The following is a 72,089-nucleotide window of genomic DNA, read 5'->3' on the forward strand; positions in this document are numbered from 1 at the left end:
ATAATTTAAGAAATACAACAGTGTGAGGTATTAGAGGGGATAAGCAAGTCTGAGGGTTAATAGAGAAGTAGTGTTGGAATAGTAATCTGGTTGTGATAATTCTAAGTACGTACAATAGTTTAAAAAGTACAATAAAGTGGGGTCTATGTTCAGCTAAAGAAAAATAAAAAAGTTGAACGGCTAAATTCCAAACTCAAAACAGCGAAAGGGACAATTATCGAACAACGACATCTGCAAAAAAATTTAATCAAATGGCCACAGTTGGCCAACAACCAGAAAGTAATGCAATGCATAAGGTAAGTGAAGGGAAACCTTTTAAATTTGCTCTATTCCCCACTGTAGTGCAATCTCCGTGTTGGTATCTATAGTTGGGATGGGATGGGAGGCGAAACCCCCCTTGGCTGGTTGTGTTTACAATGTTGGCTGACCTTCGCCATTCGATTAATTAATTATATTTTTGCAGATGTCGTTGTTCGATAATTGCTCCTTTTGCTGTTTTGATTTCAAAATATTGCCATTCTACTTTTTTTATTTTCCAGTCACCGAACATAGATCCAATAAAGTGAGTTATTAGAAGGGGATAAGCAGGTTAAGTGATTTAGTGCTTTAAAGGAAGATATAAGAAAGGCGATGAAGGGTGGTAGACAGCTATGTCCCAGATGAGGGACAAAGGAAGGAGACAGACAGGAAATCTTTTAGTTAATGGTTTGTAAAGCTGAAAGTGTGTGACAGACCTGCTTGATATAGAAATGTTACTCCAAGTTCTAGCTAGACTATTGAAATAGACATTGAACCCAACAGCCCTTTGTGGTCTGTAGATGGTAAACAGTTTATTATTTGAGAGAAGGGGGTAATTTGGAAGATAGCATAAAAGTAGTGGTCTAATTGCTGGGCAGGCGGGATGGGGTACGGAGGATTTTATGGGCTAAGGTGAACTGATTATAAGATAGGTGGTGAGGGAGCTCGAGCTAATTACGTGTTTTTAGTGCTAAACAGTGGTGGGTACAGTAAGGTTTGTTGCAAGTGAATTGGGCAAATTTCTTATAACACTGTTCAAGTTTAGAACTAAGTGGAGCTTGCAGGCTGGTCATGATGGGAGTGCCATACAGGAGAGAGGGTAAGAGCTGTAAACGGTAGCTAGAGTTATCTTGGTAGAGTCTGTAAGGAATTTCTTTACTCTACGTGGGGAGGGGCTAGTTTCTGATGAGTTTCCTTGATGATGTTGTGGATATGTAAAATGAACTTAAGTCATGCCTAGTAGTTTTGCATGTGGGGTAACTACAATCATGGTATTATTTAAGGAAGAAATTTTAAAGTTGTTTTTTTTCATGGAAATATGATCCTGGAAAAAGAGAAGCAATTTAGTTTTTTGGGGGATTTAGTATCCATCAAATAAAGTAATTTGAAAGTTGTGTTAAACAGGCAAGCATATATATAACAAGTGTTGGGGGTTTCACTTTACATGTTCAAGTACAAAAAAAAGTACTGCTTTAATGGCTTTGGATATCCCACACTGGCATGCATATAGTGCAGAAGTAGATGAAGCTGAAATAAAACAGTCAGATCCAACCCTGCACCATGATTAACTTCTTCTTTTGGCTTTTCCCAGTTAGGGGTCGCCACAGCGGATCACCAGTCCGCTCATGATTGGCAGTGGAGTTTTACGGTGCCAAGGTGCCAGCCTGGTGCCCAACCTTCTACAGAAGGCACATGCACTCACACCTAGGGCCAATTTGGAGTGTCCAATCCACCTACAGCATGTCTTTGGGATGTGGGAGGAAACCGGAGTACCCAGAGAAAACCTACGCGACCACAGGGAGGACATGCAGACTCCACACAGAAGGCACCCCAGCCGAGAATCAAACCAGAGAACCTCTTGCTGTGAGGTGGCAATGCTAACCGCTGCACCACAGCGGCTGCCCCCTGCACCATGATTAACTAAGGAAACAAAATAACTAATGTTAGAACATGACAAAGCATGGAAAGAAAGCTGTAAACATAAGACTCAAAACATAATACAGGTATTAAGACACATAAGAATTAAAACAACTAAAGTCAGAATGTGACAAAGCATTGAAAAATGTAAACACAAGACTTAACTACTTCATACAGATGTTAAGACACCTAAGGTTTCCATACCAAACTAGATAAACAAACCTACTATAATAACCTTAAACACAAACAAAAAAAAATAAACTTTTCTAGTCAGCCTTAAATAGGTCACTATACCTCGCCAAAATACCACCCCCTTCCCCACCAACCAGTAACTGCACTAAATTAATCTCCTCTCAGTTCCAACAACTACTTAATATAGACCATACTGCCCTTAGGTAACACTGACTCTGCCACTTCTGTCTCTCTAATATCTCCCATCACTTCAACCTCACCCCCATACCTACCGCTACTATAAAAAAGCTTTGCTTAAATTGAAACCTACCACCTTGGCTGCTGACAAAGTCCCATCAGAATACCTAAAAATAGCTGCTGATGCCATTGCTTTTCTCATCTCTATGCTGGTAAATAGGTCCATATCTGAACAATATGTTCCTGCCATTTGGAAACATTCCTGCAACATTCCATTTCACAAAGCAGGTACATCAACTGACTTTAACAATCATAGACCCATAGCTATCCTCTCCCCCACTTTTAAAAATCTTTGAAGACTGTATCCACACACAACAGTTCAGCTCCAACAACAAAGCATGGTTTCGGACTCCATCACAGTACAATCACTGCCTTACTGCATTTTACTATCACTATAAGTCAGCTTATTAATACTGGCAAATTTGTGCCAGCAATATTTTTAGACTTATATAAAGCATTCAACATAGTATCACAACAGCATTTACTCTCTGAACTTGCTTCCATCCGACTTTCGCAATGCTCTCATAGATGGTTCCTTGGTTATCTGTCTGAAAGAAAACAATCAGTTAAATGGCACCAGGATTATTCTCCATGTTATCCTATAGTATCAGCATAGGAGTCCTACAAGGCTCAATGCATAGGTCACTCATCTTTAACATCTTTATAAATAAACTCCATACTGCCACACAACATGTAAGCATTGTCCAACAATAACTGCTGTGTGTTATAACTTTCATCAAACTCCAGGAATTTACCCAAAAAAGAAGTTATGTACTTACCCTAACGTTCCATCTGTGTTATCCATTTTCATTCTTCCTCAACTGATTGGTTTGGATCTGACAGTCGGATCCGACTCAGCCGTTACACTAGCTCATGACCTCCAACAAACTCTTGAGCTCCTTTCCCACCCATAACGCACTATGTCTAAAGCCTCTCAGATCTTATTTACAGCTTGAGAGAAAGAAACTATAAAAGAAGTGCCCATAACTGGAGTTCAAAAAAGGGACATATGGTGTCCCTAAGAATCTCATTCCTCCATAAGTCATTTGTGAGAAATGGAGGGGATGGACGGTGGGCAGGTAAAGAAGAATGAAAATGGACAACACAGATGTAATGTTATGGTAAGTACATAACTTCTTTATCTGATGTCAACTTTTTTCATTCCTCAGTGGATGGGACAGAGTCCCCAGCTACCTGAATTCCTGGGTGGACTCTAAGGAAGATATTTCTGAGTATGGTTGAGCAAAACGCTGGTCTTCCCCTTCAGACCAGATCTAGTTTGCAAAGAGTGTTTAAAGGTATGAGGATTTGACCAAGTTGCAGCCACACATATATCATCCATGGATGCTCTAGACTGCAATACAGTGGAAGTAGTCATAGATCTGGTTGAATGAGCTTTTAGTGGTTTTGAGATTCAATTTGCGGTAGACAAATGAAATTTGTTATTCAACATTTGTTTACTGAGAAAGTCCAACTTGGAACGAGACAATTTTCATTGGAGGCCTGGGGAGAAATACTCCTGACGCATGTCTTTGTAACGTGGGAGGAAACCGGAGCACCTAGAGGAAACCCACATGAACCCAGGGAGAACATGCAGACTCCACACAGAAGGCACTCCAGCTGAGAATAGAATCGGAGAGCCTCTTGTTGTGAGGTGACAATGCAAAAAGCTGTACCACCGCACCATCCGCTCTTTCAACCACCTTGACAGAGTTACCTTTGCAACTGATTCACCCAACTTGTTACACATAAAGGAAACAAACAGCTGATCTGTTTTATTAACTTTTGTTAGGTGAAGGTACAAATGCAATTGTCTGTGAACATCCAGTAAATGCAGCTTATATTCTCCTTTATTTGTAAAGTTTAGGAAGTAGACTGTCAGGTTAATGGCTTGGTTAATGTTGGATTCTGAAGGAAGCACTGATATGTAAGATGACCCTATCTTTATGAAAAAACAAATATGGGGGATTAGAAGATACTGCTTGAAGTTCTGAAATTCTTCTAGAAGATGTAATTGCAACTAAAAAGACGGTTTTCCAGGTCAAAAATTTTAAATCACTTTTCGTTTCAGGTTCAAAGGGAGAATATGTTAAGGCTTGCAGTGCCAAATTTAAATCCCATGGTGGTATGAGATCTTTATAAGGAGGTCTAAGTAGAAGAGTACCTTTCAAAAAAGCTTTACCCAGTTTAGAGGAAGCCAAGGAAGAATTCTGAAGTCCCACATGAAAGTTAGAGATGGCTGTGAGTTGAACTTTAATAGTCTATGAACTAGCACCCTCATTAAACAAACTCACTAAAAATTCAAGAACAGAATGAATTACAGCTGAGAAGGGGTCTACCTTATTCTGCTCTGCCCAATAAACAAATCTTCTCAATTTAATCCTGCAGAGTTTCCTCATAGAAGGTTTATGGAAAGATAACAGGATAGAACGCACAGGCAAAGAGAGCATAGGTTGCCTGGCTATTAATGAAATTAGAGAAACCATGCAGTCAGTTTCAGATTTGAGATGTCTAGGTGAACCATGCCTGTCGGGTGAGAGAGAAGGTCTAGAGTTGGAACCAGAATCCAAGGTGGGTACAGAAGATGAGGCTAAAGAAGGGGAACCAAATCTGTCAAGGCCAGTAAGGTGCAATGAGGATGACTTTGCTCTTCAACTGAGCTGCTTTCTGAAGAAATTTAGGGATTAGGAAAGTTGGAGGATAAGATAAAGATGACTGGAGGGCCAATCGTGGAGTAGAGCTTTCCTCGATGACTCTCCCAGTGGTCAGATAAGGGCAAAGAAGCTGCAGCTCCTATTGTTTACGTGAGATGCAAAAGAATTGCAGCAAGGCTGGCCACTGACTGAAAATCATGTCCGCCACTTTGTTGTTGAGAGACCACTCATGAGGCAGTAAGATGGACCTGCTCAGTTTGTTTGCTGTCACACTGGACTTACCTGGAATATGAGTTGCAATTAGAAAGAGGTTGGAAGATATCGCGCATTGCCACACCCTTAGGCCTTCTCGTCACAGAGGATAAGATCTAGTTTCCCCTTGAATGTTTATGTACCAAACTACTGACATGTTGTCTGTTTGGATTGCAATTGTCTTGAGAGGGAGAGAGTTTTGGAATGCTTGCCAAAAGCACTGCTCTCATTTTTAGAACATTTATATGCAAGTTGCCCTCCTCAGGGGACCAAGTGCATTTGGACTTTCTTTCCCAGAAAATGCTCCACCATGGCCGGCCTTAGGCATAGGCGAACTAGGCGACCGCCTAGGGTGCCGTAAAGGCCAGCCTGTTAAAGGGCGCAGTTTTTATTTATTTGTGCATTTATTTTTTAAGAAAGCGTGCGCTCTTCTCTGCACCCTGTTCAAGTGTAAAGCGCCATAAAGGACAGCCTCTTACAGGGCGCGGTTTTGTGCATTTATTTTAATTAAGAAAGTGTTGCTGCTGACATCATCACATGTGGTGGGGTGGTGGGGGCATGCGTGCGTCGTGACGTCTCCTTCGTGAGGCTGACTGTCTTACCAGAATGCTACTGCATGGGTAATAGTATAAAGATAATGATATCTTGTATTAGAAAGATCCTGGAAAATTGGGCATTAGTTTTTATAATAAACATTGATCTACTCTGACGAGTGGGACTGAAGGACTGTAAGAATTTATGGAACAGCTTACTGCAGATAGATATTAATGACTTAGAGGTGTTACGTTTTAGAATTGTTTACCTGTTAACACTTTAGTACCCCTAAAGTAGGCAGCCCTAGGCATTCCTCATAAACGTATGTCTATTTCCTAGGATGTTATACCAGGTAGGCGTCACACTTTGTGGTAGTCAGGAATGCAAATTTTGAGAACAGTGTCAGACGCTACATATCTGGCAACTTATCAAACAGTTTATTCTGCTTAAGCAGTAAAACTTTGACAGGAGCAAAGCATGTACATATTTGACTCCCTTGAACTTGTAACACTATGGTACAGCATGACACTACAAAAAACTTTTCTTTCAGAAATATGCTGGGAAGCTGTGCCCGGACTTTTCCAGTAAAAAGTACACCTCATACGGCCAATGCAGGATATGTTACTGACTTGATTGTGTTACTGAAGGAATAGAGCATTATGATTGAATTGCTGATTGTAATATATATCATGTGTTCGAAACAAGAATGCCAAGAAATTTTCGAGAGCTTAGCTCCCAACAGTTGAATCTTGGCATCCATATCAAGAACACATAACATTTTTCTGCAGTTAAGAGATCTTAACATAATTCTTTGTTATGCATGGAGATTTATCTGCTCCATGTACTACTAGTTTGTGAAAAGTAAGATAAAAAAGCAAAACAAAAAAAAAAACACTATGTTCTGATGGTTTTGAAAGCTGGTAAAGCAGTGGGGGAGTGGCCGACACCCTTATGTTTTCCCTGTCTAAGGGAAGCAGTTTAATTCAAACTGTTGTGTGCACTTTAGCAGACACCAGGCAGAATAAGAGTTGAAACTAAACCAGTCATGCCCTACTGATGTTTTCTGGTCAGCTCTATCTGCTTTAGTACAGATTCATTGTTAACAATGAGTAGCAGGGGGCTTAACAATTAGTGTTGTTAAGGTCAAGTCTTACACTAGAGTAGTGCTGAATCAGGATGTAATTTAGCAGGTTTTGAGTATAATAATGGTTTTCCATGCACTACATATGTGTTAAGGACACAGGTGCATGCTTCATAGGATTATTTTCTGGATGGCATTTTGTGGTGCAGTTCATGAACAGCTTTTTGCAAACTAGTTCCAGTGGATTTAACTGAAAATTATGCCAAGTTAGGAAGAGAACCTATGTGGTAACAGCTCAAGGCAGTCAAATACCTACCCATTTTTCATGACTGAACACCTATAGTTTTAACCAAAGAAGATACTAGCTGCCTTGCCGGCACTAGCCAGCTGTGCTCCCATGATTTACATCCTCTCACCACCAAAGAGAATTCCTGCCTTATAACATCTTGATTCACTGTAAGTGCACTTTTGCCTCTATAGTGACAGCATTCAGCCTATCTGCTTGTCCAGTCCAGCAGAGATGTCCAGTCCTGGGTCCACAGCTTCTAACTGCCTGAAAATGCCACATTGTATACCACTTCCAAAGGAATGGCACTTCAACTGCAAATCATCATCCATTTTCTGGTTTAATCTACCTATGTTACCTTTGGCTGCCACATCCAGCCTCTCCCACATATTCTAAAGGTATGATGTTCTTTTTACTCATATATCCCACCCACAGCAGTTCTCCAGTAGTCTCCTTCTTCCAGCTTTACCTATTTCCTATTCCCTCACTGGGAAACTTTATCCTGTTTACCATCCCTCTCAACTGTCCAGATTTTCACAGAATGCCTGGATTTTTGCCTCATATTTTTGGTCTGTTCAAATCACTGAGGATTGAAGTCACTAAATAATGACATACATTTGAGTTTCAGACTTTATAACCTTTAGAAAATGGACATAACACAAATCCTGTTATTTTAGCAACCTTTCTAAGTTAATAAGAACAATATTTAAAGTATGTCCCAATTTTTGGGCCTCTGTACCCACATTATTTTAGGATTTGTCCAGGTTTCTTCCAGTACAAGGTTGAGAGGTATGCTGTTTACTCCACTAACATGTGTTTAACAATGTCTTAAGCCAGTCAGCTGACATGTTGCTAGTACTGCAATACGTTGATGCTTTCCTGATCTCTCTTAGTAATAATGACACTTTTTTTCTTAGTATCAGTCTGTAACAGGGCAAACTAACTTCATGCCTGGACTACTGAAAAGAAAGTGTCCATTTTACTGCTGAAACTGGCACCAGCACCAATATTGCTATACTGTCCCTACTTCTATACTATAATTATTTTTAGGAAAGCCTGCTCTTGGATGGGAATCATGATAGTGAGTGCTTACTGTACTAAAGTCTTCCACCCCTTCCCAAATAATCTCTGTCATAATCTGGGCTATGTGGATGCTGGTCATCAGCCATAGTTCTGTTGCATATCCTGCATTACATGTGGTAGTCTGATCATTTCTTCCAAGATCCTGGGGGAATTTGTCTGTGCCTCTATGAAGCTCTGTATATATGTGCAGATGCTGGCATGCTGACATCAGAGGGAGGGCAGTAAGCATACCTTTTCTGAGAATCTCTACTGACAACCTTGTGTGGTAGTTCACCCCTGTGAAGGCTAGAGGAGCCAAGTCTTCAGCTGGAGTAACCACACTACCTTGGTCAACCATGTCCCCATCAACCTGTCCAGTCTCAGATTGGTCAGTGGCATTGATATACCTAGGCATAATGACCATGTCCATATTGTGAAGAGGGGATGTGGGAGCCACAATCTCCATGTCAGACATAGCCTCTATAGCCTCTGCAACCCCAGACTAATACTGTTAATCATTGCCTTCCTCATCAGGGCCTACTGATCCTCTAACATCAGTTGGAAGGGGAAAGTTCAACTGTGCTGCTACCAACTACACCTGTGAATACACCAAGAAAATAGGCCCAACTGTGAATAATCTTAGAGAGTAATACATATAATAGCAAAAACATTTGCCAGTACCATGTTTAGGTAGTTATTGTACCTTAATGACAGATGTCCCTAAACACAAATGGCAGCTGATAGACATATTGTAAGCATACAAAACAAGACAACTTAACAGAAATCGTAAAGTAACTCATTTATATACTTGAATGGTATTCCTGAATCATCACTAAAGGGAAATCCCTGATTGTTCCCCACCACTTCCCCAACACCCAGCATTGCACTGTGGTACTCTTGTGAGCTGCCTAGATTCCTTACTGTTGTCAGTAGCTCTTCCATCTTAGTGAGTGGTGATTTGGTAGAAGGCCCATCCCCCATGGCCCTTTGCTCCCATGTCACAGCCTTCACTTTGTTAGTAGCCTTTTTAATCATATCTCTGGCCCTACGTCTAACACTCATGTAGTCATTGTCCTGGCCACCCACAGTATTAACATCACTGACAACCTAATGTCAGACACAGATAGCAAATGACTTTTCTACTAAATGAGGATCTAGGAGCTATGCCACATGGAAATGGAGGGCCTGTACTATGACCTCACTGTCAGCATCTGAGAATGGAGTTTGTATAGCGATGACCCCTTTTTTTCAATTTTGGAGCCATATCCATATTGTGATAGGAAAAAATAAAATTATATCAGAACAAACTACACACCTGGGGGAGCTGTTTACAGGCTGACGTACTTATAGTGAGGGAATATTCGTTATGCAGAAATCGGGTATCATTGTACAAATCATTTCTGAAAATATCAGTGCAAGCTCTGTAATATCCCCATATGCATCCCTGCAAAAGGATAAAGCTTATGACTACAGAAATGGAAAAATGTATTTCATGTACATGGAAGAATAAATAGTACTACTAGGAATTTAGAACAGCATAAACATAGAACATTTGCTTAATTAACAATTTAACGCACACAGGCTTTTACAATTCAGGCATGTCTGAACATCCTAAGGATTTTGACTGACCCACATGAAATAGAAGTAAGAGGTAACTGCAATAACAACAGTTTTGATAGTTAATTTCAAAAACACACAACTTTGACAGGTTAGACAGCAGTCTTTGCAAATAGGCTATCAATATACAGCTGTGATGCAATAGTTTTAGTAATTTCCTATTGCAATATTACCAGTTTACCAATTTTTTTAATGTAATATAGATTAACGCAAGGGCAACAGACACTGAATTTGTAGATGAAACATTGAGGTGTAAAGTTGTTTGCCATTAGCAACCTCTTCATTCCTCTTCATTAGTTACAGATGTCTTTTAATATGGAATTATTCCAATGATTTTACTTCTGTAGAAATTGTGTATCGAGTGATATTGGTGGATTGTCATGACAGAAGTCTGGGTTGCCTTTTATGGTTGAACTTTTCTGAAATGGGTAATTTTTGTCATTGGTTTATACTTTGTTTCATTGCTTATTAAAATGTTTAAAACTACAAATTTTAAAATGCATTCTAATAAGTGGTGCTGTATTATACAAGGAATATAATTTAATACAATCAGGAAGGTGAATAAAAGAACAAATTCATGTATGCACTGCCCTAAAATGTGTGCAAGGAGTCTATTTTGAAAACGACTCAAAAGTAAACCTAACCCTCCACTGGCCAGATGCATTTTCTATGAGTGTTGGTTTTCATGCCCTTTCAATGACAGAGATGTTTACTGCATATGTTAAGTCTATCTCTGTGCTGTTCTAGTTTAAGCTACTGTACACAGGGAGAGAGGTTGCTATTCTACTTTCACTGAGCTGTAAGGCTTACTCGTCTACCCAAAGTAAATTAAACTGTTTAGATTAACTTAAGCATCCCTTTGAAAGAAGGCACATGGGCTTGTATTTAATGAGGACATGACTTTTACAGTAAAATGTGTGAAGCAGCAACAGATAAAGCAGGCTTATTAAAAAAAATTCCACTTCAATTGCAGTTTAACAATATTACAAGCTATCTTTTCTTCCTGTTCATTTAAATAATTGAAGGAAATGACTGGAGTGGCTTTCTTGGGAAGTGACCTTCATGTGGGTGTGGCTTATAGGGGTGTTTCAGGAGTATGGTGTCGGTGGGGCTTAAGAGGCACTGGTCTGGGTGGGGCTTAAGGGGCGCTGGAGTACTACTTCGCCTAGGGCACCATTTCAGCTAAGGCTGGCCCTGGCTCCACCCACCCAATTTGGGAAGTGTCCATGGTCTCTACGGCCTTGGGCTGAGAGAGAATGAAAGGGCGACCTTGCAACAGTTGTGACTACATCCACCAGGAAAGATACCATTTGCACACCTGAGTTATTCTTATATTTGTTGACATGGGTTGAGAGAGAATTGTTCATTGTATTAGCAGCACCCATTGCAAAAGGCTCATGTGATATCTTGCTAAAGGGACAAAATTATTGCTGCTGACACTGATCTCAAGGCTTGCAGAATCAATCAAGCTGAAATTCTGGTACTGCAAGTTATTTTCCTGACCTGATTTTGTATTATTTGTACTCTGGAAACAGGAAGAGATGCCACCATAGATACTGTGTTCTACATTGCTCCTATTAATTCCAAAGTCTGAGTTGGTTGTAAGTGTGACTTGTAACTGATGGTTATTTCAAGATTTGAAGACGTCTGTAAAACATGTTCTCGTGCTTGTATCAGTTGGGTTTCTATCAGATAGTCGCACTTCTGCAAGTCTGAACCTCATATGGTCGAGACCATAAGTTCGAATTTGCAGAAGTTCGAGCATTTCAACGGAAATCTCCGTAAGGGGAGTTTTCGATTTGTTCAATGGGGTTTCGATCTCAGAGTTCATATATTTAAGTAGCGGGGGTGTGGGGCATGCAGGGAGGGGCATGTCCCCCGTGCTTACAACAATTTATTTTGTTTTATTTTCTTCTTTTTATTTTTTATTCATAGTCAAAATTTTTTAACTTCGAACAGGATGGTTCGAACATTCCGTGTTCGAAGTTATTAAACTTCGACTATGTAATATAGACCTGTATCAGTTGATGCCTGGTCGGAGCAATAATGAGCCAGTCATCCAAGTATGGAAACAAGTAGAATCCCTGCAGTCTCAAGTGAGCTGCTACTACTGCTATACACTTGTTGAACAACCTGGGGGATGTGGTGAGGCCAAAGAGTAGTGCTCTGAGTTGGTAATGACTGGCTCCCAGCCAGAAGAGTAAGTACATTCTGGATCATCTGTTCATTTTTATGTGATAGTATGTGTCCTGAATGTCTATTGAGCTCATCCAGTTGTCCTTGCTCAAAAATGGCAGAATGGACTGAACTGTGACCATTCAGAACTTGGTTTGTCGAACTGATTTATTCAACACACTGAAGTCTAAAACTGGTCTCTGGGCCCCTGTCTTCTTTGGCACTAAAAAGAATCTTGAGTAAGTTCCAGATTATACTTGGTCTGGAGGGACCTGATGGATGACTCTTTTTTTTTTTCTTGCAGCTTTTGGATTTTTACTGTTGCTGCTTCCCTTGGACTGGGTGGAACATCAGGGATTCTTCTGGGTGATGGAGGTGGAAGTGAAAAGGGAATAATACCTCTTGAAATAATTCTCTTCACCCAAGTGTCTTTTGTTATGTTTAAACAGGCTTCCTGGTACAGAGATATGCAACCCCTGACTGCCTCCAGAGGAAGGAAATTTGATCTCTGTTCAGAAGCACTGAAAGGATCTGTCAGAAAAATGGATCTCTAGACCCTCAGTTTTGTGGGCCTCCTCTGCCACCGGGCTGTCTTCTGCCATTATCACCCCCCCTGCCTCAGTGGAAACTACCTCCATGTGTGTCCTGGAAAGGACCCTGAGACTTTCTGAATCACATTTTTTGACCTCCTTGTTGATTCCTGGAAAAGATTTATTGAGGGGTCGAAAAATACATGCCCACTGCAGAAAGGGTCTTTCCGTCTTTCTCACACCTGGTGAGTGTGCTTTTTACTGTGGGGCCAAATAAGGAAGAGCCATCACACTGATGAACAGTGACTTGAAGGGCTCCATAAAATCACATAGGCGCATCCAGGCATGCCTCCTGATGGAAATACCTGAACCTGTTGCCCTTGAGGTGCCTTCTGCAGCATGCGAGATGACCTCATGGTGGAATCTGCAATGAACTGAAGAGTAGCCAACTGCAAGGGCACAGAAGTTTGAGCCCCAGCAGTAGTGGCCCCTAAAATGGAGTTTGAAAGTTCCTTAATAAAGTCACTTTGCAGTCTCATGAGGTGTGCCATGTAGTACAGTGACTGGAGAGTAAAAGCCGCTGAAGCATAAACTCACTTCCCAAATCTGTCCAGTGCCCTAAGTTCTCTGTCAGGGGGAGGGACAGTGGAACTCTGTTCCGTGAGTTCCTTATTTGTAACTGCCATCACAACTACTGTATCAACTGGCAACTCTTTACTCCAATGTTCTCTTCATACCGGTGGAGCCAGAATCCTGTCTGATCTCTTAGGGTTTGGCTCAACTGTATCAGGCTCCATCCATACCTGCTTAGAAACCAAATCAATACGTTCATCAGCGGGCAGAGTAACCCAAGGGGTAGACAGGCCAGTCCTGAAAGCTTCCAAAAATACTGACTCCTCAGGAGTTGAGTTTTGGGCAGATCAACCATCCTCCTGTTTAAGGATCTCAAGGATGTCTCCAAATGAGATGTCATTGGGTGGTGATTTGAGAGATCCTTCTCCCTCATCAAAGTCAGTATCCTCTGTGATGGACTCCTGGGGAGATTACAAGTGCCTTCTTTTGCACGTTCTCTTCCTAGGGATTTCTTCAGTGAGATAATCTGGAGAAGTATCAGAAGAGATGACAATACCTTGCTGTGTGCTCTGAAAGCTTTGGGCTGACTGTTCCCATGGAGTAAAATGGTGAGGATCACAGTGCAAAGTCAGCTGAGATTTCAAGAGTGGATCTGAGGCAGAAGAATCTGTCTGACCTGCCGGAGCAGAGAAAACCCTCTTTATGACCTCAAAAGCAGACCGCGCAGGACAGAAGGAAATCAACAGAGCTGAGAAAGCAAGTTTCTGGCCTGCCACTTCCCACCACTCTGACAGCTGTCCCCCTGAGGCAGAAGCTGGAGCCAAGCTGTCGACTGTCAAAGCTCTGAGAGGAAGACATGGCTCTGAAAACCTCAGAGTCGATCCTATCTCATCTGATCTCACCTGGAAGCTTCAGCTCTGACAGTCATCCAGATCGAAAGATGCCGGTGCACTCAGAGTAACAGTCAGATCCGAAGACAATGCTTGCCTCTGATCTGACCCAAAAGGTCCCAGAATGCTCAAATCTGAGGACTCTAACACCACAGGTTGGGTCAGAGAAAGAGATATTATCAATGGAGTAGTAGATGGACAGTGTTCCTGATCCGAAGGGGTAGGAACCGTGAGAACTCCCTTCTGAATTTGCTCAGTAAAGAATCTTCTCATCATCCTTTCCACATCTGCCTCCATGAGACTTCTGGAGGAATGGGAGGACACCACCAAAATAGACTTAGAGTGCACTCCAAATATGGGGAAGGCACCCTGGAAGGGACAGGATCCACTCTGGGTGAATATGCAGTACAACGGACTTCGGATCTGTAGTACATTCTCTTAGATCGGAGGTAGGACTAGCAACATATCTGTCTGGATCTGAAGATGGTCGGAAACCACGAGACATTGGATACGATTTTGACTTCTTTTTCCTTGGCTCCCATGAAGTAGATGCAGTGGAGTCTGAAGAGTTGGACCTTTTCGAAGGGTCCTTGGTTTTACTCTTAGAAGACTGAACTCTAGAAATGGCTTGAGAAAAAGGAGTTGATAAAAGCCCCTTTAAAATTAATTTACTTCGTATATCCATTTAAACTCTGGGGTTGAACCCACTACAAATGTCGTAATCTTGGTCGAGATGTTCAGATCCTAAACAGTAAACACACAAAGTGTGGGCATCCGAAAAAGGCATCTTGTGCCCACATTTCTCACATTTTTGGAATCCTTTATCAGACATTGTAAATATCCCCAACCAGATATCAAACAATACTCAAAAATTCTACTCTGAAAAATTCAGACAGTGACTAACTACCACTATTGATGGGAAAAAACTGTGAAAATAAGCTAACAGAGATTTCTTTTTTAAATGTGAATGTTTAACTATAAAAGAAAGAATGAAAAGGAAAGAAAGAAGGTAGGAATGTTAGCAAAGACTACACTATCAAGTGTAAAAGGTGTAGAAAAGTGTCAGAAAGTGAGAAAACTAGTCAAGAAACAGAATAAATCTTTTTGAGAAAGCAGTATTTATCAAGAAATAACTGTTTAAAGAGTAAGGTTTGTAAAATGTTACTTATCTCTATCAAGTAGCTCGACAGGAAGGCGACCATGTCTAGACACAAAAGCATCAAACAAGATCTGAGGAACTTTAGACATAGTACATTATGGATTGGAAAAGAGCTCGAGAGTTTGTCAGAGGCCACAAGCCAGTGCAACCCATCCGTTGAGGAATGAATGAAAATTGACAACATCAGATCTTTTTTACCTCCGCAGAAACTTGACTAAAAAACACGTACCTGCTCCTTAACCACAACAAAACAAAATTAATGCTCTTCACCTTGAAACAATATAACAGCCAGAATCAATCATTCCTAATTACATCAGCAAACAACTCTAACAGAAATAGTTACACACAGTAAACTCACAGAAGTTGTCATTGATGAAAATCTCAGATTTGACTACCATACCATTTTTTCCCTCCCTCCCACCCATTTAAGTTGTCTTGTTAAATACCACTGTCTTTCTAGTTGCCCGCCTCTTATGTTAATCTGACCATATATCTCATTTCTCTCTACTTTCACTGGCTTATGTGAGTAATCACAAAACCATCACTTTTGAAATCCCACCCCTTCAATTATTTAAATTTATTGGCCATCCTACAGTATTTCATAGTACCAAAATACAAAAGTAACCACCCCTTTCAGTCCATCTTGCTGTTTTAAAAATAGTAACTCTCCACTAAACCTTAACTTTTAAACAGGTAAAACTCAAGTTACCTACTTTCATATCTAACTTCTCTAGTGCACACTGCAGAGTGCATTCTTTTCAATCTTACCTTTAAGCATCCCTGTTACTAGCACTTTCTCTAATACCTAAAAGATCATCTCTACTTGACTCCAAGTAGACTTTTCTCTATCTGTTAAACCTAGCACTTGCTCCTACAGTACTTATTACCTTGATACGGCACTCTTATAGATAGCACCCCAAAAGGCAAACCCCATTTCTCGGTCACCCACGTCCCCGGAATCTCTTTTAAAGTTTTTGTCTAGTCCTTCTAGCATGTCGAGGGATCAGTTGCTAGTGTCCTCTCCTGCTCAGCTGGTGAACCTGGGAATATTGAGGCAATGTTACAATTGCCTCATGTACACAGACAACCCTCTCCTCCTCCCACAAAACACAAATACATGCGAGAGATGCAACTATATGGCCAAACTGGAGGCTGAGCTCTCTCAACATAGGACTGGCAAGACCAGTCAGGAGGAGAAGGTTACCACACACACTATAGACCCAGTCTCACATAGTACCATCACAACCTCAAATCATACACATAAACACACAAAGACATACTCGGCTCTGATCAAAAATCTACCAAAACAGCAGAGGCCACCAAAGCAGACACCCAAACAACCACCACCTCAGAACACAACACCTGCAACACATAGACCTCACAGTCAGAGTGTCAAACAGTCACAGCCCTTAAGGCCAAACACAATGCCAGACACACTAGTCATTGGTGACTCCATAGTCAGACACACTGACGTCCCGCTCACCAGACTGAGTAAGGAGAAGGTCACAGTAAGCTGCCTGTCGGGCTAGAATCCGCCACATAACGCAAGCACTCAGGTCTCTCAACAGCAGGTACAAATACGACTCAGTCATTGTCCACGCTGGTGTAAACGACCTGAGACGTACCTCCTTGGACTACATGAAAAGAGACATTGAGGAGCTCTGATTATGTAGCCCAGGCAGGTATGACCCTGACCTTGAGCAGTATCCTACCTTCACCAAGAATGATGCCACAATACAGAGATAAGATGATCAGCTTTAACAATTGGCTTAAACTCTGGTGTCATTCAAAGGGGATCCAATGTCTGTCTGCCTGGGATGACATGCTGGACAAGCCACGCTGCTTCAAGGGCGGCTTGCACCTGTCACCCTGGGATTCGGATATTGGCAAAGGCTCTTGCCACCCCATAGTGCCTTTTTTAGGCAAGGCTCAAATTCTAAACCTACCACCCTAGAACACAAAAAGGAAAAAACTAAGGGTAATGCTGCTCAATGCCAGAAGTCTAAATCTCAAAATGCACGCACTCGAGGCCCTTCTCAGTATGGAGAACATCGATGTCTGTGCAGTGACAGAAACCTGGTTCAAGGCTCCTGAGAGCACCCCAGCACTATCAGGTTTTACCTCTTATCATGCATTCCGGCCCCAAAATCCGGACAATACCAAGAAAGGAGGGGGGGTATCCATATTCATCAAGGATACCCACACCTCAAGACTGGTGGCAACGCACGATGCATCGGAGACCATCCAGGTGCAATTAACCATAGGCAAGACTGCTCTGCAAATTGTAGCATGTTACAGGCCACCCTCACAAACTCAGGAACCTCACATGGCCTTCCTGAAAACACTAGAGGGATAAATGTATCACCAAACACCATCATACTAGGTGACTTCAATTACCCTAATATAGACTGGGAACACTACTCAAGCCCAAACACCCTAGCCCAAAAGTTCCTGGAATTCATAAACTCAAATGCCATGGAACAACTAGTCACCATCCCCACAAGAGGAGAAAACATACTTGATCTCATCATCACGAACATGGGAGCACAATGTTCAACACCGAAGTATACCCCTCACTGGTGAGATCAGATCACAAACTAATCTCGCTGGAGGTCCTCATCCCACCCCCACCTGAAATAAAAAGACCACAGTAAAGAACTTCTCAAAGCCGACTTCACACTTCTAAAGACTAGTGTGGTCTCCTTTAAGGCCCCGAGCCGGGAAAACAGTACTCAAGCCGCTGAATCACTTACAAATGCCTTCTACCAGCACCTGCAGGACTGCATGGATAAGGCAATCCCAAGCAAAACAAAGACTCTTTGTACCAAAGGCAAGCGTCCAGTCTGGTGGACCCCAGCCATAAACAAACTCTACAACAAAAGGAGGAAGCTACTACAAGATAGAGCAAAATCCTTAAAAGGTAAGACACCCTTGATCACTATAAGTAAAAAACTAAGAGCTCTCATAAAATCATCCAAAGCAAATTTTGAGAGAAAAATAGCTAAAGACTCAAAAGACAATCATAAGGCCTTCTTTAGCTATGTTAGAAACCTGGGAGGAAACTCCCAGATATGCTCAGAACTAGTTCAAAATGATATGAAGATTACTGATCCTACAGACATTGCCAACATACTGGCTGACAGGTTCAGTGCAAACTCCCCCCCCCTCCCCCCCAAAAGGAGAGATATCTATACCAAGCGATTGCAGCCCCCCAAACATCTCCAACGCCCAAGTGAGAACTGCTCCCTCCAAAGCAAAAAACACAGCATCCATGGGACCTGATGGTGTCCCCGGCTGTGTGAACTCAACGAGGAATTAAACCCACAGCTAGGACAGCTGTTTAATCATAGTCTTACCTCTGGATACGTACCCAGGGAGTGGCGCACTGCAACTGTGGTCCCACTTCACAAAGGCGGTGCCTCCACCGACCCTGGAAATTACCGGCCCATTAGCTTGACAAGCCTTATCTGCAAAGCCATGGAGAGGATCATAATGGACCTCATAAATAAAGACATAGGGAATTTGCAGACTTTGGATCCATCCCAGTTTGGCTTTGTCAAAGGCAGATCATGCCTTCTAAACTTGGTTGACTTTTTGAAACAGTCACCAAAGCCATTGATGAGGGAAAGGCAGTCCATACAGCCTACCTCGATCTGGCGAAGGCCTTCGATACAATACCCCACTCGGGTATCATTGAAAAACTCATCAGCTTAAATGTTAACCCATACATCACAAGATGGGTTGCAAACTGGCTGAGTGACAGAACCCACAGGGTCAGAGTTGCTGGCGCCATGTCAGACTCAAAGCCTGTCACAAGTGGTGTACCACAGGGCTCAGTCCTGGGCCCACTCTTGTTTGGCATCTACTTTTCCAAGTACAAGCAAACACAGGAGGGTTATGGCTGACAAAGTTTGCAGATGACTGCAAACTGCGCCATAGTAGAAAACACATCTGACACAGATATCCTTCAGAAGGGTCTCACAGAAACGGATAACTGGTGCCAGAGCCATGGCCTAAAGTTAAATGCCAAAAATGCATAGTCATACCCTTCGGGAAAAACAAGGTTACCCCTAGCTACCAAATAGGTGGCAATCCACTGAGCACAGAAGAAGTTATCAGGGACCTGGGGACCCAGGTTGATAGTAGTCTGTCATTCGACACCCATGTAGCTAAAGTAGTTAGGAAGACCTTCTACATTGCCCACCTTATCATGAAGGGATTCTCATCTAGATCAAGGGAGGTCATAGTCTCCCTATACTCATCACTCATCAGACCAATGATTGAGTACAATGCCCCATTCGAATGTATCTGACCCGACACTTGCAGCAGCTGGAGAGGCCACAAAAGTTCCTCACCAAAAGGATAAAGGGTCTCAAACATCTGTCCTATGCTGCCCGACTGAAAGAACTCCAGCTCTATTCAGTAAACACTGCTCAGAGGTGACCTTTGCCTAACATACAAGGCCATGTCAAACCCAGATTTGATGAATATGCTTCACCTCAAAAATCTAGATCCGTCAGAGCCACAAGGGGGAGACTTAAACCTCGACACGGCTATTAATAGGACGTGCCGGAGGGATAGATTCATCACCCAAAGACTCCCTATGCTGTGGAATAAAATCCCGGTATATGTGAGGCAGAGCACCTCGCTGGCCTTGTTCAAGAGAAATCTTGACCAATGGATGGGAGATCGCAGATATACCCCAGGGATTACCACAGTGTCACTGCTCGACAGAGGCACAGCAAAATAATGGGTATAGTTCCCCATACTAAAGGGGTGGCGTAAGCCACAAAACTATGGGCTAGGCTTGCAAATGCCCTCGGGCAGATAGCCTAGTATGAACCTATGAACCTATGAACCTATATCTTACAATTCATAAAAAAGACCAATCAGAATCTGGGTTCCTTCTATAGAACCAAACAATACCTTGCAGACAGAGCATGGCAAAAATTAGCCTCAACACACTTAGCCCCAGCCCTCCTTTAAACGTCACCAACACTAACTAAATTAACACTTGTGAATCTAAATTAGCCTCTTGCTACAATAAAATTGCTGAATTTGCCACTAACTGAACACCACCACTGTCAAGCCTTGAGACAACTTAAATGGCTCATACTAAGAAACATCATAAAACAATCACAATTAGTATTTACACATCAGCTTATTTACTACTCAGATAAGTGCCCCACACTAAAAATATTCTACTGCCTTGCTCTAACCTCAAAAGACGTCTGCTCTGCAGATAATTTCTTATTAAAAACAACTAAGTTTAATAACTCATCTGGAGACTCACTTTACTAATGCTATGTCTCAAAAACATTGCACACCATCCCAGAATACATTAAACTTGCTGACAAAACCTTCAACCTTTAAAAGCCTGCTCAAACTACATCTGAATTAATCCTGGTCATGTAAATCTTGCCCAAACTACATCTGAATAAGTCCTGGTCATGTAAAGCTTACTCAAACTACATCTGAATTAATCCTGGTCATGTAAAGCTTGCTCAGACTGCATCTGAATCAATTCCAGTCATGTAAAACATGCTCAAACTAAATCTGAATAAATATTGGTCATGTAAAGCTTGCTGAAACTCCATCTGAATTCATCTTGTCAGGTAAAGCATGCTCAAACTACATCTGAATCAATCCTGGTCAGGTAAAGCTTACTCAAACTCCATCTGAATCAATCCTGGTCATGTAAAGCTTGCTCAAATTACATCTGAATTAATCCTGGTCATGTAAATCTTACTCAAACTACAGCTGAATCAATCCTGGTCATGTAAAGTTTGTTCAAACTACATCTGAATCAATCCTGGTCCTGCTCATGCTCAGCATCAAGCTAACCGTCCATTATCTCACCATTCCATTGTCTGGATCCTAACAACTCACCCAAACCTTATCACAAAAGCCAGAACATCACCTGATCCTCTCAGCGATCACCTACCAGCCTTAGGTTCATAGGTTCATACTAGGCTATCTGCCCTAGGGCATTTATAAGCCTAGCCAGAGTGTGTTTGGCTTTCGCCACCCATTTTAAATGAATTTTGCTATGCCCTTTTTCGAGGTTAGTATACTGTGCCTCTGTCTAACAGTGACACAGAAGTCATACCCGGGGTAAACCTACGATCTCCCATCCACTCATCAAGATTTCTCTTGAAGAGAGTCAATGAGGGACTCTGCCTAACCTGGACTGGGATTTTATTCCAGAGTGAAGGGAGCCTTTGAGTTATGAATCTGCCCCTCCAGCATGTCCTATTTACTTCAGTGCTGAGGTTCAAGTCTCTCAAGCACGTAGCTTGATGGGATTTGGATTTTCTGAGGTGCAGCATGTCCATTAATTCCGAGTTGGACATGGCTTTATATGTCAGGCGCAGATCGCCTCTGAGCAGGCGGTATGCCACTGAGTAGAGCTGGGGTTTCTTTAATCGGGCAGCATATGGCATCTGTTTGAGCCCTTTGATCCTCTTGGTGAGGTACTTTTGGGGTCTTTCCAGTTGCTGCAGGTGTCTGGTAAGGTACATCCCAAAAGGGGCATTGTGCTCAATTATGGGCCTGATAAGAGATGAGTAAAGAGGCACGATGACCTCCCCTGATCTAGATGTGAATCCCTTCATGATTAGGTGGGCTATATAAAATGTTTTTCTAACCACTTTGGCCACGTGGTTTTCAAATGAGAGATTGCTATCAACTTGGGTCCCCAGGTCCCTAATTACTTCTTCCGTACTTAATGGATTACCACCTATGTGCTAATTTGTGGGCACTTTGTTTTTGCCAAAGGGGATGACTATACTCTTTTTGGCGTTTAGCTTGAGGCCATGGCTCTGGCACCAGTTGTCTGTTTCTATGAGGCCCTTTTGTAGGATGCTTGTGTCGGCTGGAGAGTCGATTATGGCGCCTAGTTTGCAGTCATCTGCGAACTTGGTCAGCCACAGTCCTTCCGTGTTGGCCTGTACCTCCAAGAAATATATACCGAACAAGAGAGGTCCCAGGACTGAGCCTTGTGGGACGCCACTTGTAACTGGTTTGGAGTCTAAGATGGCTCCAGCAATTCTAACCATGTGGGTTCTGTCCTTGAGCCAGTTTGCAACCCATCTAGTAACATAGGGGTTTACATTTAAGCTGGTGACTTATCTATAATGCCCGAGTGGGGTATTGTATCGAAGGCTTTTGCGAGGTCCAGGTAGACTGTGTGGACCACCTTCCCCTCATCAATGGCCTTGGTGACTGTTTCAAAGAAATCAACCAGGTTTAAGAGGCAGGATCTGCCCTTAACAAAGCCGAACTGGGTAGGATCCAGTGTCTGTAGGCCCCCAATATCTTTATTTATGAGGTCCATGATGATCCTTTCCATAGCTTTGCAGACCAAGCTAGTCAGGCTTATGGGACGATAGTTTCCAGGATCCGTTGAGGCACCACCTTTGTGGAGAGGGACCACTGTTGCTGTACGCCACTCTTTGGGTACATATCCTGTAGTAAGGCTGAGATTGAACAGTAGTTTTATGTTTGGGTTTAGCTCTTCTTGGAGTTCATGTAGGACACAGCCCGGGACACCGTCTGGTCCCACTGATGCTGTGCTTTTTGCTTTGGAGAGGGCGTCTCTTACCTGAGCATCTGAGATGTCAGGGGGGCAGCACTCTGCTGGGATAGATATTTGCCCTTTTGGTGGGGGGGGGGAGTTTGCGCTGAACCTGTCAACTAGGATGTTGGCAATGTCTGTGGGTTCGGTGTATTTTTTGTCATTTTGGACTAATTCTGAGCATATCTGGGAATTCCCACCCAGGTTCCTAACATAACTAAAGAAAGCCTTGTGATTATCCTTAGTGTCCTGTACAATTTTTCTCTCGAAGCTGGTCTTAGACGATTTTATGAGTGCCCATAGTGTTTTGCTAATACTGATCAGAGATGCCTTCCCTTTTTGGGATTTTGCTCTATCATGTAGTAGCTTCTTCCTTCTATTGTATAGTTTGTTTATGGCTGGGGTCCACCAGACAGGACGCCTGCCTTTGGAGGAATGGGTCTTGGTTTTATTTGGGATTGCATGATCCATGCATTCCTGAAGGTGTTCATAGAATGCGTCTATAAAGGATTCTGCGGTCTGGGTCGTATTTTCCACAGGCCCGGGGGCTTTGAAGGATTCCACCTCGGTTTTGAGGAGTGTAAAATTTGCTTTGGAGAAGTTTTTCACTGTGGTTTTCTGGGCAGGGGGTGGGGTCGGGATGTGAATATCCAGTGAGATTAGTTTATGGTCTGATCTTACCAGTGAGGGATACACTTCTGGTCTGGAGCATAGAGCCCCCATGTTGGTGATGATCAGGTCCAGTATGTTTTCCCCTCTTGTGGGAGTGGTAACAAGTTGTTCCATAGCATTTGAGTTTACAAATTCTAGGAACCTTTGGGCTAGGGTGTTGGAGCTAGAGTAATGCTCCCAGTCTATGTTTGGGTAGTTGAAGTCACCCAATATAATGGTGTTTGGAGAGACCTTCATATTTTCCAGTGTTCTCAGGAAGGCCGAGTGGGGTTCCTGGGTTTGGAAGGGTGGTCTGTAGCAGGCTATAAACTGGAAGGCAGTTTTACCCACTGTTAGTTGCACATGGATAGTCTCTGATGCTTCCTGCTGTGCCACCAACCTGGAGGTGTGGGTATCTTTGACGAATATTGATACTCCCCCTCCTTTTGTGGTTCAGTCCATGTTTTGGTGCGAAAAGCATGGTATGAGGTATAACCTGGTAGTGCTGGGGTGCTTTCGGGAGCCTTGAACCAGGTTTCTGTTACTGCACAGATATCGATGTTCTCCATGCTAAGGAGAGGTTTGAGTGCGTGCATCTTGAGGTTTAGACTTCTGGCATTGAGTAGCATTACTCTTAGTTTCTTATCCCTTGTGATACCTATGGAGATGGGTTTGTCTTTTGAGCCTTGTCTAAAAAAGACACTATGGGGGTGGCAAGAGCCTTTGCCAATATCCGAAAGCCTAGGGGTGACAGGTGCAAGCCGTCCCTAGTGAAGCATCGTGGCTTGTCGAGCATGTCATCCCAGGCAGACAGGCATTGGATCCTGTTTGAATGACACCAATACTTAAGCCAGTTGTTGAAATTGATCATCTTGTCTTCATATTGTGGCATAATTCTTGGTGAGGGTAAGATGCTACTCAAGGTCAGGGTCATACCGGCCTGGGCTACATGCTCAGAGAGCTCCTCTATGTCTCTTTTCATGCAGTCCAGGGAGGTACATCTCAGGTCATTCACACCAGCATGGGCAATGACTGAGTCATAGTTGTACTTGCCTTGAAGTGACTTGAGTGCTTGTGTTATGTGGTGGATCCTAGCGCCCGACAGGCAGCTCACTGTGACTTTCTCCTTGTTCAGCCTGGTGAGCGGGACGTCAGTGTGCCTGACGATAGAGTCACCTATTACAAGTGTATCAGGTGTGTTGTTTAACCTTAAGGGCTGTGACTGTTCGGCACAATGGCTTTGTGAGTTATGTGTTGCACGTGTTTTGTTTTGGGGTAGCGGTTGCTTGGGTGCCTGCTTTGGAGGTCTCTGCTGCTTAGGCAGATTTTTATTTAGAGCCTCTGAGTATGTTTTTGTGGGTTTATGTGTTTGGTTTGCTGTCGTGGTAGGTCTATGTGAGACTGGAATTGTAGTGAGTGTGGTTTCCTTCTCCTCCTGACTGGTTATGCCAGTACTGAGTTGAGAGAGCTTAGCCTCCAGTCTGGCTATATGGTTGCATCTCTCACATGTGTTGGAATTTGTTGGGAGGAGGACAGGGTTGTCTGTGTACATGAGGCAGTTGTAACATTGCCTCAAGATTCCCAGATTCACCAGCTGGACCGGAGAGGAAATTGACAACTGACCTTTGGACATGCTAGAATAATATTGGGAATTCCTTTATAATTGAAAAAAGGGCCAATGGGGAACAAAGTACTCAAGGAGAGTTTGTGAGGGTGTAGTGCTTTTAATTTTTTAGTGCTGACTTATATAATTGCTTTAGTGAGCAAGTGCCAGGCTTTAGTGTAGGAATAGGGTGTTTATTATGAGAACTAGATCAGTTCTAAGGGAAAAAGTGAAAAGCAGACTTTGTGGAGCCGAGAATGGTTTAAACCCATTTAAGCGGAGCTGCCTGATGCTGCGCTATGTGCAAAATCGTGCAAAGCCACGCCAAAGCGGGTTTTATATTGGGGGGACTTGAAACAGCTAGAAATTGGCCCAAAACGGCCAATAGACTACCAGATTCTTGTGCTGGGAGCACTCCTCCAGGGATAGATAGGCTGCTCTAAGCTCCCCACTGCCACTGGTGAACAAAGAAGCCTCCCTTTATCCAAGAAAGGAAATGGGCAACACAGGAACTTTCCAAAAGTCCAGAATACAGCAACACCTGTATTTGGACTACTCTAGGTCAGGAAAGACAGGAAACAAGGATAATTTCACCGACTGTCTCCCATCTCCACTGCATAAACTACACCACTACATCCAAACCCACAATCTCTCCTCTTTCAACCCTTTAACTTTCTCCAAATGCTTAAAGTATACTGACTGGTCCCCTCTAAAAACCCTTCTTCCAGATTATGCTATTTCCAACTTTAACCACTCCTAACACCTAACACTAAACAATCTCCTCTCCCCTACCCAACATGGATTCCGCCCTGGCCACAGCACCATGATTGCCCTTCTTTCCTTTTTTGAAACCATAAACCTCGAAAACGACTCAGGCAAGTTCATATCCGCACCATTCCTAGATCTGTCAAAGGCCTTTGACACCATCTCACAAACCCTACTTATATCCCAGCTCTCCACCCTACACCTCTCTCCCACCAGCAATGCCTGGTTTTCCAGCTATTTGACCAACCACCAACAAGCTGTCCAATAGAAAACATCAACCTCCCCCTTCCTTCCCACACCCACAGGTGTCCCACAAGGTTCTGTTCTTGGTCCTCTTCTCTTCAACCTATTCATTAACAACTTTCACCAATCTATTCCAGACTCATCTATCATCCAATATGCAGATGACTCAACAATCATCTGCTCAGCATTCTCCCCCTCCGAGCTCCTAGCAAAAACCCAACTAGCCTTCTCTAAAACAGAGTCCTGGATGCAGTCTAACCATCTGGCACTAAATGCAAATAAAACCAAACTATTGTTTTTTTCCCCTACCAAAAACAAATTCATTGACAAATCCACATTCACCATACAGAGCCAAAACAACACCCTCCTTGAAACTGTTCCCAACACCAAGCTCTTGGCATCGTTATTGATGAAGAACTAAAAGTAGACACCCATATCCACTCCACAATCAAGAAAATCCACCAAAATTAGGTCTCCTCTACAGGCACAACCACTTCCTAAGCCCCTCTACCTGTCAAACTCTTGCATCACCTTCCTTCTCCCCTCCCCTTTTTATGGTGCCTCTCTTTTCACCAATCTCCATCTTGGCCTTCAGTCCAGACTTGAAACCTGCTACCACAAGATCTCCAAATTTGCAACCAATTCAAAAAACTCATCCACCACTGCCACTCCCTCCTCACCCTTAACTAGCTTGAACTATCCAACTACCTCTGTTACCTACAACTCACTATTGCCCACAAGCTCATCTTTAAACCTGCCAACTGCCCAGCTCTCGCTACTTCCTTAAAACCTTACATTCCCAACCGCTCACTCAGATCCAAAAAACAAAATTTCCTTCAGGTCCATAAACCTGCACAACCTTCTGGCCATCAATTACTGTCCCACTCCTTTGCTAAACAGTGGAACTCTTTCCCCACACACCTATGCAACCTACCTAACCATACAAATTTCAAATCTCAGCTACTCTCTCATCTTTCCGCCAAATGGAAATGCCCTTGCCACGCTCCAACTTAAATCCCTCCCCCCATTCCACCTTCACTGACTCATCCAACTTAACCCCCCATTCCACCTTGCACCGACTCATCCAACTACCTCTGCTATTACTTCATCCCACCCAAAACATATCTCTCCCCTACTAAAAACTAATTTTCTCTCTAATATCTATTGTACTATACTCTCCAATCTCAAATATACTATTACCCTCTCCATGCATACCATTTTCCTAACCTACAAATGGCTAGTAGCTATATATTTTGAAATGTTAAACCTACAATTGAGTTTATAACAAAAATATTCACTTTATGTAAATGTTGAAATTTCTGTATTGAATTATGTCTTTTCATTTTGTAACATTGTGACAAGCCAATTGCAAATATCATGGAGCTTATCTGTAAATGTTTAATTAGCTGTATGAACTATGTCCTTTTTTTAACATGTGAAATGTAACTTGCAATTATTGTGGAGTTTTTCCTCCCCGGGCCTCCATTGAAAATGGGCTCTTCTTGGCCCAGTGCACTTCGCTGGTTATCACACTTAAATAAATAAATAAATAAATAATAAATACATTTGCAACATCTTTCTTCCCCATCTTAACTTATTCCCTTTCCAATCATACCCACCCCATTGCCTCTCCATTTTCATACTTCACCTAAATCTTTTCTCATTTCTTATCTCCTCTACCACATTCTACACTATAGTTATACTCTCAAAATGTCGCTACCTCCTTGCCCTGGTTACCTAGATACACGCCATGCTATAAAAGTTAATACTTTATAATAATTTGGAAGTATGACTAGCAGATACACACATATTGCTGATGACACAGTGCTTAGCCACTAACAGCCCTAGCAATTCTAGCTATGACTATGTATATCTCATATTTACAACTTTCAAAAATAAAATAAAAAATAATTAAAGGCTACAAAGTAATCAGATAGTAAGAATCATGGAGAATGGCCAAAAACAGAGATATACATTTAAAGTTCATAGGTTCACAGATTAGTACTAGGCTAACTGCCCTTTTGGGCCATTTTAAGCCTAGCCAATTACACCATGTGAGAATCAAACCCTGCACCTTGTGTTTGTAAGGCAAACACCTTAACAATTATGCCAACCTCCCTCCCCTTACATTTATATACTTGAGAGTTGCTAACATAATAGGTTATGCATTTTCTGAAGGAAATGAAGTCTGAAATTTAAATGGTTTGTCAATAATTAGCGCTGACTATACTCCAAGATTTGCCAGAAAGACACACCTTTTATGAGAAACAAACCAAAAATGAGGCAAAACCAGGGCAGTCTTCTGAACTCCTTCAGAAAATAACCTCTTTTAAATCACAGATGTTTAAATCACAGCTAGCAACCAGAGATATTTTAAATTTAACGGCAATGGTAACAGTGCAAGCTTTCAGTAGTCATTGCTACTTGGTCTTGGCAGTACAGTTAAGTCTGTACTCCATCTCAGTCAAAGCTGGGAGCAGTGTTGTACTCCTTCAGAATACAGTAGTATCCTTCCTTTAAAGCACAGCAAGGAACCAGAAATAAAGATTTAATATTAGCCACAGATCTTTTTCTGCAGAGGTTTATGACTACAGGGTTTAGAAATGGCATTTATTATCCCATAACCACCACATTCTGAATCTTATACCTCCAAAGGTTCAGCCAATCAATTTTGTGAATTTGAAGACCAAACCTAATGCAGAACACACAGCATACTAATAGACTGCAGCTGTAAGCAAGGCCCGGAAAGGCCTTGAAAAAAAAGGTGAAAACAAACTGCTTCAGCACAGCAGCTGACACTAGGCTGGCAGGACTAACAATACTAGAGCTGGGATGAAAACAAACCTTAATATTGTTAACATTAACTGTAAGTGGGAAGGAGAGGAAATGTTAATGACTCCTGGCAGCGTTGACAGGACATTTCCTTTCCTACTCACAGTTAAAGTGGGTAATGGAATATAAGTTATTAATCTGTAGGACAAGTGACACTTTTATGTCACACTGATACTGAGGGTCATCTATGTCTTTACTAGTAATAATCATATCAATAACTACACTACAAAGATAACAACAGAAAATACTTGATTACAAAGCAGCAAAGCAATGCACATGAAAATCTGCAATAAATTCTATAAAAATCTTATAGTTTGATATGAATTCCAGTTATACCTTTAAGTAAGATTCTCTGTTGTGCAAATAAATGATGGTGACAATAAGGAAAGAATGGAAACCGCTCAATAATGCTGTCCACTCAGCAAACGCTGACTCCACTGACCACACCTTATCAGGACTTCTTTGATGAAAATGACAGTGTAATTCAAGTCTTACTGAAATGGAAATGGAGAGCTTACTGCAAAAGGCAAGAGAATACCCTCACGCCAGCTAAATACATGCAGGCAAAACGTTCAGGAAAGATCAGAGACACTGAAAGCAAAGGAAACCCAAACTCTTGTGATGACAAACATGGCTGGCAGCACACATGCAGCGTGTCTTCAAGGGTAAAAAGGCAAACTGTAGTACAAGGTTTTATGGTCCTACTCTGATCTCAGGATGGTAGGCAGTCACACTTAAAAGTGGTGGAGAAGGAGAGCCTGAAACCTGGGGAAATCACTGAGAATGGTGATTCTGTAACAGGTCCTCAAATTCCCTGTAGAGGCCCACTGGTTATTTATGGCTATACAGCCCATTCCCCCTTTCTGCCACCCCACCCATAACTTGAAATCGCTGCATTACTGTCATCATTGCCAGGAAGGGGGAGGTGTCAACCTAAAGATATGATGGAGCAGACTTAAACCTTGATGAAAGAATGTGAATAAAAAAAAAAAGAATAAAATGAGTGGGCCTGAGGAAATTCCATTACAATAACAGGAGGAAAAACTGTTGATCATTTTACCACTGTTAATAACACTGACAAAATACACAAAAACAAGACTGCATATCATAAGACATAACTAGCATGTAAAATGTGTAAACATGTCCATGTATTGTGTTTCAAATAGCATGCCATTTTGTCAGTGCTGTATTTCACTCCTATATTTCTCATTTTCATTTTATGTCCTATTTATTTCCATAGATCTGCACCTTCAGTGGAACAGTGTGCAGCTTAGCATGTTGCTCTTACATTTAACAGCTGAGTTCATCACAAGGTCACAAGTTAACTCCGCTCATCATGTTTGTGCTCCTAGCAAAACCTGCAAACTCAGCAGTTTGCTGCAAGCCAGGCGGACTTACATGACACTGAAGGCTCACTACAGTCACAGCTCCTGCAGCATTCATTTTTATGTTTTATGTTAACTTGCTTGGGATCCTGTGTCTAATGAAATATATGTTTAATGAAAATATTGTCACAGAAACAATTAATTTAATTGTTTATTAATTTACAAAAGTGTATTCAGTATAGTACATGTTTAAGTATCAATAAAGTTAACAGGTTATAGGGGTGTTCTGAAAATATATTTAGTTTTTTGTTTGAGGGTTTTCATTAAAACAAAAAGCCTTGAAAAACATGACAAAGGTTCAAATGGAGATGGCAAGAAACAACTGTATAAAAGATCAACCTGCCAAACATTGGTCTATGCAAGTAACATAAAAGTTGCAAATACACACTTTAAAAAGTTGTCATGTATAATAGGTTGGAACAATAACTTCTTATCATAATGGCTACTCTATCCATATGATTGTGGAATGTCAATGGCCTTACAGGTATAGACAAAAAGGTAAGAGTATTAAATGATACTAAGAAATTCACAGTGCAAATAGCAATACTGCTGGAGACAAATTTGGAAAGAAATGAGAACCTGAATTTCATAAAGAAAGAATTTCAGGATGCAATGCTCAGATCTGCTCTGAGCTAAAACAGAACGGCATTAAATATACTGATCCCAAGGATATTGCCAATATCTTGGCAGATCGATTTAGTGCCAACTTCACCCCCCTCTCACCCCCTAAATGGCCCATCTCAATACCGGAAGATTGCCAAATTCCGGTAATAACGGCCACACAGGTAAAAAAACGCACTCTCCAAAGCTAAGAATACAGCATCCATGGGACCAGATGACATCCCGGGCTGTGTACTACATGAGCTACAATATGAACTGGCACCTCACCTAAGTGTCATGTTTAATCATAGCCTCACCTCAGGTTTCGTGCCCACTGAGTGGCGCACAGCTACAGTTATCCCACTCCACAAGGGGGGATCTACCTTGGATCCCGGAAACTACAGTTCCATCAGTCTGACAAGCCTTATCTGCAAGGCCATGGAGCATATTATCATGGAACTTATAAACAAAGACATTGGCAACCTTCAAACACTGGACCTCACCCAGTTTGGGTTCGTGAAGGGCCGATCTTGTCTCCTGAACTTGACTGACTTCTTCAAATCAGTCTCCAGAGCCATGGACAAGGGTAAGGTGGTCCACACAGCCTATCTAGACCTTGCTAAGGCCTTTGACACCATCCCCCACTCTGGAATCATAGATAAACTTACTAAGCTGGGCATTAATCCCTACGTCACCCAATGGGTTGCTATCTGGCTTACTGATAGAACCCACACTGTAAAAGTAGTCAACTCCAAATCCTGCTCCAGACAAGTGACAAGTGGTGTACCTCAGGGTTCAGTCCTGGGACCACTCTTGTTTGGCATCTACTTCTCTGAAGTACAGGCTAACACTAAGGGACTCTGGATAACAAAGTTTGCAGATGACTGCAAACTGGGAGCCATTATTGAATCCCCAAATGATGTGGATACTCTACAAAAGGGCCTTACAGAAACAGATGCTTGGTGCCAGAGCCATGGGCTCAAGCTCAATGCCAAGAAATGTATAGTTATCCCCTTTGGGAAAAAACATGTATCCATGAATTACCATATAGGTGGCAGTACACTAAACACCAAAAGTTTGATAAGAGACTTAGGGACACAGGTGGACAGTGGTCTCACCTTCGATAACCACATCGCCACAACAGTCAGGAAATCCTTCTATGTGGCACACCTCATCACTAAGGGCTTTTCATCCAGAAAAAAGGAGGTCATTGTCCCACTGCACTCATCCCTCATTAGACCCATTATAGAATACAATGCCCCATTTGGTATGTACCTCTCAAGACATCTGCAACAACTGGAAAGGCCACAGAAATACCTCACTAAAAGAATCACAGGCCTAAAGCAGATACCCTACGCTGACCGCCTTAAAAACCTCCAGCTATACTCTGTCGCATATCGTCTACTCAGAGGCGATCTTTGCTTAACATACAAGGCCATGTCAAACCCAGAGCTGTTGGACATGCTACACTTAAAGAAATCCCAATCCCTCAGAACCACACGCTCCAGGGATCTAAACCTTGTCATCACAATAAACAAAACATGCTGGAGGGATAGGTTCCTGACCCAGAGACTCCCCAGACTCTGGAATAGATTGCCCATACATGTCAAGCAGAGTGCCTCTTTGGTCCTCTTCAAAAGGAACCTTGACGATTGGATGGGAGAAAGGAAATTCACCCCGGGGATCACGTCAGTCGCCCTGCTAGACAGGGGTCCAGGGAAGTAAATAGTGTGGGAAGAAATAGCCAGGGAATTGTTATGGCTAGGCTTGTATAGGCCCTAGGGCTGATAGCCTAGTACCAATCTATGAACCTATGAACCTATGAATAATGATAGATCTGTGGTAGTAAGGGGCTACTGGCAAGGGAGGAGGATTACACTGGCATGTATTTATAATCCACCATAAAATGCTATTATGGAACTTAAGAAAACATTGGGAAAATAATCAGCTTTCAGCTGGGAATATTACATATAACCAGGTCTGTAGCCTGATTGATTTGCAACAGTGAAGATGTATTGGGGGGGGGTGTCTAGTTTAAAAACTCGAAAAAAGCACAAGCTTGAATATTACAAAATCGAGACCAGAGTCTGGAGCATGCAAAATCTTGAAATCTGCAAAGGCCAATGATCACAAGTTTGAAAACGATCAATAGTGAATGTGAGATACCGCACCCAGAAACAGACATATGCACACCAAATCATGGAATACCATCTATCCTAAAACAAAGCCACAGAGAACACTATTATGGGAAAGATGCATACAAACAGCCATATACAATAAAGTGCTCCAAAAGGAGGAAGATTGTTAAAGAAACAATATAAATGTAAAACAAAGAGCATGTGACACCGTACCCATGCACAGATGTGTACATCCCTAAACCACAGCAATGTACATCGGAGGTATATGGCATAGCAGTAGTACTGCTACACTTTCATTAAGACAGCTATAGTTTTTAGGAAGTCCTGTGTTGAGTACTCAGTACAGTGATCGACTACCTGCATTAAAGGTTCACAACTGTGCACCAAATGCAGTTTCATAAGTGAGGGTGGACATCCTGTAGCCATCCATAAACATTGCTCATCCATGCGATGCTGTTCTCTCACCAAACCATTACAGATATTAAATCACACTGCCATCTTTCTAACAGACTCCTAAGCCCATGATGCCATGCCTGTACAGAGTTTTGTTTGTGAGGCATCATCAGCCTATTCATTGCAGAAATGTTCCAAAATTCATTGGTAAATAATCATGGAAATCTATACCTTCTGATGACAGACCATTTAGTGAACTTTCTTGGTTTACCATAAAAGTACCAGTCCTCATAGGTTCATAGGTTCATACTAGGCTATCTGCCCTAGGGCATTTATAAGCCTAGCCAGAGTGTGTGTGGCTTTCGCCACCCCTTGAAATGAGAATACTATGCCCATTTAGGGTTTAGTTTACTGTGCTTCTGTCTAGTAGTGACACAGAGATGACCCCCGGGGTAAACCTACGATCTCCCATCCACTCGTCAAGATTTCTCTTGAAGAGAGTCAGTGAGGGGCTCTGCCTAACATGGACTGGGATTCTGTTCCAGAGTGTAGGGAGCCTCTGGGTTATGAATCTGTCCCTCCAGCACGTCCTATTTATTTCTGTGTTGAGGTTCAAATCTCTCACTCTCGTGGCTCTGGTGGATTTGGATTTTCTGAGGTGGAGCATGTCCATTAATTCTGGATTGGACATGGCCTTGTACGTCAGGCATAGATCGCCTCTGAGTAGGCAGTATGCGACTGAATAGAGCTGGAGTTTCTTCAGCCGGGCAGCATATGACATATGTTTGAGACCCTTGATCCTCTTGGTGAGGTACTTTTGGGGTCTTTCTAACTGCTGCAGGTGTCGGGTAAGGTACATCCCAAATGGGGCATTGTACTCAATTATGGGCCTGATAAGGAAAGAGTATAGGGGCACAATGACCTCTCTTGATCTAGATGTGAATCCTTTCATGATAAGGTGGGTAATATAGAAGGTCTTCCTAACCACCTTGGCAATGTGAGTGTCAAATGAGAGGTTACTCTCAACTTGGGTCCCTAGGTCCCTGATTACTTCTTCCATACTTAATAGATCACCACCTATGTGGTAGTTTGTGGGTACTTTGTTTTTCCCAAAGGGTATGACTATACATTTTTTGGCATTCAGTTTAAGGCCATGGCTCTGGCACCAGTTATCCATTTCTATGAGGCCTTTCTGAAGGATGCTTGTGTCCGCTGGAGTATCAATTATGGCACCCAGTTTGCAGTCATCTGCGAACTTTGTCAGCCACAATCCTCCTATGTTTGCTTGCACCTCGGAAAAATAAATGCCGAACAAGAGGGTCCCAGGACCGAGCCCTGTGGGACACCGCTTGTGACTGGCTTAGAGTCTGACATGGCTCCAGCAATTCTCACCTTGTGGGTTCTGTCCTTGAGCCAGTTTGCAACCCATCTTATGACATATGGGTTTACATTTAAGCTGGTGAGCTTGTCTATGATGCCCGAGTGGGGTATTGTGTCGAAGGCTTTTGCAAGATCAAGGTAGGCTGTGTGAACTGCCTTACCCTCATCAATGTCCTTAGTGACTGTTTCAAAAAAGTCGAACAGGTTCAAAAGGCAGGATCTGCCCTTGACAAAGCTGAATTGGGTAGGATCCAGTGTCTGTAGGTCCCCAATGTCTTTGTTTATGAGTTCCATAATGATCCTCTCCATAGCTTTGCAGATCAGGCTCGTCAAGCTTATGGGGTGGTAATTTCCAGGGTCCGTAGAAGCACCTCCTTTGTGGAGTGGGACCACTGTTGCTGTACGCCATTCTTTGGATACGTATCCTGAAGTAAGACTAAGATTAAACAGCAGCCTTATGTGCGGGTTTAGTTCCTCTTGGAGTTCATGTAGCACGCAACCCGGGACACCGTCTGGTCCCATTGATGCTGTGTTTTTAGCTTTGGAGAGGGCGGCTCTCACCTGGGCATCTGAGATGTCAGGGAGGCTACACTCTGCTGGGATAGATATTTCTCCTTTTGGGGGGGGGGATTTGCACTGAACCTGTCTGCCAGTATGTTGGCAATGTCTGTGGGTTCAGTGTATTTTTTGTCATTTTGGACTAACTCTGAGCATATCTGGGAGTTTCCGCCCAGGTTTCTAACATAACTAAAGATGGCCTTGTGATTGTCTTTTGTGATTTTTCTCTCAAAGTTGGCCTTGGATGATTTTATGAGTGATCATAGTTTTTTGCTAATACTGATCAGAGATGCCTTCCCTTTTGGGGATTTTGCTCTGTCATGTAGTAGCTTCCTCCTCCTGTTGTAAAGCTTGTTAATGGCTGGGGTCCACTAGACAGGACGCCTGCCTTTGGGGGAATGGGTCTTGGTTTTATTTGGGATTGCATGATCCATGCATTCTTGAAGGTGTCCATAGAAAGCATTTATAAAGGATTCAGCAGTGTGGGCTGTGGTTTCCAATGGCCCAGGGGCCTTGAAGGATACCATTTCAGTCTTAAGAAGTGTGAAGTCAGCTTTTGAGAAATTCTTCACTGTGGTCTTTTGTGCTGGGGGTGGGGGCGGGATATGGATTTCCAGTGAGATTAATTTATGGTCTGATCTCACCAATGAGGGGTATACTTCCGGTGTGGAGCATTGTGTCCCCATGTTTATGATGATCAGGTCTAGTATATTATCTCCTCTTGTGGGAGTGGTGACTAGTTGTTCCATCGCATTTGAGTTTATGAATTCTAGGAACCTTTGGGCTAGGGTGTTGGGGCTTGAGTAATGCTCCCAGTCTATGTTTGGGTAGTTGAAGTCTCCCAGTATGGTGGTATTTGGAGAGACATTCATACTCTCCAGTGTCTTCAGGAAGGCTGAGTGGGGTTCCTGAGTTTGAGTGGGTGGTCTGTAGCATGCTACAAACTGTAGGGCAGTTTTGCCTATGGTTAGTTGCACATGGATGGTCTCCGATGCTTCGCGCGTTGCCACTAACCTGGAGGTGTGGGTATCTTTGATGAATATGGATACTCCCCCTCCTTTTGTGGTTCGGTCCAAGCTTTGAGGCCGAAAAGCATGATATGAGGTATAACCTGGTAGTATTGGGGTGCTCTCAGGAGCCTTGAACCAGATTTCAGTCAATGCACAAACATCGATGTTCTCCATACTGAGGAGGACTTCGAGAGCATGCATCTTGAGGTTTAGACTTCTGGCGTTGAGCAGCATTACCCTTAATTTTTTTCCACTTGTGTTTTCTAGGGAGGTGGGTTTGTCTTTTGAGCCTTGCCTAAAAAAGGCACTATGGGGGTGGCAAGAGCCTTCCCTTGCAAAGCAGCGTGGCTTGTCAAAGCATGTCATCCCAAGCAGGCAGACATTGGATCCCCTTAGAATGACACCAGTAATTGCGCCAATTGTTAAAGCTGATCATTTTGTCTTTGTACTGTGGCATCATTCTTGGTGAGGGTAAGATGCTGCTCCGGGTCAGGGTCATACCGGCCTGGGCTACATAATCAGAGATCTCCTCTATGTCTCTTTTCATGTAGTCCGGGGAGGTACATCTCAGGTCATTCACACCGGCATGGACAATGATTGAGTCATATTTTTACTTGCTTTGGAGTGACCTAAGTGCTTGTGTTATGTGGCGGATTCTAGCGCCCGACAGGCAGCTTACTGTAACCTTTTCCTTGTTTAGTCTGGTGAGCCGGACGTCAGTGTGTCTGACTATGGAGTAACCTATTACAAGTGTATCAGGCATGTTGTTTGGCCTTAAGGGCTGTGACTGTTTGGCACACTGACTTTGTGAACTATGTGTTGCATGTGCTATGTTTTGAGGTAGTGGTTGCTTGGATGTCTGCTTTGGAGGCCTCTGTTGTTTTGGTAGATTTTTAATTAGAGCCTCCGAGTATGTTTTTGTGTGTTTATGTGTTTGGTTTGTAGTTGTGATAGGTCTATGTGAGACTGGGTTTGTGGTGTGTGTGGTTACCTTTGTGTGGTTACCTTCTCCTCCTGACTGGTTTTGCCAGTACTGAGTCGAGGGAGCTCAGCCTCCAGTTTGGCTATATAATTGCATCTCTCACATATATTTGTATTTGTTGGGAGTAGGAGAGGGTTGACTGTGTACATGAGGCAGTTGTAACATTGCCTCAAAATTCCCAGATTCACCAGCTGAACTGGAGAGGATGCCAGTAATTGACCCTTCGACATGCTAGAATAGTGTAAGGGATTGCTGTGTAACTGAGTCAGAAAGGACCTATAGGGAAATGGGTACTCAAGGGGATTGTAGGTGGATGTAGTGCTTTCTTTTTTGTTTAAGAGTGCTTTACCTGTGTAAAAATGCTTTAGGAGCAAGTGCTGGGCTTTTCAGATAGAGAATAGACTGTTTAGATTGAAAGTAGAGCAGTTCTACGGGAAAAACTGAAGAGCAGACTTAGCGGAGCCAGAAATAGTTTAAACTTGATTAACCGGCGCTGCCCGATGCTGCGCTATGCGCAAAATCACGCAAAAGCGTGTTAAACTGGGCTTTATAGCAGGGGGTTAGAAAGAGCTAGGAAATGGCCCAAAACGGCCAATAAACTACAAGTTGCTGGGTTGGAACCACTCCTCTAGGGACAAATAGGCTGCTCAGTGCTCCCCACTCCCACTGGTGAACAAAGAAGCTTCCTCCTACCCAAATAAGGATATGGACAACACAGGAACCACAACACAACCCAGAGATCAGCAAAATCCGAGCACTGGACTATTCTAGTTCAGTAAAGGTGGGAAAACAAGGATATATATATATATATATATATATATATATATATATATATATATATATATATATATATATATATATATATATATATATATATATATATATATATATATATATAGATATATATATATATATATATATATATATTTTTTTTTTTTTTTTAACTCTCTCTCTTCTTCAGGAAATGCACTTTTAACCTCCTTGAAGTCAATTTACATGTCATCAAGATTCAAAAATGATAGGGCTACCAATATTTTGACACACAGTTGGAACGGGATGTATTTGCCATATTAATGGTGCTAGACCAAGACTTTGTATGTTATTTCAGACATTCTGGCTAAAGTGAAATATACATACTTTGTAAACAGCACCATTTATGTTAAGCATAATGCTTTTTACAGATGCCATCTCAAAGCCATAAAAGATGTATTTAACGCTGGTTGTCAAATGTGCACTGTTTAACAACTTGTACACGCATTTCCATATGTAGTGTAGGATTTGAAACCAACAATTCCCAGTTTGTACTGTTTCTTAGTTGTAGGATTTCAGAGATTTTTAACTTACCAAATAGTACACTAAAGGTATAGATTTAGATTATGCACAGGAGTGCACAAAACCATGAATACTGCTGGCATAAAGTTCCTTTCATTAAAAAATTCCAATCCATCAACCACACCATAGCAGTACTTAAATCCTGCAGGTTAACCTCAGTGGATAACACTAATCACATAGGTCCCTGTACTGACATCTGGTAATCTTTTATACACAAATGTGCCATTTTTCAAACTAAAATTCTGTACATCCGTGCTATCTAGCATGACTTCTTCACCTAAACTACTCACACATTTTCCTGCTTATTTTGTTTACTTGCTGTAATAGTGCCTTACGGCTAGGTAAAGCAACTGCACTTTTTGTGGATGTACTTGCAGGAACATCACCCACTTATTAAACAAGGTTTATACCTACACAGCTGTGCCCTTTGGTTTAGGCTAGTGCATGCCACATAACTTTGATATTCATTCACATCAGAGGAATGATGATGCTGAACTGACTTTCTCAGAACTTCATACTCTGTGGTGGTCCCTGTTACTGCTCATCCCTTGAAACTGTCACTCTTTTTAAGTACATGGCAGTACTTTCTTGTTGTGGATTTATTTTCAAAGTGGTGCTTGAAGCCTTTAATGCACAGTACTTCCTTTTCCTTTTGGGACTGAGAAGTGGCATACATATTACCGACACTCCTACGTAAGGCAAACCCCGAAGTACATCTTGTTATAATAATTTATCTGCAATTAAAGTGACATTCTTCGAGCTTGTGAAAATTGGCATTTGCAGATTTCAAGATTTTGCATGTTCAGGCTTCTGGTTTCAGTCTTCTTATATTCAAGCTTGTACTTTTTAGTTTCTAAACAAAAACTGTGAGACAAACAAGGGAAAAATTTAACAAAAAGACTAGATTTTCTGAAAAAAAATTATGAAAATATTTGCTATTGAGGATGTGAATTCTCCATTAGGAACTCAGAGAAAATTTACATATTTTTCCCAAAGGTACAACAACTGGGCTAGACTAGACAGGATTGTATTTCAAAGGAACATGTGCATTTAAATGAAAGCTTCAACACATATCCAATAACTATTTCAGATCATGCACCAGTAAGAATTAAGATAAAAATGCAGGGTAATTTAGTAAAAATGAGACAATAGCTCTTCCCCACCTACCTGTTAAAAACAGAAGAATTTAAGGAATGGGCAGTAGAAAAGATTTGAGAGTTATTAAGGAGGACAGAAATTTCTTCATACGTTACAGCTAGTGAGTGGGATAAAATAAAAATGGAATTTAAAAATAGTGAAGAAATAAAAGAAAAAGAGATGGTTAAGAAGTAACAGAAATTACTTAGAAAATCTGGCAAAGGTTAAAGTTGTTGTTGTTGTTTGTCTTTCAGGTTTTCCTGGTTAGGGGTCGCCACAGCGGAACTCCGGTCTGCTAATGATCGGCAGTTGGTTTTTATGGTGTCGAGTTGCCAGCCTGACGCCCAGCCTTCAACGAAGGCACACCCATTCAATGCATGTCTATCGAACGCCCACTCGACCGTGGAGAGGACATGCAGACTCCACACAGAAGGCACTCCCAATCCAAGCCGAGAATCGAATGGGAGAACCTCTTGCTGTGAGGGAACAATGCTACCTCTACACCACCGCGGTACTGCAGAATAAAGAAAGTCTCACAGAAGAAGACAAGAGATTGGACAATCAATTTATAAGGGAGCATTGCCAGAACATTTGAATGGCTCCCAAATATGCAATAAAATCTAGAAGGCTTAGGAATTTTACTTGAAAGGGTTTTTACATGTATTTTTACAGGTTCATAGGTGGTTACTAGGCTACTGACCCAAAGGAATTTATTTATTTTCTTTCTTTATTTTATTTTACATTTGTTTACCGGGATAGTCTGACTGGATACATGCTCATTTTCAGCAGAGGCTCGAGGAGAAAAGTGCCACATAGTCAAACATACAAAAGGTTACACAAGAAGTTAGAAAACAATTAGAATATATATAAAAAAAGTGGTAATATACCTTACGTACATTGGCTTAGAAGTGCTCCCTAGTAGGGACTCATTTGTTAACCAGGAAAGTATTATTAGCCTAGCTGACTGTACCCGATACAATACTAGATCTTGCCTAAACTCAAGAACTTAGTTAGCAAAGACTGCCCATATCTAGGAGGGTCATAGATGAAATCCCTGGCAGGAATTTATGGTTTCCCATACAGTCATTCAGGTTACACTTAAACAGGGTCATAGAGAGGCCTTGTTTGATGTGAACTGGTAGCCTATTCCAGAGGAGTGGCAACCTCTGAGAGACATATCTGTCTCTCCAGCAGGTCCTAATTATGTTGCTGGCCAGCTTAAGGTTCCTGGAGTGGGTGACCCTTGTCCCATTTGACTTGCGGATGTGCACCATTTCCATTAGGTCTGGATCCAAGATTGCTCTCTAGGCTAGGCACAAGTCTCCACTAAGTAGTCTGTACACTGCTGAGTACAGTGACAATAACTTCAATCTTTAAATGTATGACATGTGCTGGAGACCCTGAATTATCTTGGTTAGAAATCTCTGAGGTGTCTCAAGTTGCAGCAGGTGCTCGTAAAGTACATATCAAAGGGAGCATTGTACTCAATTATTGGCCTGATCAGTGTCGAGTACAGGGGTGTTATGACCTCTTTCGCTCTTGAGTCAATGCGTTTGCTAATATGTTGTGTGACATACAATGCCTTCCTTACCACATTAGACACATAGTGGTCAAAGTTTAGGCTACAGTCAACTTGCATTCCCAAGTCTCTCACTACTGAGTTGTTAGGGTATTATTATTTGTATGATAGTCTGCAGGGATATAGTTTTTTACTGAAGGGGATGATAATGTATTGTTTTGCATTGAGTTTGAGTCCATGGACTTGGCACCAGTCAGTAGTTTGTGTAAGTCCCTCTTGAAGTATATTGACATCACTTGGGGATTCAATGACTGCAACTAATTTGGATTTGCCAGCAAACTTAGTCAGCCACAGTCCCTATTGTTTTGGCCTGAACTTCTGAGAAGTATATACCAAACAAGAAAGGGCCCAGCACTGACCCTTGTGGAAACCCACTGGTGGCAAATCTGTTGGTTGAGATAAAGTACCCAACTTTGACTGAGTGTGATCTGTCGGTGAGCCAGTTAGCAACCCAACTGACAACATAAGGGTTGATATTCAGCTGGGAGAGTTTATCAATGATGCCCAAATGTGGGATTTTGTCAAAGGCCTTGGCTTAGTCAAGGCAGGCTGTATGCACAGATTTGCCTTAGTCTATGGCTCTGGTGACATTTTCAAAGAAGTCCAACAGGTTTTGCAGGCATGACCTGCCTCTGACAAAACTAAACTGTGTCAGATCAAGGGTCTGGAGATCACCTATATCCTTATTTTTAAGTTTCATGATGATTCGTTTCATTGCCTTAAAGATAAGGCTGGTTAAGCGTATGGGTCTGTAGTTTCCAGGGTCTGTTGCTGTACCCCCTTTAAGAAGGGGGATTAAAGTTGCTGTTTTCCATTCAGCAGAGACAAAACCAGTACCCAGGATGTGGTTGAAGTGAGTACCTAATGGAAATGCAAACTCCAAAGAATTTTTTTCTCAGGTAGACAGGAAATGGTGGAGGTGTGATGGGGAACAAAGAGGTAATTGGGAACATATGTTTTGGGACTATAATGATTTGGCAGGTTTTTAAAAATGTTCCTACAGCATACTCTATCAGAAATTCTGGGTGAGAGCAAATGTGTGAGACTAAGAAAATTATTCTTTTAAGCTGGGACAGAGGATCTGAATTGTCTAGACATATTAAGGCCTTGTTACGTTTAATTCTGGTGAATGCCAAAAAAAGCAATTATTAGAAAATAGAAATCAAAGTCTAAACCAACTCTATTTGAAGTACTGAATATTTTAACAGAGACAAAAGAACCTGAAGTGGGATCTTTAGAAAAGGGAAGAAGCAAATTCCACAGAAATAAAAGGAAATTGTGTGAATAATTCATGCAGAACAATGTTCTGGAGCAGGAATAAGGTTTTAGGTGGAAGCATAGCTGGCTGAACCAACTCTGTGTGCTGTTACTGTGACTCAGCTTCCCAACCCCTCAACTTTTACTGTATTATACAGATCCATTCCACCCACCCCAGCTCTTTCACTGAAGTGCAAAAAATAAAACATGGATGTTCCTTCTACTGGCACAACAACCAGGTGGTCGGATGTATAACATGACCTGCCTCGTCCCTGCCCAGCCATTCAGGTCCTGTTTCTGTGCCCTGACCCCAACGCTCCTCTGTTGCATTTGCAGTCTGGCTACCTTGTTTACCTTTACAGACTGGTAACTACTCCTCTCTTTATTCTTCACTTGAACTTTGACTACTATTTGTTGCTGTTCCTTTCATTTTCCTTGCTACTAGGGTATTTGGGACACTTCAAGGCTGAACCAAAAGCACACCCCTTCTTGAAACCGAACAATCTTGAGGTTTGACTCAGTGATCTTGTAGAGTGAAACCACTCTGTAAAGGTGTCTGCTGACTGCATCAAGTACTCACTGTTCCCCTTTCTTGTAGTGCTCTTTGTGTAGTCTAAACCATAGCAACTGCTTGTTACATTGTAGCAAGCCATTTGCTACAATTTATAAGAATATATATATATATATATATATATATATATATATATATATATATTTCTTTTTTTTTTTTTTAATTATTTTAACTAAAACCTGAGCACCATAGTACTCTGTACAGGTAAGGTATAAACCGTAGCAATGGTTTGCTACAAATTAACAGTTGCTATAGTTTATACCCTGCCTGCATGGAGCACTATGGAGCTCAGGTTTTAGTTAAAAAAAAATAAAAAAGTGTTTCTTATAAACTGTAGCAAACAGTTGCTACATTTTATACCCTGTCTGCACAGACTCGCGTTTTAGATAAAAGGAAGAAAAGAGCTGTTTTTTATTTTTTAACTTTTTTTTTTACTTTTAAACTGTAGCAAACTGCTTACTACAATGTAGCAAGAAATTGCTATGGTTTAGACCACACACAAAACATTAAAGAGTTCAGGTTGGACCACAAATGCAATACTGTCTTTTAAAAGATGGTATTGCATCAGAGATCAGGATTGGCTGATTGCACCCCATAACAATTTGTGCCCGTGGCAGTTGCTCCTCTCATCCCACCCTAGCTATGCCACTGGTTTGAGGAGAAGGCAGGAATTGAGTAATTTATGTAATGTTGGACTGATGATAGTTAAAGGGACATATGTGATGTATAATGTACTTAAATGAAAACATGCATTACAATTTGTTTTCTTTTATATTAATGTATGTTTGCCTATGTCTTAAGTGATAGCTTAATACGGGTGCTAAAAAAAAAAAAAAAAAAACAGAATCATCCAGGCTGTCAGATGCAATTGCTCTAAGATTGGGTGTACCATTCATCCCTGATGCTATATCAGCGGATCCAGACTGTGAGGAAGTTTCTGGTAACTGCCCTTGGCCAGTTCCATTGAAAGGGAAAAAACAACTATGCCTGGGCCAAAAAGGGATTACCATAATGGTCTTTGGTAATTCTTTCTGAATCTTTAGAAGTACCTTGGGAATCATTGGAAAGGGTATAAATATATACAGGAACATTCCCGAACATGAGAATAATACAGCAGCTAACTTCCAAGCATGGCTGCAAGGATGGGATGAATACATTTTTTTCAGCTGACTGTTTTGAAAGGAGATGATGTGTTCCACACATCTGGATCAAGTCCTGGAAATCTCCTACATGGAGCTTCCACTCATAAGAGTCTGTCCAGGTTCTGCGGTTCTGCTTAGTTTGTCTGACACTATGTTCTGCTCTGACAGAACATACAAAACCTGAAGAGTCAGAAAATGCTGTAGAGCCAGCTGCCAGGTCATACCTGCTGACTGGCAATGAGGGTAAATTTTCTTGTACCATCTTGCTTGTTCAGGCACCACATCACCATAGTGTTGTCTGTGATCACTTGAAGAGGATCAGGAGTCCATAAGTGGTAAAGAACTTTAAAGGCATGAATCACTGCCAAAATCCTTTTTATGTTTTTGTGCTTTGGCACATCCTAAGGACCCCACAAGTCTTGCACTTGAACCTCTATTGACACTGCTCCCACGAATTAAGAGTCCATCTGAACATACTGGACTGGGGTCTGAAGACAGAAAATGAGCCCTGGTTTCAGAGACAGATGATCCCTCCACCACTGCAGTTCATGTTTCACAAACTCCAAGGGATGAAAGTGCTGGGTCCAACAGAAATTCAAATACTATTTAATTCTTTTCATGTACACTCTGAGAAGCCGTGGTATCATGAGGATCACTGATGTCAAGAGGCATAGAATTTTGAGGGACTCTCTAGATGAGGCCACATCTAGAACAGAGAAATCCAAGAAAATGCCCTAAGTCAGGACTTTCTCTTCTAGCAGGAACTTTATCCTTTTTACTGTGTCTATCCAACACCCCAGGAAAATAATTAATTGACAGGATATGAGGAAAGACACGTGAATGTTCAATTTGAAGCCCAGGTGGAAGCAGAGGGAGATGATTTTGTCTAAGGACTCCAAGTATCTGTATATGAAATCTGCACAAAACAGCAAGTCTTAGTCTAAATAAGGAAAAATGTGGATGCCTGTGGTTCTGCATTAGATAATCACTGGGGGCAGACACTTTGTAAATATTCAAGGTGCAGTAGATAGCCCAAAGGGTAATGCAGAAAATGGATAGTTTAAGCCAGACACGGCAAATCTGAAAACTTTCTGGAAATTGGGAGCAATTCAGTCTGAAGAAGTCTTGTGTATGAAAAAAAAGGGCGCGTGCTGGATTTTTTTGAATGATTTCTGGATTAAAAGCACAGTTTGGTTATTTATCAAAGTTCATTTATTTTTATTTTATATTTGGTTTATTTTATTTATTACGCTTTAGTGTGCAGTCAAATAAAAAAATTGAAATGGTTATGCCAATGAAATGCACTTTAAATCTATAGTGCATAAAATAGATGCTAAGTATCGCTGAGATCCACAGCCACCATGAAAATGTGATCTGGAAGCAATGCTACGGCCAACAGTAAGGTAGGCATTTGAATTTCAGAACTTTTACAAAAGTGTTTAGAAAGAACTAATCTATGGTGGTCTTCAGGAAAGCTCCTTTTTTTTGGTACCCAAAAGATTCTGAAATAAAATCCTTTGTCTTTGTGTATCACAAGCACTGCTTCTATGAGCCCTGCTTCTAGCACTGTTGGAAATGATTCTGTCTGTTCTGGAGAGTGTGAGGAAATTCTCCTGACAGGGGGAGGATTTTCTATCCAGTGCCAAGTGTATCCTCTTAGAACTATTCTCAGAACCCATTTGTCTGAGACTATATGCAGCCAGGCTGCCAAGTTGAGAGAGACAGTCTGGGGATGGAAGTACGAGAAAGAAGGGCAATGGGGGTGTAGGGGTGCTCTGTGACTCATCACAGTCATTCATTTTACAGGGGGTTGATCATCTTTTCAGAAAATAACCCCTCTTGTTTGGTTTCAAATAATTATTCTCCTGCTATTTCCTTTTGAATCCCTGACTTTTATTTGGTTGGGATTTTTGTTTGTTCCGTCTCTTGAAGAAATACACCTTTTGGGGGGAGAACTTGGATACAGGAAACATCCTAGATACTTTATCATACAGCTGTTTGAGAAAGATGACATATGTATTCAAGATTTGCTTCTTTTTAAACAGTTTTCCTTTTGAAGAAGTACATTGTACTCAAAACTATGCTTCTTCAACCTGTTTTTGCATTCTAAAGTCATAATGAAACCATATGAATGCACCTACAGTAAATAGGAATGTCAGGCATCTTGCCACATGCAATAAAAATAGTGTGCACTATGTGTACATACCACTGTGGCTCACTGGTTAATGTTCTGCATTAGAGCTCCAGGCCTGGGGTTTAGTTTTGAAAAAAAGTTACTGTCAATGTGGAATCTGCATGTTTAACCGCATCTTTATCATATTACTGAAACCTGAATCCATCGAATACCTCTTCATTGATTCGTTTTCATCGAAAAATGAATTTGTTGAAAGATAATTCCATTCCATCGAATTTTTTCCCACGGTAAGTAACCAGTGGGCCATCATCAGAAATTTGACCTTTTCCCCATTGTAGTATGATCTCAGAGTTGGTATATTTAGTTAGGGGGTGTGGGTTTTAAATTTTTCTGTTTCTGATGAAGTTGCTAGGATGGCCCACTGGTTACTTGCCATGGAAAATAAGTTGATGGATCTACTGTTCAATGAATTCAGGTTTCAATGAAAACACGTCACTGAAGAGGTGTTCGATGGCTTGAGATTTCAATAATATGACATAGACTCGTTTCACTTTTGTCTTCAAGATCTTCCTCTGTGTATTTGTGTTCTGAATGTCCTAAAATATGCTTTCTGATTAGCTACTCAAAAACTTGCATGACCTTGTAGCCTGAGTTGTGGCTGACACCAGCTATTAAAGGTTCACTACCTCAATTACAAAAAAATTAAATTCTGTACAGTGGGAGAATAGGAAACTGTTGAGGCTTCTAGGAAAATGCTGAATGGCATATTAATTGATGACAGCCCACAACATAAGCAATTTCCATATTAATGATATCACTTCTAATAAAAACTAAAAAGGGACATTATGAAGATGACTTCATCGGGTTGAAGGTGAAATAGCTTGGCTGCCAATATACAAGGCAAAAAAGATCACACAGAAGCTGTGAGGATATCAAAGGATTACATTAAATCCATATCTCATTTATTTCATGCCACAATAATTCAACAAAATCTACTGTTAACTGCCTTCACTTGCCTGGCACCACTTGCAGCTAGACAATTTCTTCTTGCCAAGATCCTGCTCAAGTCATTCTCTTAAGCAATCTAAGGAAACCTGAGGTAATTCAACTGATATATATATTTTTTATAGTTGACTTGTACAAACAATTAACATCAGTACACTAGAAAAGCAATTTGTATTTTCACATGAAAAAGAAATATTCAATCTGCCTTGGCAGTATATGTGCTAGCGGTAAAATTACTTCCAATATTGCCATTTTTGTGTTATTTCTTCCTTTCTTTATTTAACTATGTGAAATGTAGACTATAGCAAGCAAAACTGCCAGTGGTGCAAAAGCTGTCAGCTTTTAAAATACACTGTTCACAATAAGCACACTTACTGCATACAACTTTGTCTGCCATTCTCATTGACAATAAGCACTTGTCTAGATATAATATGTAAGGCATCATGTAGCAGAACCATACTATCGTCACTCGGTTTTAATTAGACTGTATTGAACTGTATTGCTATTGTTAGTTCTTATTTTAATAAATTGTTGGTTTATTCACATTTGCTACTTGATAACTTCTATTAAAGAACACTTTAACACAAAGACTGCACTTCAGACCATCTGGTTTCGGTGGTGCAGCGGTAGCATTGTCGCCTCACAGCAAGAGGTTCTCCCATTTGATTCTTGGCTGGAGTGCCTTCTGTGTGGAGTCTGCATGCCCTCTCCGTGGTTGAGTGGCATTCGAAAGACATGCGTGAATGGGAGTGCCTTCGTTGAAAGTTGGGCTGGCACCTTGGCACCATAAAGAAATATCTATTGTCAATCATTAGCAGACTGGAGTTCTTCTGTGGTGACCCCTAACCAGGAAAAGCCGAAAGAAGAACAACAACATTCATTTGGCTGGACAGGACTCATCTGATGTTAATTTTCAGATGTTACCCCAATCACAGCAGTTTAAGGATATTTTATCAGAAACTAAAATGACAGGTTTCATGAGAAACTTCTTTCAGATCTATTGGGCATTAGCAAAGAATGAAGGAGTGGACACAAATACTGTAAGCACATTGAAGACAGTATGGACTCCCATTCTAGAACTGGTGAATATGGATGTTAGATGGAGGGCTGCTGAGTGACACTCTAGACAATAGTGAACAAAATGTGTGCCTGTTTGGAGTTGGTCCCGATGAACCATCTGTAAAGTTAGTAAACAGAAACAGAAAAGGAGAAGTGTGTACTAATTATGTTGGCCGTACTAGCAGGGAGCTGTTCAAAAGAATGTATGAACATAAAAGAGCTGTGGAAACTGGCAATGAAGCAAATGCTTTGGGTAAACATTACAAAATGGGGGGTTGTAAAATCAATTTTAAATTTTTGGTTTTGGGAAATATTGCTGACTATGAGATCAAGTTGAATGCTGAGGAGGAGTTGGGATGGTTGGAATATACGTGGCAGGTTAAGTTAAATGCCTGCTATCCCCCTGGGCTAAACAACAGAGAAGATTTTGTAGCCTATTTGAGAAAGAAAGGGTTAAGACATTAATTGGGAATGTCATGTGATGATATTTTTTAGTATTTAATGAATGAAGTGAGAGGTTTTAATTCAGTCTGAAGAAGTCTTGTGTATGAAAAGACGAAAGCGCGTACTGGATTTTTACTGAATTTCTGCATTAAAGCACAGTTTGGTTTATCACCGAGTTTATTATTTTTATTTTTATCAGTTATTTGGTTTATTACGTTTTAAAGTGAGCAGTCCAGTTAAAATTGAAATGGTTATGCCAATGAAATGCACTTTAAATCTATAGTGCATAAAATACTAATTCATAGGCAGTTGAGTTCTTTAATACTCACTATTCCATACTGAAATGAAGAGGAGGCTGCAGAAATATTCAGAAAGTGAAAAGAGTTAATTCCGTTTACCTTTGCACTAATAATGCGCTTTAAAAATACAAAGCAATGGGTACAAATGAGCAAGAAATAATGTATTTTTTTTACTTGAGCACAATAAACTCTGTTGGAAAAATAAATAAATGTGATTTATGTCAAATATTACAAAAAAATATCACTTTAGCATGGAAAATATACACAACACAAAATAGACAAAAACATGTTAGAACTGACTTTCTGACATACCTTCTTCAGAATTAACTTTGAAAAAATAAAAAGAGGCTTTGTGGGAAAAGTTTTAAATAAAATACAGCTGTGTTAACTAAACGTACCATAACAGTTACTTGTCCAAATGATCATTGTTGCAGTAGCCTTAGCCATATGGGTTATATCCTGCTAAGGGTATAACATTTTCACATTCCCTGGAATGTATAAGAGGTCTGTAACTTTGACATCTGTGTATGCAATGTATAAAGATCTATAACTTTGATATGAGGTGGTACATGAATTATTCACGTCTGAAACCTTTCACAGGTACAAAACTTACCAAAGCAGGCCACTGCAGCTGTTTGGTCTTTGATCCCTGAGTCTGGCTAATATCTTTTGTTTTTGCCCAGACCAGCTGGTACTCCACCAAAAATAACTGGAAATCTTCATGAACTTTTACCCATTCTCGTTTGTCCCACTCAAGGTCATCAAACTCCACATATACCTGCAGAACACAATAACATCAACATCAGTGAACGTGAACACACACACACAGCAATCATACATGACACACTGCAGAAAGTATGGCATAAACACAAACTCTTGACATTTTACAATACATGCCATTTTATGGTTTTACTTCTTGGAATGTAAGAAAAGTAATTTGACCAACAACCAAAACAGGCATAAAGGATCTCCATTTAATGCCTCATCCACAGGGCTGAAACACAGTAGCATAGTACCTCCTACACTGCACTGCAGCATCAGTGCTAGAATATAAAGTTGAGTGATTTGTTGTGGGAAAGCAACCCACTAAATTCTGAACTTCAGGAAAAGAAAATGCGCTGATGAATGATATAATCAGCAGGCTGCAAGTAACAGGTTACATAAATATACTCTTGGGATACTTCTCCCTACTAATTTTCTAATACACATTTTTTCTGCCACACCCTATCATTTGACAACAGCTGTGTAGAGCTACACCTCCCTAATATCCCTTACCATGACTGGGTAAAGAAAAGAGCACCCTGATGACAAGGTGAGAGCTCTTCTTAGTGACGTTTTCTGTCTGCTATGTATACTCCACTAATTACATTACCATGCTGTAATGTATATACACATGTTTTTGTTTCTTTGCTTCTTTATTTATTTACTTCTCTCTGGGCGGAGACCCAAATTGGTCTTTTATGATCAGTGTTCTACCTTGGTTAACAAATTCAAATAAATAAATACACCCCCCCAACCAAACATATTTTGCAGTGACATACTCCATTCAGCTTCTGAGCACATGACTGCCTGCTGCTAATGTTCTGGTGACACTCTTCCCCATCCATGCGCATGTCATGCAGTGACACTGATGCAGTCTGTGTGCACATGCCTGTACTGGTACACATTAACTGCTGCTCATAGTTCTGATGTTACTCTTCCCACCCATATGCACATCTCATACACATTCATTTTACAGATTGCCTAAGTGCCTTCCCTTCTATACATTTTGCCACCAATTTCACCAGCAGTAGGAGAAGGGATCACCCACCTCTGACCTAACTGGGTAGCTGATAACCACTGAATGGCCATAGACACTGGGTAATTCAACAGTTATCTGGAAAGGGCTGGTGGTGGTGCTGGTGGCAATGGCAATGGAGAGCAGTTAGGGCATGAAGAAAGACAAATGGACAAACACAGAAAGAGTTTCCTGACTGTCAACACATTAACTACATAACAAGTGTAAAGGAACAGTCTGGTAGTCTGGTACAGCAACAGTTAGGTCCAAAGTATGGAAAGGTTTATGGACCAGGAACAACCCTATAAAAAATGCCTTTGAAGGTTCTTATGTAGAGGTGCTAGAAGTTGCGTATTAATAAAGTGAGTTTGCTGCCATCTTTGTTCTTTCTTATTATTTTTGTGTTGTCATAACAATCTTATTAACATCTGGCTTCTGGGTTTTTGTAATAAAAATACAGCAAATTTTCATTTGCATTAATCTAACCCTTCTAAAATTATTGTCTGCTAAAAAACATTTTCATTCTCACAGTTTACAGAAGTATGGGCCAGGGGGATGTAATGCTTGAAACAGTATCTGAGAGCACCTGCTAAGAACTGTGCAACAATATGGATCAGATACTGCCACGGAAAAATCAAGACTGCTGTGCCCTTTCCATTTATATTTTCTCCTGAAATGTACTCATCTGACGTAAAACTGACAAGCTGCCTCACAGTCCTATGACCACAGTAAACTCAAGGGATTCTGGTCCTTTACTGTATCATCGTTTCTGCGGCTGTAGTACTTACTTCTCATTGGTTGTACTTGTTTTGTTGAAGGCTTTCATCCTGTCCTTTTCACAGCAGATTGATTCCCAAGCATGTATTTACCTACTACTGCTTTTTCCATCTTATCACTTCTTAACTTTCCTCACCTAATCACATTTCCTACCTCTTCTACTCACAGCTGTCCCCTTCATATCCACTTAGATGTCCACATTAATTCCTTACTCTGGCCAGTACTCTTCTCTGAGTGTGCACCTTGCTGCATACTGTTATCTGTTTTCCTCCACAGATTTGTACAACTTACCATATATGCAACTATCCTGCCTTCCTTTATCAGTTATTTCTTTACAGGAGTCATGCCAGATTAGTTTGAAATAAGCTAAATAACTGAAATTATAGTTCTGTCACTTTCACCAATACACATTTGCATTTCAATCTTCTGTTCCCATGCTAATAGGATTTCTGTAGCCCATGTAAGGCATGATTCCTTCGTATAACATGTCCATGATCTAACAACGTATATGTTTTACCTATGCATATGTCTTAACTGTAGGGAGCTTTGCTCACTGGTCCTTCTCTAAAATCTCACCTTCCCTAGCTATTTACCTACCTGTTCACATAAACAAGTGTCTTTATATTAACTGCCTTACCACTAACCTTGTAGCTACTTTGTGCAGATTCCCTAGCTCTTATGCTCTTTTACCACAGCTGATTTTCCATGCTCCAAGGTCATTTACCATTTGCCAGGACTATCTGCTAACTTGTATTTTTTCATATGTAGAACTCAGGCAGATTTTTCTCAAGTGGAATTATTTCTGGTACTTCTACATTCAAAGAAGAAATGTTTATATTTTGTTTGCTTTTTTTTTGTCGTCCTCCAGTTGCTTTGACAACCTGCTAAAGACTACAATTGTAGCAACCCAACCACCTCTTGCAGAGACTTTACATTGCTTATGACCAAGCTCTTTACAAGACAGTTAAAAATGGCACCAACGTTTCCTGTCATGCTACATTACTAATACTCCTACCAACTGTTCAACTTTCTGACCAATTAAAAAGAATAAACTTTTAAGCCATCTAACCCCTCGGGCTCCTTTCTATTGTTCAGTTCCTACTGCTATTATTTATTTTCCATAAAGTATTTTCTGTCTCTTTAAAAAAGTCACCTTGTACTCTCTTCTTTGTTTAGTTATACAGACACCCCATATTCAATGGTCACAACAACAGGTATCTCAGCACACAGTTCTAGTCCACAACAGAATGATCTTCAGACTCACCATGTTCTCTCTTTCTTCCCACATTCTACATATCTGACATCTGAGTCAATGGAAGACTTCATAATCTGCAAGTACAAAATACATTTTCACACTATAGAGACTATGAACCCACAGTAGTGCTGCTGCAGTAGCATTGTCACCTCACAACAAGATGTTATTGTGTTTGATTCTCAGCTAGAGCGTCTTCTGTGTGGAGGCATGCATGAATGGACATGCCTTCGTTGAAGGTTGTGCGTCAAGGCTGGTAACTCGGCATGTAAAAATCCACTACATTAGCGGACCGGAGTTCCGCTGCGGCGATCCCTAACCGGGATAAGCCGAAAGACACAACAACAATAACAAAAGAGACTATGAGGCCAGGTAATCTTTCTTTGCGGCTAACATTTCTTTATTTCGCCTAGCATCCTCTGCAAAGACTTGTCTTTACAGGGAGCAAATCGGGGGATGGTTAGAGATGAGACCACAATAAACCCACAGATTTCACCATTTAACAGCTTTCTTAGATCAACAATATGCTTTACATGTATTTTTTTCAGTTTGGAAAGAAATATAAGCATTCAGTTCACAACTCTAAGCTCCAGGAACTTGTTAACTTTAGTTTTATCTTGACGCCTCTACAGAACCAGTGCTGTTTTACAATGAATCAGAATTTAAATCCAGACTGGAGAATTATACAGCATTCTGACATATAAGGTGAATGACATGTAAAAGTGGGGTCAGGACAGCCATACCATTTTGTCAAAGTACAGGTTTACAAAACATACCTTCAGTGCAGAATTAGTAGTGAATCTACTACTGAGTTGATACAGTTCACTGAATGCAGTTTGCAGAAAATTCAGACCTACTCTGCTACTACCGTGCCTGATGTGGATATGGACTGTTGCCAAAGGTCAAGTCTCTCTCCATCCCCAAAGTGCAGCAAACTCAGAGCTGATTATATTAAGTAGAGGAATTTGGATAACATTGCCCAAAATGTCCCAAACCCACCCCACAGAAAATTATGTTTTTGGAAATTTTGTGAGAGGCTATTTGCTTTAGGGCGGCCACGGTGGTGCAGTGGTTAGCATTGCCACCTCACAGCAAGAGGTTCTCTGGTTCGATTCTCGGCTGGGGTGCCTTCTGTGCGGTGTCTGCATGTCCTCCCTGTGGTCGCGTGGGTTTCCTCCGGGTGCTCCGGTTTCCTCCCACATCCCAAAGACATGCTGCAGGTGGATTGGACACTCTAAATTGGCCCTAGGTGTGCATGTGAGTGTGCCTTCTGTGGAAGGTTGGGCGCCGGGCTGGCAACTCGACACCGTAAAACTCCACTGCCATTCAATGTGTGGACAAGGTGATCCGCTGTGGCGACCCCTAACCGGGAAAAGCCGAAAGAAGAAGAAGAAGTGAGAGGCTATTTGCTTTTGCCAAGCTCACTTTCATTTTCAAGGAGTTTGCTCTGGTGCTGATTTCTGCAGGATAGGTATGACGAAGTCATGCTCACAGATATAACTTTTTGCCACTCTGAAAGTGCTCTTGGTAATGAATGAATGAGGTACACATTATGTGTGTATGTGTGTGTGTGTGTGTGTGTGTGTGTGTGTGTGTGTGTGCATGTGCACATGTGCATGTGGCCATGTGCATGCAGATATATGCATGTATTTAATAAATGGGCTAAAAAAATCATGCAGTATTTGTGGGGTAATAGAAGTGTGCGAAATATACTCAGTAACACACCTCAAAATAAAAACCCTGTTTAATAACTGCACCAGAGGAAATCTCAGTTAAACTAAATATACCCAACATGAAGTAAAAGCCATCAGAAAGTCATAAAATAAAAGATTATGTAAAATAAAAGCTGCATAACCTCTAAACAATCTTGCAAAGCAATATGCACGAACATATGAAAAAACCCAGGAGAATAAAACTAATGATTAATAATGATCATGAAATTAGAAAGCAGGCAAAGGTTTGAGGCCATAGCCTGACCTAATCCAGACTCTAATTATTACCAGCCCAGCAGTTTGAAAGGAACCACAAACTTAGACCCAGTCTGTAAACTCAAACCCCTTCCAAATTACTCACTGTTGCTTATGACCACCCTCTTAGTAGAAATCCAAACATTACAAAAGGCACTGGAGTTGCCCATATCAAAACATAAATGTCAATTATTCAACCCAGAGCCCCCCAACACACATACACATACACACACATATATATATATATATACAGAAAATTATTCATTTTTTTATTTACTAAAAAAAAAAAAAAAAAAAAAAAATTAAATTCTCATATCACCCATTTCAGTCTACAGTCCTTCATCTGGCACAAACCCATCCCCTTAATTTCTGAAATGTTAAAGGAATGCTCAGTTCCATGCACGAACATGTTCTTAACTCCTCTGTTCCACATGCAAAAGGCTAAAACTGATCATTTTTATTTATGTGCGTTTACAGTTATTTTTGCTGGATGATACTGGCTTGCAATAACTGCTCCTACCTATAAGTACTTGAATCAGCATTTCATATCAGTATTTTTTAAATCGTAAGTGTATGGTGTGTGTGTGTGTGTGTGTGTGTGTGTGTGTGTGTGTGTGTGTGTGTGTGTGTGTATGCATATATGGATAATAATTCCTGAGTAAAAATACATTTAAGTTGAACTTAGCATAAGAGTGGATGTTTGAGTGATCACTGCTGGATTAGCCTTAACTACATGGGTTATATTCTGCCAAGGATATAACAGCTGGCCAACTTCCAAAGCTACTTACTTCTAGAATCCAACATTTCCAAAAAGCCACAGATGAAGCCAAGCCCCTGGTAGAGTGGGCCTTGACCCTGCCTGGAGTAGATTTGTCATGATGAGTTTAATAAAAGGTTATATCCTTAGACAACTATTTTAAAATAATCTGTTTTGAAACAGGTTGCCCCTTTTTCTTAACGTCACAAGAAATGACCAATTGATCAAAGATCTGAAAGATTTAGTTCTGTGAAGACAGTACCTGAGTTGTTTGAGTGCATCCAAGGTATTGAGTATCCTTTCTCCCTCACTTTTAGCTTCAGGAAATAAAACAGGGGGATGGAGAGTCTGGCTTAAAGTAAACTTGGATACTACTTCAGGCATAAAAGAAGGATTAGTTCTCAAAGAAACACTATCTCCCTGGAAAACGAGGTAGGGTTGACTCACCATAGGAGCTTGCAACTACGACACTCTTCTTGTAGAGGTCACAGCAATCAGTAAAACTGTTTTCCATGTTAAAAACCTCAAGTTGGCCAGATTAGCTGGTTCAAATGGATCAAGTGTTAGCTTTTCTAACATAAAATTAAGATCCCAATTACGGGACACCAGTTTATTTGGAGGCCTCTTATACATAATCCCTTTCAAGAACATTTTGACATGAGACTGCTTTGGAAGAGTAGGTTCCATGTGCAGACATGTTGAAATGGCCAATAAATGAACCTTGATGTAGGACTAAGTAAGGTCATAGAACAGTAACTCACACAAATAGTGTAAAACCCCAGAACAACTGGCCCTGAATAGCAAACTTTCTTGCCTCCATTAGTGCCTGTTGCATGTCCTCAGAAAATAGGTGCCTAAAAAGAACTAAGACCCTATAACCCAGACAGTTAATTGAAAATAATGAGAGGCAGCTCCTAAATGGTTTATCCCATGCATGGGTCCCCTCAATTATGTATGCTATGATCCCAGTTATTCCCATTAGGGATAATATATAATTATCGTACATGATAGATAAAGCCAATCTCTAACCAAATGGGATTAGCTAATTTGATCACAAAAAGGGAAACTGGCTAGGCTTAAAATGGCCTGCAAGGGCAGCTAGCCAAGTGCTTACCTATGAACCTGTGATTGATGTTGGGATATATCAAACACCCCTGTTCTTGTGTGGGTAGATCCATTCCATGAAGAAGCTTGTGATAATTGCCCCTGGATATTTCCAAAAGAAGGGAGAACCACAGTTGCCTGGGCCACAACAGAGTCATCACAATGACCTTGTGGGATTCATTCTGAACCTTCAGAAATACATTGGATATTAGTGGAAAGGTATACAGGAAAATTCCTGTCCAAAGAAAAGGCATGTGTCTTCCAGGCCTGGAAGGCAAAGAGGTCTACTTTAGGAAATCCCCACAGATGGATCAAATCTTGGAAGATCCTCTGGTCTAGTTTCCATTTGTGATGATCTGCCTGGTCCTGCTCAGCTTGTCTGACACACAAGTTTGCTCTGGGTGAATGTAGAGTGAGATTGTGCTGTGAAGCTATATCACAAGCTAACATGGTTAGTCAGCAAAGGGGGTATGATTGGTTCCCATTTGCTTGTTGATGTACTACATCATCTGGGGGGGGGGTGTCTAGCCCCAACTATCCAGCCTAAGTGGATTTTGATACAGGCTTATTAGTGACCTCTGCCCTGAACTCCACCTAGATAAAACTGGTCCTGTTCAGCAAAGTGTGCAGAAGGTCACTCTAGTCAGTTTGTGTGGGGTTTGGAAACTGCTGGTCATTACTTCTTTAATTTTAGCCAGTGAATTTGTCTTTTCGGATACAATTACTGGCTACTAAGTGCACTGCCTGGATGTTAGCAAAGAAGACATTCAGAGAACTTGAAAGAAAATCAGTCATAAAAGATGAGGAGAAAACACTGTTTGGGAAGAATCCTGAAGCTGTTCAGCAAAAAGCAGTTCAAGTTCCAACTTTGGTGCAAGACATGGCTTCCAGTAATCTAAAGGGAAAAATAAAGCAATTGTGCTCAGAGCTGATTAAAGTAAACAAAACAATGAAGGAGTATTTCAACTCAAATAGCAAAAGGCTGGAAAATATGGAAGGAGCTTTAAACAAACATTCAGATGAGCTGATAAAAACTGCAAAAATCAGAGGTCAAAATGAAGAAAAAGGCTGTCTAAGTATAAGACAGTCCTAGAAGAGATGTTTAAAAAAACGGTAGAATTGGAGGACAGAGCACATAGGGAAAACATGAGACTTTCTGCTTTATCAGAGAAACTGGAAGGAACAGATGGTATTAATTTTATGAAAGCATAAATAAGAAACCAGACTGGTATTCAACAGCAGGAGGTGTTAACTGAAAGGGTGCATCATGTGTATGCTCCAAACCTGGCCATGAGAAAGCAGCAAATACCTTTAATAGTAAAGATGCAATCTTACCGGCAGAAAGTTGATTCTGGCAAAACTGTGGCAGAAGGACAAAGTACTAAAAGCTGTAGACAGCAGAGCATTTGTGGAAAATGATTACTCACTGTATACCATACAGAAGAGGAATAATTTTATTCCAGCAATCAGGGACTGTTAAGAAGCAGATGTAAGATTCAACCTGTTGTATCTAGTTATCTTCAAAATATTTTTTCCTGGAGGAGTTATTTTTTGATGCAGAACATGCTAAGGAGGAAATACAAAAGTATGTCAAACAGAAGAGAATTCTGCTTCTTATTCTTCTGATAATAAAGCTCATAGAGAGACTATGCCGGCTAAACCTTATTCAGTGTTCCAAAAGAAAATGCTTGACAAACAGAAAAAAGCACAGAAGTTGACTAGAAAAGCTAGGAGTATGTTGGAAACATTGAAAGCCAGACAATGCAGTTGGGAGATGGAGATCAACAAAAAGAAAACCAACTACTTGGAAATTAATGAACAAATGTGGGAATACAAGGTACCGGTGTTACATTTCCGAATTACTATGGAATAAGAAAACCTGGAAATATTGGACTTTTCTGACTTGTAAGGGACTCAAAATTATATGCCCTACTTCATGTCATTAATGTTTAGAAGAACATTAAGGAGGGGAGAAAAGGAAGGAAAGAGGTAACTAAATAAAACAAATTTTGTTTTTAACAGCAATTTTATAAAAAATGACAAACTGCATGCTATAAAGTAAAACGTTTTCAGTTATTTTTGTGTGTAACACTGATACTAAAATAAATAGGTGCCTCTTTTTTCCTTCTTCTTTCTTCGTTCTGGGGGAGGTGTCTGAGAGTTTTCATTAAAAGAAAAACTTTGTAAGACATGACATAGGTTCAAATGGATATGACAAGAAACAACTGTATGAAAGACCAACCTGTCAAACATTAGTGTATGCATGTAACACGAAGCTGAAACTAGACATTAAACAGCTGTTACACACAACAGGTGGGAATAATAACTTCTTATCAAAATGACATACTTTCCATAGTATCTTTAAATGTGAATGGTCTCACAGATATATTCAAAAAAAGAAAGAGAAGTGAACTACATTAAAAAAAATCAGAGTGGAAATAGTTGTGCTACAGGAGACACATTTGGAAAGAACTGATCGTATACATTTTTTTTTCAAGAGTTTCTTTTTTTAACAAGAAACATCTTTATTACATTATCACTTAGGGGTACACAAATCAGGAAAGAGTAAGCTGGAATTTCCTGGAGAAAACTGGCAAAGGAACCAAGGTATTGGAAACAAATAATTAAAGAGGGAAAGGTAACAGAATGGGAAGAGCCCAGGAATTAATTTGGACTGTAGAACAGAGATTGCCTTCCCTATCAAGGATTGATATCAAAGTATTGGCAAAGAAAGGAACAGGGGATCCTAAGTGAAACACCACCACTGGTAGAGTTTTTATTAGAATATGGAACAGAAGCTGCTGTTAAAAGGGGATAATTAGTGTGGCTTATAAAAATATTGCATGATAACTGTAGGAATCAATCAAAGGAGGTTAGAAAGGATTGGGAAGAGAGTTTGAATAAGCAATTCACAAAGAAACAATCAGAGGACATATGTATGGCTCCCAAATATGCAACAAAGTCTAGAAGATTTGGGATCTTTGCTTGGATGCGTTTGTTAGGTGTTTTTATACCCCAAGCAGGCTCCAAAGAATTTTTCCTCAGGTAGATTGCAAATGTTAGAGGTGTGTTGGGGAATAAAGAGGTAATTAGAAACCATTTCTTTTTTGTGTAGTATAATAAGTTGGCAGACTTTAAAAATTTCCCTGCGAACTAATCTGTCAGAAATAGTGGGTGAGCAAATTGGTGTAACTGATAATTTAATAAAGATGTTTCTTGTTTAGAAAAAAAGCTTTAAAATGCACCTCAGACAATCTAAAAAAAGCATGGCTTCTGGGGCCTAGCAGACTCCAGACTCCCAGATTAATGCACTTCCTTTCTCCATGGTTATACTGAGCAGCCTTCATCAGTTAGAGTGTGTTGAAAGGATGCAGGGAAAAGGAGGGATGAAGAGTAAGACTAAATTTCTCTCTCTAATCACTTTTTCTTCAGCCAATCACTGGATCAAAAAGGTGGGGAAAAGGTCTAAGATGCATTTCAGAGCATCTAAAAAAATCAGTGCTTCTGGCAGCCTAGCAGCCCCCAGATACTCCACTTAATTTTGATATTTTCTCCACATTTATTGTAGTACAGCATTGCTCAGACTATATTGAAACAGTTTACAAAAAAGCTGAAGGTTAAGACAAAACATGAGAAAAAGGAAGGAAAACCGTAAGCTGGATTTTATAGAGATGCCAGGTTGAGGAGGACATCGCTGGGGAATTTGAAATGGGGGAGCAGTACGTAGCAGAGAGTGCCATGAAAACTCTTCATCTAGGACATCATTTCTGCTCAGATCAGCCTTGAATATGTGAACATTTTATTAGCTGCTGAGAATTTGTCAATAAGTGATCTGTGCATATAATATGACATATTATTTGAGAGAGAGAATTATTACAGTTTTCCATGCATTTGTGCATTTTTGTGAGTGCATTATTTGCAAAGATGTTTTTACTAAGTATGGTCACTTCTACTCCTGTGAGTTGTTCTGAGTTGCCTATGCAAAGAGAAATAAACAAGAGTGTGTGTGTGTGTTTTATGCGTTACAATTGCTGTGGATACTCAATTGATTTGATGGAGGGAAAATTGTTTCAGGGTAAAACTTCTGATACTTTTCACTGCAACTGCGACAAAGTTATTGATGGTGCTTTGCCCGCAGTGATTCTCAGCTTTTCTGCCTGCATGGAAATAGCAACTGAATTACACTAGCATTGTATAACATCTTTCCCTTATCCACAAAAACTACCCTATGAGACCCCTGTTAAAACCCAGTCCTTAACCCTAAACAGCCTACCCTACTGCAGGACCAGACAAAATGGATATGCACTTTCCAAATGTCTCTGTTGCCATTTTGGTAGATTTGGACATACTTAGGCAATGTAACAATCGTCTTATGTTTTAAGACAACCAGTTAATCATTAATGAAAATAATATGGCATGCAAGAGATATAAATACACAACTTCCTCGGAGGCAAAAATCTTGCTTACAAACAAGGTTGTCATGAATACCCACACAACATCCCTCACACACACTGCTTACCGCTTACCACACACACACACACACACACACACACACACACACACACACACACACACACACACACACACACACACACACACACACACACTGTCTTATGCTAAGGCATTTAAAAGAAACATTCCCAAATCTCAAGGACGTTCAAGACACCTAACAGCAACACTTCTCTGCAGAAAACACTGAAGTACACACCAAAAGCAACACCAAACATTTTAGTAAGTCTACACCCAATGGTTTCCTAACAGCAAAGCCCACAAGGCAAGCATGTACTTTACCTAATACTCTTGTCATTGGGGAATCCATTATGTGACACACAGATAGCCCACTCACCATTTTAGACAAATGGTTATTTGCCAATCTAGAGCCAGGATCCACAATACCATGCAGCTCTCAAGTCACTGATCCCCAGGTACCAATATAGCTCTATCACTGTCCATGTGACTGCAAATAACCTGAGATGTACTTCACTGGAGTATACAAAAACAGACATAATGGATTTCTCAGAATACATGTTACAGATAGCTACGAGCCTTGTACTAAGCATCATTCTACCTTCACCAAGGATGATTCCATAGTATGAACATAAAATGATTGATTTTAATAACTGTCTTAGCTCCTAGTGTCACCCCAGAGGGATCCAATATCTATCAACATGACAGGAAATAGTCAATAGATCACATCCCTTTGCCAAGGATGGGTTGCACCTATTCCCCCCCCCCCCCCAAGCTTTCAGATATTGGCTAAAACTTTATTCACCCCCTTAAAGCTTTTTTTTAGAAAATGCCAAAGAGACAAAACTACTAACATAATGAAAAAGTCTCCAAGCAGCCTAAAGGGGTTACTGTTCAGTGTTAGGAGCCTAAACAAAAACTCTCACACCCTTCAAGCCCTTTCACTCTGGAGAATGTAGACATCTGTGCTGTGACCAAAATTTGGTTTGTAGTCATAGAAAGTACTCTGGCAGTGCAAGACTACATACCCTTCCACACATTTAGACCAACAACAGCACAGACTGGGGCCAAGGGTGGAGGTATCTTGAGCTACGTTAGCAACAAACATACTTCTAGGTTGGTTAAACAGGATGATACCATGGAGCTCATCCACGTGCATGTCACCATAGGTAAGGTCCCTCGCCATATCATGGCTAGCTATAGGTCATCATCTATGCCTCTAGAGTTTTATAACTTTTACTTAAACCTACTAGAGGTGCTCACCATCCAAGCAAGCACCCTATTCATGGGGGACTTTAACTACCCTCTATAGACTGGGAAAGTTAAACTGCTTCAAACTCACATGCACAACACTAACTTGACTTTATTAATACAAATATGCTGGAACAGATACTGCACACTCCGACCAGAGGATCAAACATACTGGGTCTGGTACTCACCAACATGGGACATTATTGCACCCCACCCTGTGTCGGGTCCTGACTAGTGAGGTTGGATCACAAAGCTGTCTCCTTTGAAGTGAAAATCAACACAGAAAACCCAACTAAACCAGTAAGAGTTAAGAACTATTCAAAAGCAAATTACATCCTATTAACTGAAAGTTTGTCAAACTTCAAGGCTCCCTTTAACCCAGAGACCACAGCTACCTATGCAGAATTACTCACATAGATCCTATGCAAACATGTGAATGGCTGCACGGGGGCTGCCGTACCTACCAGAAGTAAATCCAAATCAAACACTAGAAACAAACTCCACTGATTGAATCCTCAGCTAAACAGTGTATATAAAAAAATAAACAGAACTCATGGCCAGAACCAGGAAGAGCAACTAACACTAAAAACAAACTCCACTGATGGAATCCTCAACTAAACAGTGCATATATAAAAAATGAACAGAACTCATGGCTAGAATCAGGAAGAGCAACTCCCTTAAAGACAGGTGCTCTCTTATACAACTAAACAAGAAACTAAGAGGTATAATTAAGTCCAACAAGACCAACTATGAGGTCAGGATAGCCTTGCAGGCTAAGGACAATCACAAGGCCTTCATCTATGTCTGGTACCTTAATGGTAACACACAGTAGTGTGCTGAATTGGTAGTGAATGGTAACACTTTCACTGAGCATGGTGACACAACAAATCCACTGGCTGACAAATTCAGCACATTTACCACCCTTACTCATCCGCAGCTCCACCAGGTAAAATCCGCTCCAACATACTAACCCCAACTATTAGCAGGGACCAGCTGCTGGCAACAGTCACTAATGCCAAGAACACCACCTCTATGGGTCCCAACAACATCCCTGGTTGCCCCATGAACAGTCTAAAATATGACCTATCAGGACTACGTGAGGCACTCTTCAATAAAGCCTTGAAACAGGCTTTGTTCCAAGTGAATGATGATCTGTGTGACAAAAGGAGGTACTGCCAGCACAGCTAGATGGAATTTTGTAAATAATTATATGTCATTTGTAAATATCAAACTGATCCGTACAAGATGCTGGTGTTACAAATGTATTAGAACTGTATGACATGTGTATATCAAACTGATTTATACAGATGTCTGTGTTGAAAAGGTATTTCTAATGTGCTTGTGTTTGAAATATATGCACAGTGTGCCTTACTAGAAAGAACAGAAATGTGCAATCACTATTGTAACTGTTTGAATGTATATGTTTTAACAGAGAAAACTGGAGGGTTAACCTCAATCCAGCAAACTTTATAAAATATCTGAAATTAAATCACTTTATAGGCTAGGCCATAAATATGCTATCGCAAAGGTTCTCAAGGCAGCCAGAGACACAAAGTCTGTACAAGGAAGATGTCTGTATTGTCTTTGGGGTGAACTAATTACTACCCTAGAAGTGTGTGGAGGAGTGCAATTGTTTTATGACTTCCAGCACCTGCCAAAGATCTGAGCAAAAGCCCCTGTGTGTGTATTTTTACGGGTAGGTGCTATATACTGGCAGCTGCCAGCAATGGGGTTTTGCATGAGAACTAGAAGTCAGATGACAAGAAATTATGTCATCCTGCAAGCTATCCCAGCAGTAATATTTTAGATATTATTTTGAGAAGTCTCTTAGTGAGACAGCATTCTGTATTCTGTCTTGGGCCTGACAACAACAAGAAGAACCACTCACCACATAATCTGCCTCACTCTATGAAGTAAGTTATTAGGGTATAGTAATTTTCTTAGACTCATTCAGGAATATATTGAAGCATGGTTTAGATATTGTTTTTTCTTTATTTGTCTAAGCCTGTCCTGCGATATTATTTTAAATGTTTCCTGTGATTTAAACTCTGATGTCACTATGAATATACATTTAGTTTTGTCTTTATATTTAAACCTTTCATTGTGGCTGATCTTTGTAGAGATTTTTAAGTTTTGAGAGCACTTGCATATTTATCTGGTGACACGGTTTGGGCCATTCCTAATAGCCTTGCTCTTGGTCACACTACCATTTGTATTAGTATTAATATTACACACTAAAATTGGACACAATTTGTTAAGGGCCATAAAGTAGCTTGCAAGTTCTGGTGACGGTGGTAACTACTTTATAGTCTAGGCAGAAGGGGGCATAGCTAGTAAACCTCAGCCAGCCTTTCCCAGGTATGTGTGTGTGTGTGTGTGTGTGTGTGTGTGTGTGTGTGTGTGTGTGTGTGTGTGTGCGTGTGTAAAACAAATCTTCAAGAGTGTGTGTCAGCTACTTGGGCAGGGACACAAGGCACTGGTTGGACAGAGAGAGCACTGGAGGACTTCGCTTGGAACCCTGGCTAAGAACTCAACTCTATAGCTGTGCCAGTCGGGAGTCTTACTGGGGATCTGGAGAAAGAGTAAGAAACCAGCTCTGGACTGATTGTGGTCTGTGTGTGTTCTTAAGAGAAAATGCACTTGATGCAGAGAGCTGCATCTGGAAATACTGTATGTGTGTATCTGTTATCCTCCCAGTGAACGTCCTCCACAGGTGCCAGTGGTGAGGATTGAGGCTCCCTGATTACTGGTCCAATGGTGGCCCATCACAGACTGCAACAGTCATTCCCCTCCTCAAGGCCAGACCATCAACTGATCCAGGGATCTACAGACCCATCAGTCTAACAAGCCTAAAATGCAAAAGTATGAAATTAATCATAGATATGCTAAACAAGGACATTGACAACCTGCAGACACTAGATTGGCTTTTTTAAGGGATGGTCATGTCTACTTAACCTGGCTGACTTCTTTGAGAGAGTCACAAAGGCAATGGATGAGGGTAAAACATACTGCATATCATGACCTAGTCAAGATACTAGATACATTATCCCACTTAGACATTGTTGATTAGCTCTCTGAAATAGGCATAAATGCCTACATAACTCCCTGAATTACCAGCTAACTCACAGACAAGGCCCAAGATGTCAGAATCTGTGAAACCACTTCCACCAAGAAGTTGTTCACCAGTGGAATATCCCCACCCAGGGCTTCATGCTAAGCCCACTAGTGTTTGGCATCTACTTCTTGGAAATCAAAGCCAAGTTCGCAGATGGCTATAAATTCTGAGATATAATAGATTCTCACAAGACACCAACATCTTGCAAAATGGTTTACAAATGACTGGTGCCAAAGCCAAGTACTAAAACTCAATGCCAAAAAAATTAATTATAATGTCCTTTGGAAAACTGTCAAGCCAAATTAATTACTCCATTGCTAAATCACCCCTAAGAGTTATCCCTGTAGTAAGGGATCTGGGAACATATGTAGACAGCAATCTGGCCTTTGATCAACATACAGCTAAGATAGTAAGAAATCATTCTACATTGTCCAACTTATAGGTAAGGGTATGGTAATAAGATCCAATGAAGTTACAGTAGCACTCTACTTGGTCCTCATCAGACCTACCATTAAATACAATGCCCTCTTTGGCATGTACCTAACCAGACATTTGAGACAGCTGGAATGCCCACAAAGGTTTCTCACTAGGAGAATTCAGGGTACAAATACCCTGTCCTACACTGATTGCCTAAAGGCTTTGTCTCTGTATTTAGTCTCCTACAGGCTGCTGAAAGAGGATCTTTGTCTGGCTGATAGGATTTCCTCTAACCCAACCCTGATGGATCTTTTGCACGTGAGCAAAACAAACAGCACCAGAAACACTAGATCCAGGGATCTGAACTTTACTTGTGAAATAAACAGAAAGTACTGGATAGACAGATAATTGTCCCAAAGGATCCCCACACTATGTAATAGGCTCCTCATCCATATACAATAGAGTACATCCCTGACCCTATTCAAACAAAACCTTGACAATTGGATGGGAAATTATACATGTACTCCCCGGTCTGGCCCACATGTCCCTTAAGGACAAAGGTCGTCAATAAGAAAATTATTACCCTAATAACCCCCCTAAAAATCCTTATTTACCCTCTACTAATATGCCCCCCATATAGATGCCCATGATAGTTGGGACCCAAATAGTTTGAGGTGTGCGACTATGCTTGTAAGGGCCCTAGTGGTCGTTAGCCTTGTAACAACTTATGAATCTATGAATTACTGTATGGTGATATTCTTCAGTTTGTTTTCTGACTGTGATCTATAGTTTTTTAGCCTGAACTTACTTTGCTCTGGTCATGTGATAGTTTGTATGCATGTTGAGCATGGTAATTTCCCCCACCAGACCTTGCCAAGTAGGATATGTGGCCACTGAACCAAAAAGGTTTGAGACCCCTATGTTCATCTCAAGAGGCAACATGGAAAAACATCAACAGGTTCATAGGTTGGTACTAGGCTATCAGCCCTAGGGCCTATGCAAGCCTAGCCATAACAGTTCCCTGGCTATTTCTTCCCACAATATTTACTTCCCTGGACCCTTGTCTAGCAGGGCGATTGACGTGATCCCCGGGGTGAATTTCCTATCTCCCATCCAATCGTCAAGGTTCCTTTTGAAGTGGGCCAAAGAGGCGCTCTGCTTGACATGTTTGGGCAGTCTATTCCAGAGTCTGGTGAGTCTCTGGGTCAGGAACCTATCCCTTCAGCATGTTTTGTTCATTGTGATGGCAAGATTTAGATCCCTGGAGCATGTGGCTCTGAGGGATTGGGATTTCTTTAAGTGTAGCATGTCTAACAGCTCTGGGTTTGACATGGCCTTGTATGTTAAGCAGAGATTGCCTCTGAGTAGATGATATGCGACACAGTATAGCTGGAGTTGTTTTAGACGGCCAGCATAGGGCATCTGCTTTAGGCCTGTGATTCTTTTAGTGAGGTATTTCTGCTGCCTTTCCAGTTGTTGCAGATGTCTTGAGAGGTACATACCAAACGGGGCATTGTATTCTATAATGGGTCTAATGAGGGATGAGTACAGTGGGACAATGACCTCCTTTTTTCTGGATGAAAAGCCTGTAGTGATGAAGTGTGCCACACAGAAGGATTTCCTGACTGTTGTGGCAATGTAGTTATCGAAGGTGAGACCACTGTCCACCAGTGTCCCTAAGTCTCTTGTCACACTTTCGGTGTTTAGTACTTCCACCTATGTGGTATTTCACGGGTACATGTTTTTTCCCAAAGGGGATAATTATACATTTCTTGACACTGAGCTTGAGCCCATGGCTCTGGCATCAAGTATCTGTTTCTTTAAGGCCCTTTTGTAGAATATCCACATCACTGTGGGTATCAAATAATTGCTCCCAGTATGCAGTCATCTGCTACCTTTGTTAGCCAGAGTCCCTTAGTGTTGGCCTGTACTTCAGAGAAGTAAATGCTAAACAAGAGCAGTCCCAGGACTGAACCCTGAGGTTCTCCACTTGTCACTTGTCTGGAGCTGGATTTGGAGTCAGCTACTTTTACAATGTGGGTTCTGTCAGTAAGCCTGCTGGCAACCCATCGAGTGATATAGGGATTAATACCCAGCTTAGTAAGTTTATCTATGATTCCAGAGTGGGGAATGGTGTTGAAGACCTTGGCGAGGTCCAAATAGGCTGTGTGGACCGCCTTACCCTCGTCTACAACTGGTAGCCTGGTGCAGTTATTTGCTAATATACAAGCTGAAAGGGTTACACATTAGAAAGAATAACATTTCCTAGACTACAGTATTAAGTACTCAGTGGTATCACCTCATATCTTGTTGTGTCTACATGATATTATTATGTGAAAAGAAGATTAATAAATATGCATTTAAATACAGATGCAACTACAGCTGGTCAAAACAAATAAAGATAAAGCTTAACTGATGTCAAGCTCAGACTGGCTTGAACTCCTAAATCAAAAGCTTGTTAGCCAAGGCAATGAAAATAGTCTGAGATAAAGTAATCATTTTGTTAGTTCATTCAATCAGTACTGCATTTACAACAAGCTGATTGGTGGGGTAGTTAAGCACAGGCTTCAGTAGCCACTGCTCTGCCATTGTTTTACTTGTGGAAATAAGCTATTCTAGCCCGACCCTGAATAAAGATGGTTCAAAGTTGCGAGTATGTTGTCTGCTCTTCTACATGTACAGTACTTTCAGGTAAGGTGAACCAGGCATTGCTCACTTACCTGTGTCCTAAGTACCACCTAAGGAGGGAAGTTACTGGTGTAGTGGCAAGCTCTAAATATTAAAACAACCTGCCTCAAAGCCCTCAATACCCTAAAAATTATTTATGAGCAAAAAGTGCTTATAAAATTCCATTCTGGCACTGTAGTTTAAGCCACTCCACACTACTCAAAACAAGAGCAGAGCCTACCCACTGCAGCTATACCATCTTGCAGTAAGAATTCAGATAAGCTGTTACTAAAATTGAATTAATGAGAAGTTTTACTCAAAATGATCTTACAACTATTGGAAACCCCAGACATTTAGAGTGAGTGAGTGAGTGAGTGTGTGTGTGTGTGTGTGTGTGTGTGTGTGTGTGTGTGTGTGTGTGTGCGCGCACGCGCGTGTATGTGTTTGTGTGCGTTTTTGTATGCATGCATGTGTAGCTGTGTGTTTTTGAAGAAATAAAATACACATGCACACACACATATGGAAAAACCAGGAACAGAAGCGTAAAATATTTTTGCTTTTTACATCTACTTTCAATGAAGCTAGGTCTACAACACAGTCTGACTCTGTGACATTGTGTGTGCATCTTGGAAAAAGTCTGTTTCTTTTTAGAATAGCACTGTTCTCATCTGACTATCTGCTAGACACAATCCAAGGACATTTCACAAATATGAAATTTGTGTTTTTTATGAAGTGAAAATTAATCGTATAGTTTACACAGATACAGAAGATCTGGAAGCTTGTTCAAAAAAGTCTATTTCTAATCTCTGAAATACTAAACAGCATTGCACAACGCCAGTACTAAAAAAACGCACAAGTTCCCCAGCCACTTTCAGTTCCAAATTTTATTGCACAACAAAACAGAAAGATGTAAGAAGCAACATTTCTCAATCTTCACATTAAACAGTCTGTTTCACAGTGTGTCCTATATAACTAGGTAACATGCATGTCAGACTAACAGGAACTTCTGAACAAAACGGAGGAGATGGCCAGACCTAGACTATCAATGTGCAGGCTTCTCACTCTTACAGTACCAAAATAAAGATACTTTACTCAATACATTAGTAACAACACTTCCTCTCTCCCAGCTTCTGTAGACATACAGTCATTAAACCTCACAGTGTACAACAATGCAGATAATAAAAGATAACCTCCCAAACTGTTTAATCCCATAATTACACAAGTGCCATGTCTTTATGGCTGAGGGTTGTGGAAGCTGTATACTATTTATGTGCGCACAGGAACAAACAATCCAGTGCAGAATTTGAAAACAGCAAGGCACTGATCCTTCAGAGTTTTATGCAGCAAAAAGGGCAATGGAAGTATGTTTCTTTCTCTGGATGACACAGCAAACTAAATTAAAGCAGATGTGAAAAAGCACTAGACTGCCAGAAAAATCATAAAAAGTGTTTATGTGTGTGTGTATGTCTAATTTGACCTTAATCACAATGCTGGAGATTTCTTACCTGAACGGATACGGCTCTTAAGGGAAAACTCAACATTTAGTAGAGACTCTTGCTGGTACAGTGGTATTGACATCAGCGCAATATGTTGGATGCCTTGGGTTTGATTCCCAAATGAGAACTAATACTGGGTAACCATTTGAAATGTCAGGACCCATTACAGCCAGTCCCAAAAGACTGACAATGAAAGGCTGAAAAAACAGATTTGTGTACACAAAGTCCAGGATAGCCATTTCCTGGAATATTCCATTTCCTCCAAGGTATGGAGATCTTGGAGTTATATATAAGTTTATGGGGTGCAGAAGGCTTGCCCTCTGCTAAAAAGAAGTTTAAAGGACAAGAGCGACATTTGAGATTCTCTCTTCTCCTGCAGTTTTAGTCTTTTTTTTTTTTGTTCTGTTGGTACTCGGCCTTACTCCCTCAACACAGAGCCCTAATTCTGTCCTTTCACTTCTATGATTCTAACATTGTCTAAGTAGTAGGCTTTCTCTGTATTATGTCTTTGAAATATTTGATGAAATGTAAAAAGGTGAGACAATACTGCTGTGAGACAGGGATCCTAAGATAAGGAATAGCTAACATGACAAAAGGGGAGGCAATACGGATTGTTACTTTTATCTTGTTTTCATAAGATGAATCCTATTTATTCTTTAAGATATGAAACACAAGCAGCATATTACTCTAGAATTCCACTGAAAATATGATTTTCCTTTTACTGTTACAATATTTAAATATTCATAATTCTTTGATACCCAGGAAAAGGAATAATTCACAATATTACGACTTTCAGTCTCTTCTTTCTCTCGGAAAACATGCAGACATAAATCAGCTGAAACAAAACCAGATTAAAACGACAAGGGGCTTGTACATATAGAATGTTAGATACAGCAGGGCTAGCCAACCAGCGGTATGAATACTGGCTCTAATGACTGTCACTGTTGAAGTGACACCCTGACTCAAAGTGCAAAAATGGAAAAAAAAGGGGCTGTGGATGGTGGATAATGGCAGAATCATTTAAAAATTAAACATACTGGATCTTTAATGGCAAGCTGAAAAAAAATCGGAAGAGGGAAATGGAGCAAGGTTAGCAGTCTAAAGGTGAGCAATCAGGTGGAAAGTGTCTCCAAATTGGACAAGTACCTCTATGCAAAAATATCAGTGCAGGATTTGATCCAGAGATACATCTGCAACAAAAATGTAAAATTATCTTGATGTTCAGTCTGATTTATTTTAAGTTCTGAGATTTCAACTTTTGCAAGCAGTTCTGAATGCTTCTTATAGTCTTACAAGGGTGAGCATTACATTTCTGTAGGAGGGTAGAAAGGGGGAAAGAATTGATTTCGGCTGCAAGTATTTTTTTCCAAAGCAGCTTTACTCATGTTACCTTTGTTACAAATTACTTCACAGCATTAATTTCAGTACTTCCTTTTCTGGCAGGTGACCCCCTTTCCTCTTTTAACTGTCCATTTTAAGTTTTATATATCTGGGTCACCCTATTATTGTTACACACAATCCTAAACTGTTAAGCATTTCCGCAAAGTCAACCACAAGAGATGCTGAAATAAATTACAAAACTATCTCCAAAACTGTCAGCTGCAGTAAATGTGACAAACTGGTTTTGCACATACAGACTATGCAGATGCCAGCATTGTGTGTGCTGTTCTAGAAACATTCCTCCTTTCACAGAAAAAAATACTTGTCTACAAATGCTGTTATACCCAGTGGTTCTCATTTCCTGGTAGTGTGGTGAGTAACTCCAGTGAAAGTAAACATAAACACTCACT

This window comes from Protopterus annectens, chromosome 14.part0, assembly GCF_019279795.1.
Source record: "Protopterus annectens isolate FY-2018-M chromosome 14.part0, PAN1.0, whole genome shotgun sequence".
Classification (NCBI taxonomy): domain Eukaryota; kingdom Metazoa; phylum Chordata; order Ceratodontiformes; family Protopteridae; genus Protopterus; species Protopterus annectens.